This window comes from Manis pentadactyla, chromosome 3 (genome assembly GCF_030020395.1).
Source record: "Manis pentadactyla isolate mManPen7 chromosome 3, mManPen7.hap1, whole genome shotgun sequence".
Classification (NCBI taxonomy): Eukaryota; Metazoa; Chordata; class Mammalia; order Pholidota; family Manidae; genus Manis; species Manis pentadactyla.
Window position 1 is genome coordinate 178,172,421 of NC_080021.1, and position 72,089 is coordinate 178,244,509.

Sequence of the window (72,089 nt, forward strand, 5' to 3'; positions counted from 1 at the left end):
ATAGTTTCTTGTGGAAAATGGTTTGGTTTGTTCTCTCCTCTTTTGGAAAATACAAACATTAGGCAAAAAAGCTCATGTCTGAGCAATACTTTTAAAGCTACTTGTCCTTCTGTCCTAATAACAGAGTATCTTCAGTAGCTAAACAATTAATTGTCATTTCCAACTTCACTGCACAGAGCAATTAATATGCATTTGAATGTATTTAAGGCCCAATTAAAGCAGTTCTATCTATACTTGAAAATTCCAACGGTATATCTCTTCCCAACATATTCTGCAGTTTAGATTTTACATTAATTTGCAAAAATTAGTGAAATGTGGCTGTTCATGCACCCTTCAACAAAACCAATTAACTCTTCAGACCTGTTACCGAGGGCGATACCGAAACCATGTTCCTGACCTTGTCTTCTTGGTTCCAGTCATGAAGCTAAGTAGCTTCAGACTCAGCCTTCTGCACTGGGCTTTGTGATCCTGGGGCTGCAGCTCCGAACCACTTTTCTGTTAGACTCTGCGAACAGGGGGCGCTAAGGGAGACTGGCGGTCAGGAGCAGGAAGAAGGGGCTTGCTTATCCTGTCAGTGGCCATTTCCTCCGAGTGTCACCCCAGCAGTGCTGCCTCACCAGCAGCAGCAGTTCTCTCCAATAGCAGTAGCTAATCCCAGTTTGCGTTTTTATAACAATGGCAGAAACAGCCACTTCCCACATGGACCAGCAGCACCCTCCCTCAAAGATCAGGGTTCCAGCACCAGGGCCCTTGCTCCAAGCCTCTAGGTTTGATCATTCTATCCCCCTTCCTTTGTTCGCCCCAGCCCAATGGCTGGTCACTTCTTCCTGCGGTTGCTACCTCTGTAATACCTTAATGTTCACTTTTTGTATTTTCAGTTCTTTAATACCTTCCATACTACTGAGGTTTCAGTCTCCCAGCTGGACCCACATTGATACACCTTGTTTCTTTTCAAATCAGATAGACCTGGGTTGAAATCCCATCCCTACCACTTAGCAGCTGAATGACCTTGGCAAATTAACATTTCTGAGCTTTCCTTTCCCTTTGTACAAAATGGGTATGATATTAATAGACATACACACATATACATACACACACATACATACATATATATGATATATAAGATATGATATTAAGATATATTACCAAAATGACATATTAAGGTATTATACTAGAGTAGTCAGGGTTAATAAAATAATCTGTGTCAAGTGTCTTATATATAATATGCACTAAAAAAGCTGATTTCTTCCCCCTTTACCTTCCACAGTTTTGAGTTCTCCCATTTCTAAAAGATATGGGTTATGCTCTTTCCTTACTGAGAATAAATCCATTATTTATCCTTTTTGACAACTCATACTGTGCCAATTGTAGGTCTAAAATCACCCGTTGGCTTCTCCATGATGCCTTAATTCCAGGTGCAATCATGAGAATAACTCCTTCAGTCCTGTCAATATGTTTTAATGTTAACCATATCCTTCTCCACTGCCTCCATCCACCTATATTCTCTTTGAGTTATTTTGCCAATGCTCATGACATTTTTCGTTCAGACATTCCTGAATCTCTTATTCTCTCCCCATATGGTTTCTGTAGCTGACCTTCCCCCCACCTGTTTCACCCTCCCACACCATCTCACCTTCCTCTCTCACTCCCCAAATACATTCCCTTGCTCCCTGGAAAGTTCACAGATTGCTAAAATAATTCCACATCAGGTCATGCATGTCCTTCATAAACATGAAATTCCTCTTCACTCATTACTTTTCCTTTGTGAAGACTTCTAGACTATGGTTCATAATAGGGCCTTTGTAAATGTCCACTGAGTAAAAAAATTAATGAACTCTCCACTTATCCCAATCATCAATCTTTTATGTTCCACCCTTTCCAAATGCCTTTTCAAAGCTGCTGTTTCATCACTTTGAGCAAGGAAGAATAAACTTGGGTCAAAGTCCCCTTTCTGTTCTACTCTTTCTGTTAATATTATAATACAAAAACAAAACTTCAAAGACACAAAGAGATATAAGGTATTCAAAGATCTAAGGCAGTGTCCTTATGTCTAATCCTCTTTCACTCAAAAAATCCTCTACTTTCCATTTTCGTTGTATGATTTATTATTTGATAAATCACTTAGGCTCAGTCTGTGCATGGACAAGCCATAGTAGGTTGTTCACATCCAATTATAGCTTCTGTAGCTGTGTGCATGCATGTATATGTATAAAAAATATTTGGTGAGTTGCACTCATTTTTTTAGAAACTAATTTATTTATTTGTATCTACCTCATTACCACCAAGGTTGTAAGGTAAGCAAACACTGTTCCAAATGGACCCTCTTTCCATATGATTATTTTTTTAATTGCTCAGTGTGGCTGACCTCTTTGCCTTTGGTTAGGTAATGCTGAGCTTAGAGTTTCACAGTTGAATATTTCTGCATTAATATTTCTATTAAAATGCTATGGTTTCTTTGGTTTCTAGAATTTCACCTTCAATCCCTCTTTTTAAAAAGAATCGTCATATCATGGGTTTATCGTCTGCTTTTTCCACATAATTCTTTTTCTAAGCCCCCTAGCAATGAATTTCCCAGACACTCAGTCAGGTGTTCATCTTCATTGTTTCAAGATTTGAATGAGACAAGGGAAACCATTTGTGTAATAGCCCTCCTTCACCATTTTAAGAAGATGGAACCCCCAGCACTAACACAAGTTGGCTAATTTACAAAGCAGATGGAAGAACTGGGAAGAAGTTGAGACTGCCTGAATGCCAAGCAATTGTCCTTTGTCTTTATTTTTATCTTGTTACATTTTTGGAAACCCCAAAGGCTTCTTTCAGATCTTAAATATCTGGAGGGAACTATTTCATTATCTCTAATCTCTCTTTATTCCATTTTGATGCATAATTTTCCAATTTTTCTTTCCACCTGATGTTCTATACATGAAAATTTGAATATACCCATGACCCCTTCTCAGCACCACACTACCCAACCACTGCTACTATGCACAAAGACTTTGTAACTAAGAGGCAACTCAAGGGGACGGAAGATAACTAAGATGTTAAAAACATTGCAAACCTGGAATTTCCAGTTTCAAGATGGTGGACCAAATGCATTTTCCTTTACAAATCAAAAGAATAAATGTTTTAAAACAAACAGAACGAATATATATATATATATTTATAACTGTGTGAACTTGAACAGTTTTTAATATATATTATATATGTTATATATATATATGGAATATATATATATAATATATATATGGGATGCTTGAAAACGAGGGAAACTTTCAACAAACCACACACACACACACACACACACACACACACACAAAGGCAAGAAATCCGTAAAATATGCAAAGTTTCTAGGAAGCTACAGAGAAATTCTGAATACCCATTATAAGACTTCATTAATTACCTCAGACTAAGCTGACACAGCACACTCCTTTTTTATATTATTTGACTTCTGGCTTGGATCTAAAAGGAAGGAGAAAGGAAATACTATTTATGTATTATTTCATTTAATGCTCAAAATAACTATAAATTTGGTGTTATTATCCCCACTTGGCAGATGAGGAAGTTAAATTCCGGAGAAGTTAAATGACCTAAATCCTCATAGCTAATAAGTGACAGAAAAGGAATGGGAACATGGGTTCTAAAGCCTGAGCACATCTGCTAGACCAAGATGCCTCCCATGTGATGGAAGGACACTTGTTACACACTACCATACAGGAGGCACGGGACTAACATTATTAATGACACTGCACAGTTGCGGTAGTTTGGTTTGTTTAAGGATTCTCCAGGAAGATTTTGAGTAAGAAAAAGATAGCTAATCCCATTTACAGTAAGAAAACCTGTGGAATGCAGACATATCAATTGTTTAGGATCACAGAAGTGGTTAAGTGCCATTCAAGAATGGAAGTCATCTCATCACCACTTAATAGGCACTACCCAGTTTCTCCTGTAGTTCCAACCGGAACCCAGAGCACACATTTGTGAGATGACCGATCAGAGATTAGGATGGCAGGCAGTGGCTCAGTGGTCTTGTTCTCATTAGCACATGCCCTAACACTCTGGGTGGTCTCAGACATAAGCTACATTTTATTTCCTTAAAGGCTTTGAAGCATCACTGAGGGAACTATGACAAGTCCCCGGGAAAAAGCAAACCAAGAGGAACAAATGCCAGCTGCCCTGCCACCCCATGGACATCTTAGTAGCCCCCGTAGAGGGTGGCTGTGTGTGCATCAGTCATTGGCTTAAAGCTCAGAGATCGCAGGGGAGTCTTCAGAGCTGCCTGGAGATATCAATCAGCAGGTTTTAAACCCCATCGGGATTCATTCTGTGAGCTTGACTTTCTCCAGTACCAACAGATTCTTATGTTAAGGTACTCTCCTCAGAGAAAGAGCTCAACAACTGGAAAAAAAAGAAAGAAGGACTGAACTAACATCTATTAAATGTCTGCTACATCCTGGACCTAGCGTGAAGTGCTTCAACTATGTTATTTCATTTAATTTGCACAAAAACTCTCTAAGTGTCTCATCTTAACAAGTGGTGAAATTGAAGATGTATGAGATTAAGAAACTTGTTCAAGTTCACACAGTTAGTCCGACTGTGGACCTAAGTCTGTGACATGGGTTTGACAATTGACAATGAAACCCATGCTCTTCTCATTAAATTACCTTCTATAAAATAGAGAAACTGCTAAGTTTTCTATACAACAGCCTGTCCTATACAATCTATGGACTTGCATGTAAAAGAAAATACCATTAAGAAACTGTCCTTCTTTTGCTACTTTCTGCCAGGAAATAATTTGATATAAAATATCATTTTGCCCTTTTTGAGGGAAATTCTGTCTAAATACAGAAAATATTGCACCATTACCTAGTAGATTGTTTTTTTACATGCCATAGTTTATCATCTGAAGATACTGTCAGAGCCTGACGTTTGAGTCATTATGCTTATGGGATTTAATTTTTAATGATGCAAAAATTATGCACAATGTACCATCATTTCTCTCCCAACCCCAGAATCTGATAGCTAATAATTGCTCCTTACTTAGTTTGCTAATGCTCTGTGATATTAATTAGAATGCAACTGGAATCAGAAAAGTGACTCTGAAAATGGCCTTTATGGATTCTTTGCTCATTTTCATCCAATAACTTCAAGATTAAAGTTGTTGGGTACATGCATTAGCAATTTTTTCCCTCACAGACTCTTCTAAAAACAAGATACAAGGTCTGTAAAAGCTAGTTGGTGACCTTTCCACTTCATGCAAGTGCAAAAAATTCTGTAGTTATACTAGTTAGAGTAATACTAGCTAGTTTAGTTTTATAAGAAACTGCTAAACTGAAACAACTTTAATACTAAAGAATTGGTACAATTAAAATACATAAAAATGTGTTTTAATATTAAAGATTATTTGACCTATAGCAAAATATTAAAACAAACAATGGAAAAACAAACAGGTAACAAATTGCAACTCCCATTTCCCACTTGCAGGCTGCCCTTCTCTTCCAAATACCATCGGACTGCCACTCAGTCCCAAAAACAGGGTCCTGCCCTGGGTCCCAGGCTCAGCACTCCAGCCAGAGTCCTTCTCCAGCTATACTCCTTTCCTTGGAGTGAGAAATCTGTATGGCCAAAAAGACATGCCCATCCAAAACCCACACCTTCCCTCTTCTATACTATCTCTGGGTTCCAGGAACCCTAGAATTCCCTGCCCGAATCCCCCTAAAGTTGCTTCTCGGACCAGTATGGTTTTCTTCCCCAGGTCTGTTCTCCAGAGTATAGACTGCACTGCCAGGATGCCCAGCCCTAGGCCTGAGGGGTGAATTCAAGAGAGGGTAACTATTTGTGGAACTTGTGGATGGAGCTTGGACTTATAGCCTGGGATATATTCAGGGGTGTTTCTGAGGTCTCTTACACTGCAGGAATATGGGAGGGTAGATGGAGAAGGAGGTGGACTTCAGATCAGAAACTGGGCATGCTCTCCCTGGGCTCATACCTTACAGAGTGGAGTTTCATGGAGTCCAGGAAGTCTAAATGCAAACCTGGCCTTCCTAGTCATTATAAAGGCATATTTATAAAATAGGATGGTATAACATATTAATAGTTTACTAGCTTGATTTACACTTTTGAGTACTTAGATATATGGTAGCTACGCCTCTATTTGCACTCGTGTCCTGAGCGTCACAAATATTTGGGAAAGCCTGCCAAACCAGAGAGAGACAAGAACAGAGGGGAAAATTCATTCTCTCCTAGTTCATCATCACTTTCTCTGTTCATAAATCTTCAAAGACATAACTTACATTCCTTAAATGTCTCCATCAAATGAGTGATTTCTGAAAGGTGAAAATTATTTCATTTGCTGACTACATTTCAATATTTGCTTAGAGCCAAGTAAACATTAAGTCACCCACCCCACATCTACTGCACAGAGCATGGTGAGAGGGCTTGATGAAGCCCACAGAAGAGCTCTCTGGAGCCCCTCTGTGGCTATACCTTTCATCCTGTTCCATCCAGGCCCATGGTGCACTTGGGCATGTCAACAAATGTTTCTGCAATGAACAGCCACGGTAGCCACATCGTCTCCTGGCACTGAAGTCCTGCTGAGTAAGTGAGTGAAACTGCAGCTCTGAAATCGTACTTCCTTGAGGGTGCATTTTTGAGTAGTTTGGACAAGAAATTTGGAAGTAGAAAGCGAGGAATTTTCAAATCCGATAGATTTAGAATTGAAGTTTAGCTCTGAGTCCTTGGAACCTTGCTCATGTTCACTGACATTTTTGAACACCAGATTCCTCACCAGTGAAATCATATAACCTAGTTCATCAGGCTTAGAGAGCAAATGAGAAAATGGGTAACATACCCACTGGAATCTCTAGCACATAACAGTGCACAAAAAAACATTGATTCCCACTTTTTCCCTTTTTCTCTTCTGAAACTGAGTCTTTAATTCTTACCTGAATTCCTTATTTTTGACAAATTGACTTTCTTTCCTCAATATGTAATATCTGGTTCCTGAATATATTCATCCTCTGACCTATTTTGGAATTCATCACTTTTTTCTCCTTCCTCCCTGTGATTCATATCCACTTTCCCACAAAAAGTCAGCAAAGTAATGGAGGAAGAATAAAGAAAGGGAGGTAGGGTCACTTGATGTCGGGATTGCCATCAAGAGTTCTTGAGGACCCCTCAGATCAACAAGTGTCCACCCTCCTCAAATTTGGTACATGCTTCATATGATAGGAACTCTGTAAATTTTCTTCTTCTTATAACCAAGATAATTTGCAAAACAATTACAGCTACCAGAGGATATTTGACTGCAACATGCACCACTGGCAAATCCCTGCAATGGAGAATCACTTTTGCAGTTGATGGAGAGAACGTGGGGGAGTTGGTTGTTTACCATAATGACTTTTTCATGATAAGCAGCCAGCATCTGTGATTATTTCCAAAGACAGTGAAGAGGTTCAAAGTCTTACATTATTGGATTTTAATTAGGAGTCTAGTTTGCATACATTTTAAATGTTAATCACTGTTCAGTGAACCAGGGAACTTAAATAGGTCACTCACAACCTACTCTCTCCAGAAAGAACATACTCTCTTTTCTTTTCTGTTGAGATGTAAAGTACTGTGGAGAAGTGGTGCAATATTCTGTTTCTCCAAAGAAAATGGCCAAGGACAGGCTGAGTTCAGAACGACCGTGCTGGGATTCGCAAATCTCAGGACTCTTAGTGAGATTCTTGAAACACTCCTCCCTACTCCCAAAATTATGGAGCAATACCTATCGCCTATAAAGTTCACTGGTTTTGAAGACTATTTGGAAACCTCTGGACATAATTCGAGGTACAGTGGCAAACACAGAAGCAGAGTCAAATATGTTTGGCCTAACACTGAGTCTGAACTGGATTTGAGCAGGTCATCAGGGAACTCAGAACCTGGCCCATGACCCAGTTTCACCTCTTGGCAAAATGAGAAAACCAAATACGAATGAAGCAACTGCACTCCTTGTATAAAATCATCCATTTTTATAAAATGTTCTCTTTCCCATTTTTCTGGTATTAAAATGTATTTCTTTTATAAAATTGGTTAGTAAAAGATGGTAGTCATATATTATTTGTTTCTATTTTAATAAGTCTTTGCTTAGTAAAATTGAGAAGTTGGTTGTCTCTTAAATTTAGAAGAAGAAAATCCCCAAATTTCTGCTGAGTGAGATTCAGAAATCCAAGGAGTGCTGAATCACCGCAGCCCTTGTCCAGATTCACCAGACAAGAAACCATGCCACACACTCCGAAGACCAGCATCCTGGTTCTGACTCTGCTATTTTATGATCTTTCTTTTCTATCCAAGACAATTTTTAAAAGTCAATATTTCTCCATATCCTGCTTCTCCTTTTAACAAGAAAGGACAAACACTTGAAACTATAAGTGTACGCAAAGTGCTTGAAGACAGAAATCATTTCCTCGAAGTGCTTTAATCATGCTGTTGAAAACCACTTCCTCCAGTAGCCTAATCACATAAATCATAGTAAAAGGTTAAAGATGAAGTTCAATTGTACCAAATTGCCTGCAATGGTTTCTCAGAAATGGATTACTTCTATTAAAAGATGAAGTCCTTCTGCTACAGACTGGTATGCTTAGGTGGCCTCTGGACTGTAACCTCACACCTCATGTGCACCGACATTTGGTTTGGGGGCTGCTTGTTTTATCAACGTTGAAATCAAACCTAGACATTGGGCAGAACTTTCATGAAGTGAATCATGCCATAACCACAAGGGGGCAGCAGCCAGATTTTATAAGAGGAAAATGATGGTAACAGGCTCTAATCCCATTACTTCTTTCTTGATAAATTCTGAAATACTTTATAAAGCAGTTTTATCTCTTTATTATTCAGGTTTCCCAGACACTAGCCATTGTGAATAGAAAAATTCCTCAGAAACTTTTATTTAAAAAAAATATATATATATAGTAGGTTAGTTCAGATGGCCAACAGGCACATAAAAAGATGCTCCACATTGCTAATCATCAGGGAAATGCAAATTAAAACCACAATGAGATATCACCTCACACCAGTAAGGATGGCCAACACAGAAAAGACTAAGAACAACAAATACTGGCGAGGATGCGGAGAAAAGGGAATCCTCCTACACTGCAGGTGGGAATGTTAACTAGTACAACCATTGTAGAAAACAGTATGGAGGTTCCCTAAAAAACTCAAAATAGAAATACCATTTGACCCAGGAATTCCAGTCCTAGGAATTTACCCTAAGAATGCAGGACTACAGATTCAAAAAAACATATGCACCCCTATGTTTATTGCAGCACTATTTACAATAGCCAAGAAATGGAAGCAGCCTAAGTCCTTCTTCAGTAGATGAATGGATAAAGAAGATGTGGTACATATACACAATGGAGTATTATTCAGCCATAAGAAGAAAACAAATTCTACCATTTGCAACAACATGGATGGAGCTAGAGGGTATTATGCTCAGTGACATAAGCCAGGCAGAGAAAGACAAGTACCAAATGGTTTCACTCATCTGTGGAGCATAAGAACAAAGCAAAAACTGAAGGAAAAAAATAGCAGCAGAATCACAGAACCCAAGAATGGACTAACAGTTACCAAAGGGAAAGGGACTGGGGAGGGTGGGTGGGAAGGGAGGGAGAAGAGGAATAAGGGGCATTAGGATTAGCACACATAACATGGGTGGGGGCATGAGGAAGACAGTACAGCACAAAGACAAGTAGTGACTCTATAGCATCTTACTACGCTGATGGACTGTGACTGCAATGGGGTATGTGGTGGGGACTTGATAATGGGGGAATCTAGAAACCACAATGTTGCCCATGTGATTTTATATTAATGAAACCTAAATAAATAAATAAATAAATAAAAAGAAAAAAGACAAAACCCAAAAAAACGTATATCAAAGCCTATTGTAATAAACTTCTTGGATCATTTACATTTGCATTAAAAGGAGGCTAGAGACACATGCAAAGGCTCATGCCTACTCATTCTGGTGAATTCTAGCAAATAAAACATTGTGTTCAAAACTCAGTAGGTGTTAAGAGAGAATAAAATGTACAGTTTCAAATATATATATATAGTAAGTTATTTAGGGAATGTATTGCAATGATTCTTAGACAATAACTTAGGAAGGAAGGTGAAATACAAAGAGTCCTGGATTTGGGAATCAGGAGACCAAGGGCCTGCTTTCTCTTAGGTGTAGCAGTTAAGACAATATACCCAATTCCCCAAGTCTCACTTTCTTCATCTGTAAGGTATGTGTTTGGCCTGAAAAGACCCTTTTATCTCTGCATCTTAAGCATTTATTTTATGCCAAGTATTTTACACAGTGTATCACAAGTATCTCATTTAATCCATACAATGAGTTATGAGACAAGCACTGTTACGAGCTGCACTCCCATCCAGGCTCCTTTATAGGTATTCACTCTGTTCTTCCCAAAACAAAACACACTTTAGCTGCTTTGGGTAAACACAATTATTCTTTCCCCAAAGCACATCTACAGGTTTTGTGAGTTAAGCAGTTTTGTTTTTCTGGTTTTACTTCTGTTTTTGTGTTCCTCTTTGGTTAACTGGTTTCTGCTTTCAGTGGCCCTGCAATTTGCATCTTACCACCTTATAATTATAAGAGGAAAATTAGCTTATAAACACCAGCTAAATGGTATATGCTTTCCAAATATTTTCTCTTATCCTAACAACCAGCCATCGGTCCATTTTATAGGTAAGGACATAGTATCAGAGATGTTAAATAAGTTGCCAAGGCCACACAGCTAGAGTCTCTCTCAACTGGTCTTTCTTTCCCGCTAAGCCCTACAGCCTATGACACATCTCTTTGAGCAGGCATGTTAACTTCTACATCCTTTCCTTCTAGACAAGGATCACTCATTTGTATTGAAAGAAATATAAATTAGTTGACATAAACATTCAAATCAGCTGTTTGGATATTATAAAAGGCTCATGTTAAAAAAAAGAGAGAAGAGGTTAGGTTTTCTCACTCTGTCCCTTAGACTGTACATGAAGAATGATCTGATATTTAGCAAAAGGAAGATACCAGGGCAGTTGCTATTCTGTGAACAGCAAGGCTAAGTTATCAAGATACGTTTTTAAATCTTCTCATTTAATCTGAGCTGAAAAATGAGAATTGTGTTTACAAAAACTTCCAGTTAATGACTGAAGCATCACACTTCTGTGATTTTAAACAATGATTTCATTCACTCTTTGTGGCTTTGAGCAATGAGCTTCCTCATCTATGTCACATTTTAGATGGTACCCAAAATTCCAGCTCATTTATTACATTTTTATTACAAATAAGGACATGGAGTTTAAAGTATATAAATCAATCCATTTGTCTTATTAGATTCATTGTATAAATTCAAATCTTAATATGTTTCACATAGTTTAGCTTTATGCCTTACCCTGCAGCTAGAGTTTCCTTATCTATTTCATCCCTTTATTCCTTATATGTCCCACAGTCTCGTCTGTGACAGTCTCCCCAGGCTTTGAGGACTCTTTCCACATCAGAATCTTTACTTGTTTTCCTGAGGTGTGTTTCACTGCCTCCATTTTGGAAAGAGAGTACACAAAGCAGAGCTTCTTTAATTTCTTACAAGCTCTCTCACTTAGGAGGCAATGAATATTGATACCACTACGACCCAGCAACCTGACTTCTGGGTATACATCCAAAGGAAATGAAAACAGGATATTTAACAGATTTATGTACTCTTATGCTCATGACAGTCAAGGTAGACAGGATATGGAACCAACACACATGTCCATCAACAGATGGACAAAGATGTGGTGTACATATACAATGGAATATTATTTGGCCTCGAGAAAGAAGGACATCCTGCCTTTGTGACAACAGGGATGGACCTTGAAGGCATTATGCTAAGTGAAATAAGCAAAGACAAATTCTGCATGGTGTCACTTACATGTGGAATTTAAGTAAAAAGTCAAACTCACAGAAACAGAGTGTAGGAAGGTGAGGGGCTGGAGAGCGGTGTTGGGGGGAGAACTAGGAAGAGGTTGGTAAGAGGGCACAAACTTTGAGCTAAGATGAGTAAGACCTCTGAGGATCTAATGAATAACATGAATACATCAGTTAACAATACTGCATTGTATAACTGAAATATTCTGAGAACATAGAACTTAAATATTCTCATACAAACACAAAAGAATAAATAAGTGAGGTGATGGATGTGTTATTTAATGATGAGAAGAATCCTTTCACAATGCATATATATCAAACCATCAAAATGTACACTTTAATTATCTTTTAATATTATTTGTCAAACATACCTCAATAAAGCTGAAAAGAATGCCTACTAGGTGTGAGCCACAACATTAGTAACTGTATATGACATTAAGATCCAAAAGGGACAGAACATTGCCCTCAAGGGATTTAGAATCTACCAGCCAATACAACAAGATGATCTGATTTCTAGCTGACCTTTAATTCTCCTACAAAGAGAGACTAACCACATTATTCTAAAAAAGGGATTCTTCATTTTACAAAGAAAGTCACTGAACATTTCCTAAATGTATTATGGTAGGATGTTTAAAATATGAGTGGATGTGCCCATTACTTTGGGGGAAACATATTTGTCACTTTTATAATATGCGGCAAAGTTTGGTAGTTTTTCTGTGTGTGTTTTCCAACAGTAGGAATTAATTTTTATTATATAAACTCTGAACATCATTTGTTTTTAGGCAATAAGTGACCTTGAAACCAGGCAATATATTTTGCCTTTGGTTAAATGGTATTAAGAATAATATTCGCTTTTCCTTTTCCCACAGACTCTCTTTTGAATATGCTTTTTAAATATTTGTTAATGTGTGCATTTGTTTTATAGGCTATCAATTTAATGCGACCATTTCCATATAAGCTGTAAAAACTACAAAACTATCATCACAATCAATATGATATTAAGAAACAAAAATGAGACCTAATTACACTTTACTGTAGTCATATATTCCCTTAATAACATTCATAAGTTACCAGTTACATAATTAAATGCCAGAGGTGTTATCAAAGATACATTTTAAGGTCTAATTAACTGATAATAATTATGGTTCAATGCTAAGTCTACATGATAATTAGTGGGACATTAGCAGAGAAAGTCTGCCACCTGAAAATGATGAAGCTACTCCTCACCTGTTGCGGTGTGCCTGGAGTTCTGCCTCTGAAGGAACGGCTTCAGGTTCTCAGGTAGGACTCAGAAAGGAAAGATGTGGTTTTATGGACAGCTGGAATAAAGTATATTCATTGTTCCTTGAACGCTAATTAAAAATTTTTTTAAATATTTTAATTGTGGTAAAATACATAGAGCATAAATTTTACCATCCTAACAAGTTCAAGTGGACAGTTCAGTAGGGTTAAGTATATTCACACTGTTGTGCAACCAATCTCCAGAATTCTTTCATTTTGCAAAACTGTTAGTCTGTACTCATTAAACCACAATTGCACGTGCCCTCTCTACTCAGCCTCTGGCAGCCATTCTACCTACTCTCTGTGTAAATTTGACCAGTCTAAGTGCCTCCTACGAGTAGAATTGTACAGTATTTGTCCTCTGTGGCTGGCTTATTTGACTTAGCATAATGTTTTCAAGGCTCATGCATGTTGTTGCACCTGTCAGTTTTCATTCCTTGTTAAGCCTGAGGAGCGTTGTATTCTATGGATGGGCCGCGTTTTGTTTCCTCGTTCACTGCTAATGGGCACTTAAGTTGCTTCCACCTTTTGGCTATTGTGAATCCTGCTTTATGAGCACGGGTGTACAACTGCTCTTCTGTGGATTTATATCAACAGACACATTTTCTGACTTCAGCTTCCAGCTGGCCCAGTTGCATCTGCAATGCAATCTCCTGTGATTAGTGAGCCGGCCTTCTTGAGATGGGTTTGCATTGGATTCAGTTTCCTTCAGACCCCAAATTTCTAATAGATCTAATATGTCATTACAACATACAAACAGATATGTATGTGTATGTGACAGAAGGCAAGCTGCTTAAACCCTTGATGCCTCAGTGTCCTCCTTATTTGTAAAATGGAAGGTGAATACATGACTTGCAAGATCTGTGGAAAATTGAAAGCTATATCAAATTGAATGGGGAAGAGAAACCAGAAATATTGTTTGGTATAGTAATGATAGCTGATCAAAATAGCAACAAAGTTGCAAGGTGAGGACAGTGACTTAGCAAAGTGCTTAAGGTGTGGTTTGAGGATTTGTTTTCTCTCCTGGACAAAAATACGCATTAGTGAGTACAATTTGGCTTCCCATTCTGACTCCTTTCATGAAAATGAGAGTGAGCCGCTCTTAAAATTCTATTTTCCATCTGCAAGGAAAACATCCAAGGATTTCATGGAAGCCCTTGGATGGAAAAGGTAACAGTTTTATCCAGCTGTAGAAGGGAAAGTGACCTTGGAAATCATGGAGTTCTGGGATCCCCAAACCCAGCTGGTCATCAGAAGCACCTGGCCTACTTATAAAAATGACAGATTCCTAGCCCAGCTCCCAGAAAGATTCTGATTCAGTAGGCAAGTCTGTGGTGGACAGTTCTCCACCTACACTCAGACTCTAACCCCTGAAGCTGTAATCCTTCATGCCAGGCTACAGCCATACTTTAAAAAGTAGTTTTCCCGCCCACACTGGAAAAGTTACTCCAATAGCAGCCTGCAAAAGGCCTCTGTGCTGGAGTCAAGAAAGGGAGCAATCAACTCTTCCAGGAAAGGCTTGTCATGGCTGTAGTGGGAACCACTCAAGGCTTCTCAGGGAAAGTGAGTGTCCTCCAAAGGCCTGGCCCTGCTACTACTCCTCTCACCCCAACTTTTTCAGAATCCACATTGCAGGCTCCCCTGTTCCAGTTGTTGCACCATTTCCTCGGTTTCTAGGTCCTTGGTCTTGTCACAAAGTATCAGCTTGAACTTCACCAGCACCAATCGATTGACATTTTACAGAGGGCTTAGAAATTCTTCCTCAGCCAGAGGTTAGGTCCTTTAGTGAAATCTTTTCTCAGACCTAATATTCCGTAGCTGTTTTTGTTGTGATTGGCTTTTTTATTATCACCCATATATCTATTGTAGAAAATGTAAAAGAAGATAATAAAGAATAAGTGAAAAATAAAAATCACTTATAATCCCACCACTTACCTCCAGAAATACTAACAGGTGCATGCATGTGTGCACACGCACACACACACACACATGTGCATCCCATACACTTTTTCTTTTATTAATGGGGTAACACTATGTGTTATCATTTTTAATCTGCTTTTTCCACTTCACTCTGCTGTATCTCGGGTGATGTCTCCTCTATATATTTGTGGTTGGGGAGAGCATTGAAACCAAATTCCAACATTCACCATCCACTCTGTAGACAATGCAGCTCATGCCCAGGTGTTCTAAAGGGCTTGACTCCTATAGTATAAACCAGGATCTGCTGATAGATGGAGTCAGGAGCCTGAGATTGGGGCCAAGGCAAGAAAAAGCAGCTTCCCATGGCTCTTTTCCTTCCATGCTCACTCCCTTCCCCACTCCGCAAAGCCATTCCTCAAAAACACGATGCACAGAAACCGCAGCCCTTCAGAGCTGGCCTGGCCTGCTGGGAATCAGGCACGGTGCCATCCCAGCAGATGCAGTAAAGAATAGGTAGTCAATGTTAATTTCTGTGGACAAATAGGAGTATCAAGTGTGGATGTTGAAAACAGGACTCCTAGGTAAGAATTTATTCTTCAGCACTCAAATCAAGACAGGCAGTCAGAATTCTAGCTGAGGGACAAATTCACTCTGACCCAAGAGGAATAGCTGTCAAGTCTTAGGGAAAAACGCTTCTGTGGAGACGGGATGGCAGCAGTGAGGCCAAGGAGCTCTCTGGTGGGCTCCCCTCACATTCTGCAGAATCCCTCTTCAAGCCAAAACAAGCGAGCTCGGCATGCCCAGCTCCTGGTTAAGCAGGCCATTAGAATGCAGACCTGCACTCTGCAGCCTCTCCAGATACATAAAAAGTCCATAACATTTGGGCTGCAGCCCCAACTTATTATTTGCTATGAAAGTTTATGCAGCCACAAAATTAAATGGGAAAAGCACATTAGGAAGGGTTTGAAACCTACTTAACTCATGCCTGACGATGGCAGAAGACCAGTGTGGCTGTCAGCTTGCAGCTTAGTAGTTCTTCTCACTGTAAGCCCCGGTTGGTCCTTCCAGAAAGGGTCCACACAGCCAGAGTGCCTCACACATCCTAGGTCCTACCTTCTGTGGCCTGGGTTCCCCCTGCAGCAGGACACCGCTAGGCCCACAGCTGCTGCTGGCACTCTGCAGCCTCAAGCTAACTTCCACAGGCACCAATCGGTTGTTTTAAATAGGGTCTGAGAAAACCCTTTCAGCCACTTAGTAGGTCTTCTAACAAGATCTTTACTTTCACTCAATAATGGGTCAGCAAACTATGGCCCCAAGGCTGAATCCAGCCCCCACCTGATTTTTAAATAAAAAATTGGAACACAGCCATACTCTCCTTTGGATATTGTCTATGGCTACTTCCTCACCCTGCCAGGCAGAGTTGAAAAGCTGCAACAGTATATTTGTGGCCAGTGAAATTAAAAGCATTCACTAATCTGGCCCTTTACAGGAAAAAATTTGCCAACTCCTCTACTAAACCATTATGCATGTCAACTTTTATTTGCTGTTGTTATATAAGAATTGCTTGTATATACTGCAGAATAGACCTATAAACAGTGGTTATTTGGGGATGGAGGAATTATGGGTAATTTTATTTTCTCCTTTTTACATATGCATATTTTCTACAAATGTTATATATTTTTTGTGATTTTGGGGGGAAATGATTTCTTTAAGAAAAAGGATGTCTCTGCTATGGAGAAAACAATCTGGGAGACTGGTTGCAGCTGTACAGATGATGCTAAAACCAGAACACAGTTTCCATTTCTTCCATGGGTAAAGGTGGATTTCTTATGATGATGTCAAATATAAGTTGTATGTTTAGTCCAGGTCGTTAAGAAGCAGTATCTAAGACATGGGTGAACTTTACTAGGGGAAATGTCTATGAGAGAAAATGGGGAGGAGCTGGGAGGATGCTGGAATATGCAAGTTCTGACCCCAAGTGAAAAAGAAAAGGGAAGAAAGGAAGGCTGGGTGGAAGCATTTGAGAATGCAGTGCAGTTCTAAGAAAAGACAAGCAAGACTGACCAGGAGTACATGAGCCACAGCCACCCACCAGTGCGGTCTCACCCGTCCCGGGGAGGGGTGTGCTTCATATCCCAGCCACACTCAGTCCCTGACTGGCAGCAACCTTTGGGAAGCCTGGCCTCATAAAAATGCTGAGATGGATTTCCAAGGCGAGCAACTGGAGCCTTGAACAGTTACACTCTCTGCAAACACACAAGTGTTTGATGCTATGAGATAAATCATTTAAAAACCCCAAGTCAGCATATACATGAAGTTCCAAAAAGATGCTGACTTTTTCTGAGCAGAATTAGAGCTCACTAATTCGACCTCCTTCATTTATAGAAAAGAAGTTATTTCAAATAGTCTTCCCTGTAGGAAATGGCCGAATGTCCTATTTCTCAGCAGAATATATCACAGTTCTAAGCATCGTTGATTTTTAGAGCTTGAGATATCCTGACATTGCTTAAACCCATGGGCAGAGTGGAAAATGAGCCTCAAATGTTGGGCTCATTCTTAGGTATGGGCCCAGATTTGTTAGTGATAAGATCTTCAGGCAGAAGTAAAATGAAAACTCCATCCTTTATTTCTTAGAGACATACAGAATATCAGACACAGGCTGCATTTTATAGTTATGTAGTCTAAAACTTTCAATTTGCCAGATAAAGTCAATGAAGCTAAATAAGAAATGAAGTAGCATTTATTGAATTACTGTGGGCAGCATACTACTAGCGGTATCATGAGTTCACCAGGGTTTTAAGAAGTTGGTTCTACTGTTTATAGTTCATAATGCATGAGCAAAACCGAAAGCTTCTGTGATGACTGCCCTTGTAATGTTCACCATGTAACTTATTCAGTATGTAAGAATTTGTTCTCCATGTAAGAACTTGTTCGTTATGCTTCAGAAGATTGGAGACTGATGAAAATTAGGCTTGGGGTGGATTAATGATTGTGCATTGAGCATTGACCCCCCTATACAGAATTTTATTGTTGTTAACAACCATTTGATCAATAAATATGAGAGCTGCCCTCACACAAAAAAAATATATATGTGTATATATATATATATATATATATATATATATATATATATATATACACACACACACACTTCCAATTGTAAAATAAATAAGTAACCGGGATGTAATGTATAGCATAAGGAATATAGTCAAAATATTGTAACAACTTGGTATGGTGATAGCTGGTATCTAGAATTATCATGTATATAAATGTTGAATCACTGTGTTGTAAACCTGAAACTAATGTAATACTGTGTGTCAACTACCCTTCAATAAAAAATAATTATCTAAAAAAAAAAAAGAAGTTGGTTCTAGCAGCAGGACAAAGGCTGGTCTGGAGGCAGAGAGATGAGTGAAGCAGTTGCTATAATCATTAGGGCAGCAAAAGCAGGAATGGGTATGAGGGGAGGGAGACACATATTCCCTCATCAAACTTGAAAGCGCAAAACCCGGGAATGAGAGAAGCTAGCAAAGAAAGAGAAAGATGTTTCCAGACTGAAGGAACAGGAGGAAGATGAGGCCTTAAACTGAGTCAGTAAGGGCAGTGTAGGCAAGGGCGTAAGATGGAGAAAGAACAGCAGCTGATGAGCAAACCTGGACTTGCATGGTTTGTGGGGCTGCTAGAACTTTTGTGTGGAGCCATCTGGGGAGTGGGTGAAAATTCAAGTCTGCATTAGCAGGCACATGGCTGCACAGAGGGACTCGGGGGTTATCAATAAAGAAGTTATTTCAAATAGTCCACCCTATAGAAACTGGTCTGATGTCCTACTTCACATCAGAATATATCGTAAATTCTAATCATCAGTGATTTTAGAGCTTGAGATATCATGGGAGCGGGACAAGAAAAGGCACCTGAGAATGACACGTGGAGGCACAGGGGCTAGCCAAGCGCACGGGGAAGAATGGCAAGGGAAGGAGCCTGGTGATGAAGAAGCCAAGGGAGAGGAGAGCTTCCAGACCCCACAACCGGGCAACCGTGCTGTGGCCACGAAGAGATCGGGTCTGAAGAATCACTGGGAGAGATGCTGGCAGGCTGCCCTGAAATCAGGCCAGCAGAGCCAAAGTCGTGTTGCAGAGCTGAAGTGAGGCGCCTGTGAGCAGGTGGAGCCCAGCAGCGGGGACAGCGGTGCAATCGTGGCTAGACCTCCGGAGAGAGGAAGGGTGTGAGCGGCCGGTGCTCTTCCCTCCACTGATATTCACTTCAGGTGCTCCGTGTTTGGGTCTCATTCCCTTCTTTCTGCACGCACTCATCCCTCGCGCTCAAGGGTGCCCACTCTGGTCTCCGAGGAGCTGCGCCCCCACAGACCAACTGCATGAAGGACTGAATAGGATTTTGTGAGCAAGCCTCCACCCAGACATTTGTAACAACCTGCTGCAAAGGAAACTAAACTATTCAGGATGTGGTCTTTCTCTGACTCTGTTCACAAAGGATTAATTGATGTCTTTTCTGAGCCTCTGCTTTAGGGAAAGGAAAGGATTGCATATATAAAGGCTTCTATATGAGGAAAAATATTTTTTAAATTTCCTAGTAATCTGACCTTTATGTACAATCGTATCTTTCTTTGTCTCTCTTTCACACAGGCAAGGTACACAGTAGATATTATAGAAAGTTACGTGAGTTTTCCTAGCTCTGGGATCATCATTGTAAGTAGAATGATATGGTTTCCAAACATTTCTGTGTTGGCTCTGTAGCAAATCTTAATTGTAAAGAAATGTTAAGCAGTAACTGTTAAATTACAAATAAAACTTACACCTGTCTCTATCTAAAATGTTACTTTATTTTTATTGTTGTTATAAGAAAAGGAAAAGGCAGCTCTATAGGTATAACCCTTCACAAAGGAAAAATATCATGCTGGCAACTCATTATTTCAGGTTGTTATTATGTTAGATGATAGCTTCTAGGTGTAAGGCACATACCTATAATGATCACATTAAGGCAGAACCTCATTTATAATAGATGAGATCTGATTACATCCACTCCTGATGTTAGTTTAATAACCTGTGGCATTTTTGCAACAACAAATAATAATCTGAACATTTTTGCTTTTTTTTTTTTAAATCATTCTTGGCACATCTTAGTACTTAGCTGAGAAAATGGACTGCTTTTGAATCAAGGAATAGTCCCCAATATGGGTCTTTCTGATGCCTTTTAACAGTAAAAATGGACATTTCAAAGAAATAACAATAACAATCATTTTAGACTGAAGGTTTGGTCTTTTGGAGATTTCTGGGAGGAGGGACTTGATAGCTTTTCATTGCTGTATGGAGTGATTTTGATTTTTTCCTAGAATACATCAGCTTCTGTATTCCTACCAGACTCAACTGCGTGTACTTCCTGGGAGTGCACTGGTCCAGTACACTTACAATCCATAAGAATTGAACAGTTATTTTGTATAAAGTACATGGTTTGTTATTTCATATTATCAGAAACTTTGTTGCTGTTTTTCCTTGGCCAGCTTTGTGTAATCCTTCACCTCTTACATAAGCCCCCACTTATGCTGAATGAATGGCCTTCACTAAAAGATGTCCTCACAAAAAGACTGCAGATGTGAAAAAGAATCTTGAGATGGGGAGATGGCGCTGTTATCCAGGAATATCTGCTATAATTACAAGGGTCCTTCTACAGGGAGAAGGCAATGTGTTGACACAGCAGATACTGAGGTGAGGCTTTGAAGATGGAGGAAGGAGCCATGAGACAAGGAATACAGGCAGCCACTAAGAAGCAGAAAAGAGCAGAGAAACACTCTCCCTTCACAGCCTCCCAGAGAACCAGCCCTGCCCACACCTTGATTTGAAGTTCCTGAGACTTATTGCAGACTTAGGATCTCCACAACAGTAAAAGAATAAATGTGCCTGGTTTTAAGTCATTAAGTTTGTGGTAATATGTTATAGCAGCAATTGGAAACATACACTCCATGTATCCTTTCAAAAGAGGAAGAGAGAAGTATAGATTATATGGAGCAGAGAAAAAGGAAAAGGAAATTCAATAGATATTATTATAATCTATGTGAGCTAAGATAGGATTATACCAAAAAAAGATGTGTTTTTGTAAATCATCATTTTCCCACTGAAAGGTAATGCTTGCCTCTGTAGAACACTGAAAAGTGCAGAATAGAGAAAGAGAAAAAATAAACAGTTGCTGTTGACATTCTGTTGCTTTTCCTTCCAGTCTCTTTTCTATGTATACTTTTATACACTTGAGCTTCTACAATCAGAAGGTTGGAAATAAACATGGAAATGTGTTAGCCATTTTGTAAATAAGGAATTGAGAATCAGAGAGTTTAAAGTCATTCTGCCCAGTCATACTAATGAAGGACAGAGCCTGGGGCCAACCTAGATCCCTCTTAACAACAAGCCTCTTTTACCCCAGCACACTGTGATGTTAGGAGGTGGGAGTAAAGCTATGAGAAGAAAGATCCATCAATTTTGGCAGAGTTTTAAGCATCTACTCTTGCACAAGGTAACCCCTGAGGAACCAGAAGCTTTGGAATGAGGTGCCAACGAGCTTCCCCAGCAGAGCCATCTTCCTTTTCCTAAGCTGACTCTCTTTCAAACAGGAAAAACCAGGCCAGGAAGATGTTAGGTAGATGTAGGTGATGAGATGCATCAATTAAAATACCTTTTTATACCAACAGCCAAACTTCTCCATCTATAGAAATGAAGGGAGATGGGGTTTTTCTGTTTTCTTTTGTTTTGCCTCTTGGAACTCTCCAGGTAATGACTTTCACATTCATGAATTTTCTTAGCTGTGTTACCAATACTACACTACTCTATTTTGTTCCACTCCAATGTATTTGCTTTGTCTTTTCAAAGAAAACTTGGGAGGAAGGGAGGGAGGGAAGAAGGGATGGAGGGAAGGAGAAAGAGAAAGGAGGAAGGGAGGGGGAAAAAAGGGAAGGAGAAAGAAAAAGAATGTTGAGCTCTATGCAATGAAAAAAGCTGATTAACACACTCTCAACTTTGCTTATTGCTTCATCCATAGGCTCCTTTTTATTATTATTCATTAAATATTTCTATTTGTGTCAAGCATCTGGGAATTGCTTGCATTTAACAGTTTAATGCCTTATGCAGTCAGTGATGTAGAGAAATTAATGTAAATGAAAATAAATTGGGTACTATGCCCAGTACAAAAGCACCCCAGCCTGTATCCCTCATCTGATTCATTGCCTAACCCAGAGTGCAGAACTTCTAATGCAGTGTAATTTTCTCTTTGTAAGGTGCAAAATACAGCCTCCACTAATGGTCAGTTCGAAAGCTGTTTCATAAACAGAGAGAGTATTTGTATCTAGCGAGGTACTTGGGAGGCTGGTGTCCTCTATGGGTTAGGCTGGGACATTCATCCCGAAGGCAATTTGGAGAGACAATAAGCAATAAAGCTAAATCATTCAAGAGACATCAGAGGGCTCTCCTCTGCGCCCGGGTGTTGGAGCTGGGCTACAGCCGAGGCTGTTCTATCTACTCAGAGTGCAGTTCTCCCTCCTTCAAGGTCATTCTCCCCAGTGAAACAGGGAAAAGAAATGGGGTTGGAATTGAGATGAGATCCCTGACCCCTTTTACACAGAAAGTTTATTGCCATGGTGCTATTCACATTTCTCTCTTTATGCCATGTATCTATTCCTCACCTTCCTGGGGCCTGGCAATCTGACTACAAGGGCTACAGGCCCTGAGAGGCTTTGCTCATTCTTATGTTAGGACCTGACTCCAGGCTGCTGCCGCTGCAGGGATGAGGATGACAGGGAGGAATGGTAGCAGTGAGCCTGGACTGGACACTTCCTATGTGCCAAGCACTACTTTAAAAGCCATATATATACTTTTTTTCCCCTCACTTAACTCTCAAATCAATCTTATGAGGTAGATCCTATTACCATCCCCATTCTCTACATGAGGAAACTGAGACAAAGAGGATAAATAACTTACCTGAGATAGCAGTAGCCACTAAGTGGAGGAGCTGGGATTTGAACCCTGGCTGTCTGCCTCTGTCTTTGGCCAGTATCTCTTCTGCCTCTTAGACATTCATTTTTGCTATTTGTCACAACAATCCCTAGCGCAGAGAGCACTACCTGGATTTTATAATATGAAGAAATTTGGCCTTGTGCAAGCTCACTCAGCTTCCCACATTCATTTATAATCCCAAAGGGCACTGGTTTTGCAAACATTTTTCTTCTGCTGATGTCTTCCTAGAAGGAAAATTTATTGGAACCTTGGAACCAGAAAAAACTTTTCAGACTAGAGAGAGGGAACCCTGCCATCTTTACATCCCCACATACAGTAGGGGGCGACATCCTCTTTGTTCCCTTCATAGCATTTACCATAATTTCCAATTTATTTTGTATCATTATTTGATACTTATTAATTGTCTGCATAACTAGCCTGTAAGTTCTATGAGGACAGGAACTTAGTCTATCTTAAGCACCACTGTGTGTCTAGCATCTAGCAAAACTCCAGACACACAGTAAGCATTCAATAAATATTTATAGAAAAGAACAAGTGAAGTATTGTTTTCCCTCCCTAAATCCCATTATGGAGCAAATCAAGACAAATCAGAGCTTCCAAAAACTGGAGAGCAGATGGAAATATTGCTTGCGGTTTTCTATTGGTTGAGGTTTTCATCAGTTTCTACAGCTATAAATCACTTTTCTGGGCACTGTACTTCAAACATTATTGCTGCTGCTCCCACGAGGAGTGAATGGGACTGTGGAGCCACAGGCTCCAGTCATCAGCCCACTGGTACCATTTAGAAGAGGATGAAAGGAGGAGCCAGTGAGCATCTTTCAGGAAGGTCAACCACTACACTTACACATACAGAGGTTGTAGTCTTCTTTTAATTTGAAAAGTTTACCCATTCCATACCTTACCTGGTGAATTCCTAAAAGAAAGTAAAGTGGAGTTTCCTGAAACATGACAGTGTTTCAAAGATTTCCATCAGGAAGTTCTGCTAAGAAATTTAAAAAACCACTTACGTAAAGGTCAACAAATTTGGCTAGATCACATAAATACATAGAATATTCACAAATCAAGTTGAAACAAATTTAGAAAATATTTTTGGCACATTTGTTAGACACCATTAAAAGACTACCCAAATTAATAGGGAAAATACTCAGATTTGGTACACAATGATGCAATGGGATGAAAGACAATTCTCCAGAGAAGGAATATAAGTGGCAATAAATATAAAGCTATTTCAATTTCACTGAAACACAAAAGGACTATGACTTAAAAACATAAGCCAATGGCATTTTTTTAAAAGTCAGCTTTATTGAAGTATAATTTATGTACAATAAATTCACCCTTTTCAAGTGTATAGTTCAATGAGTTTTACAAATATACACAAGTTGTAAAAGTCCCAGGAAAATCAAGATATGGCACTCTTCCCCCCCACCCCACAAGATAAAGTTCCCTCAGACCCCTTTCCTGACAATCTCTTCCTCACACCCAGACCCTGATCCAACTTTTTTCCCTACAGTTTTCCCTTTTACAAAATGTTATATAAATATAACCATACAGTAAGCCTTCTGAGCCTGGATCAATGTCTTTCTCAGTTTATCAAATTAGTAAAAATGTAAAAGGTAATAATAATGTTGGTGAGTGTGCTCAGACACAGCTAGTATGTGTATAAACTCGTATAACCTCTCTTGGGTGCATACTGGCAATGTGCCTATGTATCACGAGCCTAAAAATACTGATATGCTTTGATCACTGATTCCATGCCTACAAATTCTTATACCACAGTTATTACCAGAGATGTGCACAAAGACTTATATATATTACAAAGATGCTCATTACAATGCTATTTATAATTGTGAAAAATTATAAACACCCTAAATATTGAACATAAAGGGAAAGGGTAAGTAAATTCCTATAATAAACAAATTTAACTGTATGCCAATTAGAAGTAAAGTTTACTAAAAGTTTTTGATGACATGGAAACATGGAAAAATATTTATGATATTGCAATAGCCCAAAAGCAACCTACAAAGCTGAATATATAATATGATATCAAAGGAGAAATGCATCGAGAAAAGACTGGAAGGAAAATTATTGTCTCTGGTGAAAAATGACTGTGAAAAGTATATATTCTTCTGTATTGTCCTAATTTTCTTCAATGCGCTTCTACTATTTTTATAAGAAGATAAATATTTTATCAAAGATATGAAGCTCTACTTCCTATATAACCTGAATCACTTTTGTTCTACTATACACTCCTAAGCAGATTCAGATCTGGTTAATCACTCAGATCTTTAACCAAAATTAATTAAGCACTTTGTAGGTCCCAAGCACTCTATTAGGGGTTAGGACTACAAAAAAGAATAAGACTCTGCCCTTATCTCAAAGGAATATTAGGTCAATACATAAATACTTGTATTCACTATTTCTAATAATTTATTTTGCATTTTTACTCTATGCTAGATATTAGGCACTTTTCATACATTACTTCACTTCCTTATCTGTAAAATGGAGATAATACTAAGGTGGTTATTAAGAGTCACTGGTAAAACACTTAGCACAGTTCCTGGCATAAGGCAAGTCAACAGATATTTGTAATACTTTGAAAGGTATAACAGAGGCAAGAACTAAATAAATGAAGAACTAAATATACAGGGGCACAAAGAAAGGACAATTCCACATAGGAAACAGAGATCAGAGACGTTTGACTTTGTTCAACAGACAATCAGGATTTCCCAGGTGTCCAGGTAAGGAGCCAGTGTACATCCTTACCTCTTTGAAGATGCCTTTCCTAGCACTACTGCGGGGAACAGTTCGTTGTGTGATATATTTACAGGAATCCCTTGAGAGCAATGCCACATCCATGCATGAAACTGCTTCCGGTGCTAAGACCCCCTGAACAAATGTCCAGATTCATTTTATATCTTGATTCTACAGGGAAGAGAGACAATTCCATTCCATCCACTGGGAATTGCTCTTTTGTTGATCTTTACCCCGTACAGAGTAGGACCTTCACAGAAACTCCCCAGAAAGCACAGGGGCTTCTAGGTAAATGGAAACATTACACAAACCTTTGGAGGCAGCAATGTTATTTTTGCCAACAAAGAGGCGTTTGATCATTATCTTTTCTTCTTTATTCTCTCCTTGTCCTTTGCACTATCTACTGGAAGCTCTTCTGGGGCACAAACAACGTAGAAATTCTAGCCATCTCAGTGATCTTCTAGAAGAAAATAAGGGAAGAAATTTTTCTTTTAGATAAAAATTGTCTTGTTTTGCTTCAGAGACATTAGTAGTCATCAGCTGAGTGTGTGATTGGTTATATCACTGGCTTGAGCAGCATAAAGTGAACACACAAGTTCAGTGAGTACAGACAGCAAACGTCTATATTAGTTATCAACAGTTCTTTCCTTTCAATATGCATATTTAACACACATAGCCTTCAGGAGTTCTGAACTTTCCTTCAAGAATCCCAGAACTTTCAGCAATAATTTCCAAATACCACTGCTTCTGCTAACACATTGGCCCCAATTTAAGGAAACACTGCTGTTTAATTTAGAACCTAACTCCCACTCATCTTCACATTTTTCTCATGCACACAGCACCCAAGAAGTTTATTTATAAACAATATGGAAAGTCACAGTGAACAGACAAAACCAAGGACATTCCTAGAAGTGGCGAAGCTCAGCAGAAGCTCTGACATTAAATCTACAGCCATCTTCTCCTCCTAATGAAAGCACAGGAGGTAGAAGATGTAATACACCCTGGGAAACACCAGCCACAAGAGAAATGAAGTATTTGCTCTAGAGAGGGTAACATATACCCGAGGCCCATACATCATGGATTGCTTTGAGGCTTTCCTGTTTTAACCGTGGAGCTGACTTTGAGAGTTTGCTCACTTCTATGATTTTACAGAAGGTAAACTGGTTTATTCTGAAGTTTTCCAAGGAACCAATTAGAAAATGTGTCGTTTTCATGTCATGGCTTATTCAATCCTGACAATTGTCCATGTAGAATAGAAAGCCTAGAAGATGAAAATAAAAATAGCTTCCACTTATGATCTCCTCCCTAATATCTAGGGCCCAGTGGACCTTTCAGATCAGTATGACCTATTTCACTTCAACTCAGCCAACCCTCCTTTGCCCTGAGCAGAACCCACAAGTCCACCTATAATTTAATAAAGACTTTTGTGGCACTCTATTCTACCAGTTCACATAGCATGCTCTGTTTAAAAATGGCCCCTTCACTGGAAATGAGAAAATACAAGTCAGGGCCACAGTAGTTTTAGAGTGGCTGTGTTTAAATGTTTATGGGCTGGAATTCCAAGTACTTCTTGCCTTGATGCTAACCGGACAAAGAGCTCTGCGTTTAACCACAGCTGATGGAATATGTGTCCACGGACATTCCGGAGGATGGCTGAATGTGATTTCACCTACAACTTTCCCTGCATTCAAAGAGCTCTCAACTTGTAGAGCAAAATTAAAAGCAATAATTAGGTTTTCTGTGTAATTGCAATCTTCTGTTAGCATCTTTTTTTGCACGAGGAGTACCTTTAGAAAGAAATGCTTCACGAGCACACCCTGTGGAAACAACCCTACTGTTAATGTGCTGTTTCTTTCCAGTGTGTAATCTATTTTTACCCAGGGCCATCAGAAAGAGAAATGATGCATAGATCTTTTTATGTATGGAGTAGGAAGCAGGGAAACACTGAGAACACACAATATTACCACAAAAAGGTCTCATCTAGTGCCTCTGGATAAGTGCGAAGAGTTGCTAGACAAGACCAGGAAAAGCAGTTTGACCCTTCACTGAACTTGGTATCTTCTCATCTTCTCAGCTGCAAAGACAGCACTAGAGGGGCCCCTCAGCTTCCGTCAGTGCAGGAGATACTAGGCATTGCACTAGATGCTGACACTTCCATCAGAGCTCCCTGCAAAGGGCTCAGACTGGAGCAGGACCTAAGCAGGAGGCTCCCAGGATTGTGAGGTCGAGTGTCAGAACCCAGGGCTACTAGCACTGGCTTCTATTTCAGACCCATCACTGATGTCCTGAAAAATTTCCAATGGCTACAGAAATTCAAAGCAATGAAATGGAAACTCAGGTTCAAGATCTATCAAGGCAGACCATATATGGTCACTAAGGTCTTCTCCCAAGATGCCTCCACAGTACGATATTCATTACTTTGAATGTATGCCATGGTCCCCAACAGGACAAAGTCAGAAACTAAATTTTATCAGGGTCCTGAGAATGAATCCACATCTCACATTAAACACACTAAAGAAGATAATGTATAAAACAGAATACCAATTTATTTTTCACAATGAGAAATTAGTGTCAACAGGAATATATAAAGTCCATTTAACCACTGCTTTCTGACTCTGTAGATTTTTATGGATAATCCATTAAAGTGTATTTAAAAACCAGGAATGGAAAATCCAGTTCAAATCTGGTTAAAAAAATAAAGAGAATTTACTGACTCATATATCTCAAAAGGTCTGTGGAAGGGAGTGCTCCAGGCAAGGCTTGATCCAGCAGGTTTTAAGATTATTACCATGATTAAATTTCTTTCCATGTATTGGTCCTATTTTCCACAATATGGGCACCCTCTTAGGACTAGTTCTTCTCCTGGCTACAAAATAGCTGCCAATAGCAATAAGATGATATGCATTTTTAAATTAAACTCTAGGAAAAGAAGGATGGCTTCTTTATGCCTAACAATCAAATAAAAGTCCTAAACTTCACTTTGATTGGACTGACTTATATTAAGTACCTGTCCATGAACTCATCGCTGTAGCCAGAGGACTTGTTTAGGCTTAGGTTAGTGCCCATACCTGACTCAATCACTGTGGCAAAGAGAATGGGTTTATGAAAATTGGTTTACGGCCAATTTCTGGAGCTAAGGGATGGTAATACCACCCCACCTGCAGTACAAAGCCATACAGTATAAATGGGATGGGATGGATGCTGGGGAGGCAACTCATTTTATCAGCAGGAAGAAGGTATACCATAATCAGAAGGTTGCTTTGTGAACATGGCATTGGAATAAAGAAAATCAGATATACTTACAAATGCTTAATGCATCGAGATTGCCAAGTGTTCTAGAAAGTCCACTGGCTAACTTCTGGTTCTATCAATGAAACTTAAGAATGAATGGAACAAAAAGACAAATACTGCATGATTCCACAGATGTAAGGTACCTAGGGAGCTCAGGTTCATAGACATAGAAAGTAGAATGGTGGTTGCCAGGGGCTCTGATGAGGGGGGATGAGGAATTATTCTTTAATACGTACAGAGTCTCAGTAAGTCTAAGTGATGAAAAGAGTTATGGAGGTGGATGGTAGTAATGGTTGCATCACAGTATGAATGTACTGAATACCACTGATTTTTATACTTAAAAATGATGAAGATAGTAAATTTCATATTAGGTGTATTTTACCAAAATTTTTTTAAAAAAAGGAATGAATGGATCAGCCAAATGAGTTATGGGCATATCTTACAGTTCTTGGGATTGAATTTAGGTATCCCCATTCTAAAGTGTTATGTGCTTGTTTTAAAATCCAATTATAAGAAACAATTATTATTTTCTGTTGCAAAAGAGATACGGTCAAATACTAGAATGACGCACAATGAAGACATCAACATTTGGGCTCAAGGAACAGAACGCAGGCAGTCCCCTAGTCTCTAGCCATCCCTCAGCTTCAAGTTGAGTATGTCCTGCTTAAGTTGGCACCACTGGAGATCATTTAAATTTGCCAGGAGAGAGGCGACCCCCACCTCCCCACAGCCCTCTGCCACCTCATACATTTATAGCTGGGAGGTGACAGAGATCACCTGACCCTGTGGCTCTGACAATGAGGCATGGCCTTGCCAGTGCGAAAAACATTCAATTCTCAGTGCCCATCTTATGGGAAGTTTGCATTATCAGCATCAGTGTCAACCAGTAGAAGTTTTGACTGTCTCAGCAGGGCCAGCTCATTACTGGACTACTGAGAGGAAGTTGCTAGAGGCATCCAGCAGAGAAACTGGCTTGTCACTCCTCATAATCTTACATCCAAGTGCTTGGAGGAAGCTCACTGTGGTCCCCAAGTACTGACTGAAAACTCTGATCACATTTCAGAAAAAAAATAATAGGACACAAGAAAATACATCATTGGGAATCAAAGGAGCACTTCCAGAGCCTGGAAAAAGAGTTGGTGGAATTAAAGCAGGTAAAAGATGAAGGAAATTAGGAAAAAGAAAAAAAAAGATGAAGGAAATAGACCAAGTGTGAGAGCCTGATAAGGTTTATAAGCCACACAAACTGCAGCGGGGGCTTCAGTCATCTTAGCCTGAGTGACGTGCTCCACAGAGCTCTTTATTACATTGACTTTGATTTCTTTTCGCCATATGATTCCTGCTTATCTGATTATTGAACTCCACAAACCCCATGTGGAACCTCAGCTGATGTGGACCAACAGTGACCCTCAATATCCCTTCAAAGAATATTTCTTGCTAAAGCATAAACTTACAGCTGAAGGATAAATACTTAACTGACTTCCTAATAATTACTCTAGAATTAAATGCCATCAGCTGTCAGTGGATTAGGATTTTCTGAAGGAAAGAGCAGGTCTCCAGAGGGAAGCAAGGTATCGGCAAGTGATGAGTTAGTGTTTTATTTAGGCTTTATTATAAGTGAGAAGCTTAACACACCTATTCTTAGTGGGGTTACATATTATTATCTGCGACATGGTAACAGTGTTTTGAGAATTTGTTAAGTTCAGGACAATGTGGTAAACTTTCTATGTACATCAGCTCTTCTAACCTTTGGAACACTGTAAAGTCAAAGAAATCCAACTCAAGGTGTTTAGTAACTTGTCCAGAATCGCATAGTTAGGAAATAGTAGATCTGTCAAACTCAGATTAGTCTGAGACAAAAAAAACTCATATTTTTAATCTTGATGGTTAAACAGACCTATATCTTTGCTAAAATGAAGCTTTGTGGAAGTTCTACACTTTGAATACTTCTTTCAAGAGACATCTATACAAAACTGAATAAAAACATAAATTTTATCCTTTAGACAAGACACCAAAACTTGAAGTTCCATAATTTTCATGGCAACTGGTGGTAGCTGGTCCCATTAGGAGAGGAAATGGAAATTATATTCCTAAGTAGTAAGTGAGTTTCTCTGTTTCCAACTTTGGCTTGTGTAGCCTCCTTCAAGGGACTGTTGCTTGCATAGCATCAAGGTTAAGCAGGCGTTAGCAGTTCTGGGGTCAAATTCGAGTTCTATCATTTAATAGCTGGTCAACCTTGGTCAAGTTACTTAACTCTGTGAGCCTCAGTTTTCTCTGAGAATTCAGAAACTCAGTGTCGCTTCAGCACATTCCTTTAATGTTAGTGGCTGGAGTTAGTCTATGTTGTCTGCAACCCTGGAAAATGAATGAAATTGACATTTAACCTACTGCACTGATATTTTCTATGCTTTCTATCACAGCCGGCCACACCACTGTTTTAAAAACAGTGTTCAACTGGCTCTGTGAGTCATATATTCATCTCTTCATTTAAGAAACTTTTATCCAATGGCACAGTATATGCCAGGCACTGTACCAGACATTTTCACATCTCACTCATACTATACAACAGCCTGTGTAACAATCTCATGTTCCCAGTTGAGAAAGTTCAGGTTCAGAGGTGCTCAGTTACTTGTTTAAAGTAGAAAGAGTCCCTCGTAGGTATTGGATCCCACCCTGTAGGACGTGAGACCCAGCCTGTGTAACTTCAGAGGGCATACTATCCCATTACCCACACTCTGTTCCCTGGTAGCAGGATGCCCTACATAAACCTGGGCTCACAGTGCTTGGCCACTGTGCTGGCAGCTGTGGGAGCCAGGGGTTCCCCAGATGCTTCCTTGATACTCTCATGGCCAATAATAGTGCCAGCTGATGGCAGCTCAGGGGCTGGCCCCTGTAGGACTTAGTGTCTTGGGAACAGATGAATTATCTATTCCACAAGCAAGGGACAATCAGGGGATCCTTTATCCCTGGTGTTGATGTCTGTTACCTAGTAATGCAACTGACTCTCCAGTGACAAATGAGTAGCAAATCCTGAAAATAAAAATGGTCAACTGTATCTACAGGAAACGCCCAGGTAATGCTACCCTTGACCACAAAAGGGATATTTTTTCTAAGAACTCCCTTATGAAAAGCTCCAGGGTGAAGCTGCATTTTGCATGATTGCTGGAAGCACCCCTAATAATTTTAGTTGCACAGGCTCACCTCAAAGCCAGAGACCTCATGATACTTCCTTTCTCTCAGAGAAGTAAGTCTACCAGAGTAGGAGGAGATTTTCACTTTTAGTTTTAGAGATTTCAGTATACTTAAGTTAGTATTAAATTTAAAAATACAATAAAAACTTGAAATTATAACATAAATTAGCCATAGGAACAGAACTACAACAGAGACTATAACCAATAATTTTGCAATATCATGGTACAGTCACCCACTTAGTATGGTATAGTCACCCGCTTAGTAACAGGGGGTACACTTAACCATGGTGATCATTTAGTAATATATATACAATGATTGAGTCATTATGTTGTAAATCTGAAACTAATACAATATTGCATATCAACTATATCCCAATAAAAAATAACATAAAATTCATAAGTGTAATAGAAGTATAATTGTTTTTAAATCTCAAAAAATAATAAAAGGGGACCTTCATATGATATATTCTTCCTCATAAATACCTGCAGAAATGTGAAAACTGCCCAGAGCTCATGTGTACTGAAAATCATCACAGTGTCATTTGTAAGAGGAAAAATGGACACAAACATTCAATAATCTCGTGCCAATTACATTTGGTAATGTTACCTTAAATTACATCCATGTGATAAGAATTATGGACACATTAAACATATTTTCAAATACTAATTAATAGCATAGGGTAATATTTCTGATTTGCTAAATGATAAAAATCAGGTACAGAAGTAGGTTTGCAGTCTGATCCTGACAAGGATGTGGTGTGTGTTTATGTGCATGTGTATATCAGGCAGAGAATATATACCAAAATATTAATAGCAGTAATATCTGAGTATGGGTAAAATGCTTTCCCTCTTACTTTTATATCTTATTTGTTAAAATACATATATGCTAAATGTAATGTGGTATCTCAGCAGACTGGATCCTGGAACAGAAGAAGGGTATTAATGGAAAAACTTGTGAAACCAGAATAAAGTTTGTAACTTAGTTAATAGTAATGTACCAATAGTGAGGATTGGGTGGGTGAGTGAAATAGGTAAAGGGGATAAAGAGGCACAAAATCTCAATCATAATTTAAATTAGTAATGGGGATGAAAGTACAGCATAGAGATATAGTCAATAGTTCCATAACATCTTTCTAGGTTGACAGATAGTAACTACACTAGTTGGGGTGAGGATTTAATAATGTAGGTAACTTTTGAATCACTATGTTGTAGACTTGAAACCAATAAAATATAGAATATCAACTACTCTTCAACAAAAAACCCTTTTAACTAAAATAAATAAATGGTAATATTTAGTCTGATAACTGTACTATGGTTATGAAAGGTGTTAACATTAGAGGAAGTTGAGTATAAGGGTAAATGGGAACTTTTGTTCTATCATTGCAACTCTTCTATAAATACAAAATTCAAAAATCACATATCATGACACACTGATGTGTCTTGATCAGTTGTGAGGTATATGGCAAGTAATTCATTACTATTTTTTAACCCCAAAATTTATAATTGGTTTATATTTTGCTTCTTAATATAAATTAGAGTAGGTGCCAAGATGGTGGCACAAGTAGTTCAGCAGAAATCTCCTCCCAAAAACATATATATTTTTGAAAATACAACAAATACAACTATCTCTAAAAGAGACACCAGTAGATACAGTACAACAGCCAGGCTACATCGACATCTGCAATAACTCAGCATCACACGAAGGGGGTAAGATATAAGCCGGGGCCCAGCAGGACCCGAATGCCCCCCTACCACAGACCCCAGCGGGAAGAAAGGAGTCGGAGCGGGGAGGGAGTGAAAGCCCAGGACTGCTAAACAATCAGCTCTAGAAATCCGCACCAGGAGCGCAGACACATGGTGCATGGGGTACTGGATATTAGAGAAATGGAAAAGCAAAACCTGCGAGGAGGTCCCCACAACCAGTGCCCCTGAGACAAAAAAAAAAAGCGAGGGCTTTTTGCAAGTCTTAAAGGCACAGGGACCTCACAGTGGACGAAGTCATCCTGACACACACACCCCAGCACCTGGGAATCCGGGGAACTCTAGGCAACCTAACCCCTGGGTGGCAGCGCAGCTTTGAAGCCCCTCATGGTGATAAGCAGCCTGCCAGTCGTTCCCCCAACCAGCGTGGACCCCGACACACCAGCCCAGTAGCAGGAGAGCGGCAGCGCACACCAGGAGAGGCAGTGCCAGAGCACTGCGGTGGGAGAGGCAGCACCAGAGCGGCCTGCATGAGCCTGCGGTGGTGGCAGCCGAGCGGCCCGGGGCCAGCCCACGTGGGCTGGCAGCAGCGGCAACAGAGCAGCCTGTGCAAGCCCGCGGCGGTGGCACCAGAGGGGGCCAGGAGCAGCCTGCATGAGCCCACAGCGGCAGCGCCAGAGGGGAGAGGGGGCGGCCCATGCGAGCTCACGGCACTGGCAACCGAGCGGCCCGGGAGCAGCCTGTATGTGCCGGCGGTGGTGGCGCCGGAGGGGCCTGGGAGAGGCCTGCGGGAGCTGGCAGTGGCGGCGGAAGAGCAGCCCAGGAGCAGCCACATCCCCAGCAGCCAATCAGCCCAGCACACAGCTGCCCAGGCCATACCCAAAGGCCGCTGTTGGCACACAGCTGCCTGGTAGGGACACCACTTTCACAGGAGAGTGCAACCGGCACACCTGCCACTCCCCACAGGGCTCTGCACTACTCTGACGGAGACCCCACCCACAGCAGCTTAGGGGATTAACCTGGAAGCTGCTCCAGGAATGTGGGTAACCAACACAGGCAGCAGAGAAGGGCAAGGTGACCAGCAAGTAGGAAAGGACTTTGTTCTCCCAGCTGACACACGCGCTACCAGCTTACAGCTACCTCTATCACCAAGAAAAGGCAGAAGAATTTAGTCCAGTCCAAAATAGTCCAGACAACCCCTTAGAGAGGGCCAGGGGAGATAGACCTAACCAATCTCCCTGAAAAAGAATTCAGAATAAAGGTCATAACCATGCTGATAGAGCTGCAGAGAAATATACAAGAGCTAAGGGATGATGTCTGGAGGCTAGATTACAGAAGTGAAACAATCTCTGGAAGGATTTATAAGCAGAATGGATAAGATGCAAGAGGCCATTGACGGAATAGAAACCAGAGAACAGGAATGCATAGAAGCTGACGTGGAGAGATAAAAGGATCTCCAGGAATGAAACAATATTAAGAGAACTGTGTGACCAATCCAAAAGGAACAATATCAGCATTATAAGGGTACCAGAAGAAGAAGAGAGAGAAAAAGGGATAGAAAGTGTCTTTGAAGAAATAATTGCTGAAAACTTCCCCAAACTGGGGGAGGAAATAGTTGCTCAGACTACGGAAGCACACAGAAATCCCAACAGAAGGGACCCAAAGAGGACAACACCAAGACACATAATAATTAAAATGGCAAAGACCAAGGACAAGGATAGAGTATTAAAGGCAGCCAGAGAGAGAAAAAAGGTAACCTACAAAGGAAAGCCCATCATGCTATCATCAGACTTCTCAACAGAAACCTTACAGGCCAGAAGAGAATGGCATGATATATTTAATGCAATGAAACAGAAGAGCCTCGAACCAAGGATATTGTATCCAGCATGATTATCATTTAAATATGAAGGAGAGATTAAACAACTCCCAGACAAGCAAAAGTTGAGGGGATTTGCCTCCCAAAAACCACCTCTACAGGGTATTTTAGAGGGACTGCTCTAGATGGGAGTACTCCTAAGGCTAAATAGATGTGACCAGAGAAAATAAAACCACAGCAAATAAAGCAGACCAACCAAATACTAACTAAAGACAAAAAATAAAATAAATTACCCAAAAAAGAAGTCAAAGGAAACACAAAAGAGTACAGAATAAAACACCTAACATATAAAGAATGGAGGAGGAGGAATAAGAAGGGAGAGAAATAAAGAATCACCAGACAGTGTTTATAATAGCTCAATAAGCGAGTTAAGTTAGACAGTAAGATAGTAAAGAAGCTAACCTTGAACCTTTGGTAATCACAAACCTAAAGCCTGCAATGGCAATAAGTACATATCTTTCAATAATCACCCTAAATGTAAATGGACTGAATGCACCAATCAAAAGACACAAAAGAGTAATAGAATGCATAAAAAAGCAAGACCCATCTATATGCTGCTTACAAGAGACTCACCTCAAACCCAAAGACATGCACAGACTAAAAGTCAAGGGATGGAAAAAGATATTTCATGAAAACAAGAGGGAGAAAAAAGCAGGTGTTGCAATGCTACTATCAGACAAAATAGATTTCAAAACAAAGAAAGTAACAAGAGATAAAGAAGGACATTACAAAATGATAAAGGGCTCAGTCCAACAAGAGGATATAACCATTATAAATATATATGCACACAACACAGGAGCACCAGCATATGTGAAACAAATACTAACAGAATTAAAGGAGGAAATAGAATACAATCCATTCATTTTAGGAGACTTCAACATAACACTCACTCCAAAGGACAGATACACAAAACAGAAAATAAGTAAGAATACAGAGGCACTGAACAACACACTAGAACAGATGGACCTAATAAACATCTATAGAACTCTACATCCAAAAGCAACAGGATACACATTCTTCTCAAGTGCACATGGAACATTCTCCAGAATAGACCACATACGAGGCCACAAAAAGAGCCTCAGAAAATTCCAAAAGATTGAAATCCTACCAACCAACTTTTCAGATCACAAAGGTATAAAACTAGAAATCAATTGTACAAAGAAAACAAAAAAGGTTCACAAACACATGGAGGCTTAACAACATGCTCCTAAATAATCAATGGATCAATGACCAAATTAAAATAGAGATCAAGCAATATATGGAAACAAATGACAACAACAACGCAAAACGCCAACTTCTGTGGGACGCAGTGAAAGCAGTTCTAAGAGGAAAGTATATAGCCATCCAGGCATATTTAAAGAAGGAAGAAAAATACCAAATGAATAGTCTAACGTCACAATTATTGAAATTGGAAAAAGAAGAACAAATGAGGCCTAAAGTCAGCAGAAGGAGGGACATAATACAGATCAGAGAAGAAATGAATAAAATTGAGAAAAATACAATACTAGAAAAAATCAATGAAACCAAGAGCTGGTTCTTTGAGAAAAAAAACAAAATAGATAAGCCTCTAGCCAGACTTATTAAGAGAAAAAGAGAATCAACACACATCAACAGAATCAGAAACAAGAAAGGAAACATCACAACGGAACCAACAGAAATACAAAGAATTATTAGAGACTACTATGAAAACCTATATAATAACAAGCTGGAAAACCTAGAAGAAATGGACAACTTCCTAGAAAAATACAACCTTCCAAGACTGACCAAGGAAGAAACACAAAATCTAAACAAACCAATTACCAGCCAAGAAATTGAAGCAGTAATCAAAAAACTACCAAAGAACAAAACCCCCGGGCCAGATGGATTTACCTTGGAATTTTATCAGACATACAGAGAAGATACAATACCCATTCTCCTTAAAGTTTTCCAAAAAATAGAAGGGGAGGGAATACTCCCAAATTCATTCTATGAAGCCAACATCACCCTAATACCAAAACCAGTCAAAGACCCCACCAAAAAAGAAAATTACAGACCAATATCCCTGATGAACATAGATGCAAAAATACTCAATAAAATATTAGCAAACCGAATTCAAAAATACATCAAAAGGATCATACACCATGACCAAGTGGGATTCATCCCAGGGTTGCAAGGATGGTATAACATTTGAAAATCCATCAGCATCATCCACCACGTCAACAAAAAGAAGGACAAAAACCACATGATCATCTCCATAGATGCTGAAAAAGCATTCGATAAAATTCAACATCCATTCATGATAAAAACTCTCAACAAAATGGGTATAGAGGGCAGGTACCTCACCATAGTAAAGGCCATATATGATAAACCCACAGCTAACATCATACTGAACAGTGCGAAGCTGAAAGCTTTTCCTCTAAAATTGGGAACAAGAGAGGGATGCCCATTCTCCCCACTGTTATTTAACATACTACTGGAGGTCCTAACCATGGCAATTAGACAAAACAAAGAAATACAAGGAATCCAGATTGGTAAAGAAGAAGTTAAACTGTCACTATTTGCAGAAGACATGACATTGTACATAAAAAACCCTAAAGCCTGCACTCCAAAACTACTAGAACTGATATCAGAATACAGCAAAGTTGCAGGATACAAAATTAACACACAGAAATCTGTGGCTTTCCTATACACTAACAATGAACTAATAGAAAGAGAAATCAGGAAAACAATTCCATTCACAATTGCATCAAAAAGAATAAAATACTTAGGAATAAACCTAACCAAGGAAGTGAAAGACCTATATCCTGAACACTACAAGACACTCATGAGAGGAATTAAAGAAGATTCCAATAAATGGAAACCATCCTGTGATCAAGAATAGGAAGAATTAATATTGTCAAAATGGCCATCCTGCCTAAAGTGATCCAGAGATTCAATGCAATCCCTATCATATTACCAATAGCATTCTTCAACAAACTGGAACAAATAGTTCCAAAATTCATAGGGAAACAACAAAGACCCTGAATAGCCAAAGCAATCCTGAGAAGGAAGAATAAAGTGGGGGAATCTCGCTCCCCAACTTCAAGCTCTACTACAAAGCCACAGTAATCAAGACGGTTTGGTATTGACAAAAGAAAAGAGCCACAGACCAGTGGAACAGAACAGAGACTCCAGACATTAACCCAAACATATATGGTCAATTAATATATGATAAAGGAGCCATGGACAAACAATGGCGAAATGACAGTCTCTTCAACAGATGGTGCTGGCAAAACTGGACAGCTACATGTAAGAGAATGAAACTGGTTCACTGTCTAACCCCATACACAAAAGTAAACTCAAAATGCATCAAAGACCTGAGTGTAAGTCATGAAACCATAAAACTCTCAGAAAAAAACATAGGCAAAAATATAGACATAAACATGAGTGACTTCTTCATGAACATATCTCCCCGGGCAAGGGAAACAAAAGCAAAAATGAACAAATGGGACTATCTCAAGCTGAAAAGCTTCTGTACAGCAAAGGACACCTTCAATAGAACGAAAAGGTACCTTACAGTATGGGAGAATATATTCATAAATGAGAGATCTGATAAAGGGTTGACATCCAAAATATGTAAAGAGCTCACACACTTCAACAAACAAAAAGCAATAATCCAATTAAAAAATGGGCAGAGGACCTGAACAGACAGTTCTCCAAAGAAGAAATTCAGATGACCAACAGACACATGAAAAGATACTCCACATCGCTAGTCATCAGAGAAATGAAAATTAAAACCACAATGAGATATTACCTCACACCAGTAAGGATTGCCACCATCCAAAAGACAAACAACAACAAATGTTGGCAAGGGTATGGAGAAAGGGGAACCCTCCTACACTGCTGGTGGGAATGTAAATTAGTTCCACCATTGTGGAAAGCAGTATGGAGGTTCCTCAAAAAGCTCAAAATAGAAATACCATTTGACCCAGGAATTCCATTTCTAGGAATTTACCCTAAGAATGCACGAGCCCAGTTTGAAAAAGACAGATGCACCCCTATGTTTATCACAGCACTATTTACAATAGCCTTGCTTCCATCAGTAGATGAGTGGATAAAGAAGATGTGGTACATATACAGAAAGGAATATTATTCAGCCATAAGAAGAAAACATATCCTACCATTTGCAACAACATGGATGGAGCTAGAGGGTATTATGCTCAGTGAAATAAGCCAGGCAGAGAAAGACAAGTACCAAATGATTTCACTCATATGTGGAGTATAAGAACAAAGAAAAACTGAAGGAACAAAACAGCAGCAGAATCACAGAACCCAAGAATGGACTAACAGTTACCAAAGGGAAAGGGACTGGGGAGGATGGGTGGGAAGGGAGGGACAAGGGCGGGGAAAAAGAAAGGGGGCATTACGATTAGCATGTATAATGTGGGGGGGCATAGGGAGGGCTGTGCAACACAGAGAAGACAAGTAGTGAGTCTACAGCATCTTACTATGCTGATGGACAGTGACTGTAATGGGGTTTGTGGGGGGGACTTGGTGAAGGGGGGAATCTAGTAAACATAATGTTTTTCATATCATTGTAGATCAATGATAACAAAATGAATTAAAAAAAAAAAAAGAATGGACTAACATTTACCAAAGGGAAAGGGACTGGAGAGGATGGGTGGGAAGGGAGGGATAAGGGGGGCAAAAAAGAAAGGGGGCAGTACAATTAGCATGTATAGTGTGAGGGGGGGCATGGGGAGGGCTGTACAACACAGAAAAGACGTGTAGGGATTCTGCAGCATCTTACTACGCTGATCGACAGTGATTGTAATGGGGTGTGTGGTGGGGGGAGCCTAGTAAACATAATGTTCTTCATGTAATTGTAGATTAATGATACCAAAATTTAAAAAAAAGACCACACTCAAGGTAATCTTCCTAATGGTGTTACACTCATACTCACTTGCTTACTTGCATCCCCAAATGGTTTCTAGAGTTGGGAAGAAAGAGGCGCCAGGGCTCTGGGAACCCATTCACAAGGCTGGCAAATGTCATCAGACCGTAAGCCTGTGGTCTCCTGCAGACAAAGAGGGGTTAAAACCACTATTACAAAGGCTTAGCAACTGCTATCTTGCAAATCCAGAACACAAGAGTATGTTTAACTAGATAACCTCACATAAGAAGGTTATTTCAAAGGTATACGCAACCTGACATCTGTAAGGATATCTCTTGCACTTATGGCCATATTCATTTGAAGTGGTATTTTTAAATTTTTGTTATTAGAGAATGCTTTTCTTTTCAGATGTGATCTTACAATTTATTCATTTATACAAAAATTCTTCCTTAGTGCCTACTACATGCCAGGAAGTTCTATACTACAGTAATCAGTAAAACAGAGGCTGTACTAATGCACAAGAAATTAGCTTGGAGACAAACAGTTCAGTCAGGCAAATACTAAATAAAGAATTATGGAGTGTGAAGTGTCATGAACAGGGCACCAGGTGAGGGAGGAAGGAAATCAGGGAAGTTACTTTGAGGCAGTTATGTTTAGGGGAGACTTAATGGATGAGAAGAGGTCAGACATGTGAAGAACAGGGAGATGGTGCATGAGGCAAATACATGTTCTGGAGGCTGGAAATAAATATGTGGACTGGTGCCAATTTGCAGAATCATGGGACTTCTCTCTGGTAATGCTCAGCAGCCCAGGTAAAGAATGCAGAAGGCATATTTTGTATTGACACAGAATTGGGAATTGGCAGTAGGTGACACCGAGGGTCTAGGAAGAAGGGGAGATGAAGGTGGTTTGAGAAATATGAAAATGTTGACGTTCTGCAAGAGATCAGAGAAACCCAAAATTTACCAGCACAGAAACTTTTTTGCTCCTACTCCATCCTTGCAGAGATCTGAATGTTTCTGTTCCATCATTGAGACATGGAGACACTCAGAACAGTCAAGTGATTTCATTAAAATTGGCAGTTGTCTGAAAAGTGAGAGTTTACATCATCAGGATTATATCATTTCTTAGAAGACAGCCACCATCTATACGTCAACAAAAGAAGCCTAAGGCAGCACTTTCTTCAGTACTTTTTTTTATTTCATCCCCTAACTCAGGAACATTGCAAAATCTGTGATAACTTGCCACATCCCACATATTATCCAGCATTAACATAAATCAAGGTTTCATGTTTGTAATTTATGTTTCAGCACTTAGAGAATACCTTGCTAGTTATTTTAAATAGATAAATCAATTCAAAATTTTGTTAATAAAATATTAGAAATGTCATAAGAACTCTGATTTATTTAAAGATGTCTCACATTCTTGAACTCCATTTATTTCAAGTTGTAGGAAGAAAAATGATTAGCTGGATCGTCCTGCATTTATTTTTATTCCTTAATTTAGGAGATTACATCTCAGCTCCAAAACCATTTTTAATAATAAGATATGCAATTTTTAACTGTAGATATTTTTAAAAGAATAAGCATGATTAAGATTGATTCATGTAGTCTTAGATACACTCAAATAATGGATTATTCTGTATAGCACATTTGATTCATGTCTGATAGTAAGCTTGTTTATTTTAGCTTCATCCATACATACAGAAATTTACTCCTTTGTTTGCTTAAAAACCAAAACTACTTAAGTAATAGAAGTGAATATACACTCAACAATGGTAGGTAACACATACCAATTACCCAGTTTACAAACTGTATGCCTTCACAGGGAATAACTAGGATATAGCAAATTAACACTATAAAACAAAGAGCGTATGGTGTTCATGGACTAAAGGCTCTTTCAAAAGTAGAGTGCCAGACAAAGAAAAACTGAAGGAACAAAACAGCAGCAGAATCACAGAACCCAAGAATGGACTAATGGTTACCAAAGGGAAAGGGACTGGACAGGAGGGGTGGAAAGGGAGAGATAAGGGCAGGGAGAAAGAAAGGGGGCCTCATGATTAGCATGTACAATGTGGGGGGGGGCATAGGGAGAGCTGTGCAACACAGAGAAGACAAGTAGTGAGTCTACAGCATCTTACTATGCTGATGGACAGTGACTGTAATGGGGTTTGTGGGGAGGGACTTAGTGAAGGGGGGAGTCTAGTAACCATAATGTTCTTCATGTAATTGTAGATTAATGATAATAAAATGAATTTTTAAAAAAGGAGAGTGCCAGGGATAATAATTAAATAAATGAAAACAAAAGAAAAACGTAAAGAGGGCAGTAGAAAACTTTTGGAGGTGGTGATGATAAGTTTAATGCATAGATTGTAGTGATGGTTTCGCAGGTGTATACTGACCTTCAAACTCATCATGTTGCATACATTAATATGCATGGCCTTTTGTGTGTAAATTATACAATGAAAAAGTGGTTTTAAAAAACAAACAAAAGAATTAAGTAAATGGAAGACACTGAAGGGAAAAGACAAAATCCAGATAAGCACATGAAAGGAATGGAAGGGATGCTTTCCTTTTTTAGCAGAGTTATGTATATACTGGTCCTCAAGTCAGAAACTGATTCTCCCTTTCAGGTGCCACCTTATTTGTATTTTTCATCTGAGAGTAAGAGAGGCAAAGGTTTGTTACAGACCTTTTACCAGCACTCTTCATTTAATACTTGAATGCAATTTTTGTGCTCCCTGCATTTGTGAACACATGTATTCTAGATGTTGGTAAAAATTTAAGCAAAACAACATAATGGAGCCAGCCACTGCTTTGACAGTTTCAGAATGGAGAGCAAAAGGATTCAAAGTCTGGCAATGTGTTGGAGGGCTTTAACATGCTGATTGTTTAGTATTTGCCAAATAAGAGTATAATGTTGAACAGAAAACACTTACTGTAAAATGATAATAATCCATGATAGAAGTGTCAAAAAATGAAAAAAAAAGAGACGTAGCTAATGGTTACCATGGGGGAAGGGCTGGGGGAGTGGAAAGGGTGAGGGGGATAAAGAGGCACAAAAATCTCAATCATAATTTATTTTTTAAATTTTTTTATTGAAGGGTAGTTGACACACAGTATTACATTACGTTAGTTTCAGGTGTACAACACAGTGATTCAACATCTATATACATGACAATTCTAGGTAGAAGCTATCACCATACCAAGCTGTTACAATATCTTGACTATATTCCTTATGCTATACATTACATCCCGGTTACTTATTATTTTACCATTGGAAGTGTGTACTTTTTTTTTTTTTTTTTTGTGAGGGCATCTCTCATATTTATTGATCAAATGGTTATTAACAACAATAAAATTCTGTATAGGGGAGTCAATGCTCAATGCACAATCATTAATCCACACCAAGCCTAATTTTCGTCGGTCTCCAATCTTCTGAGGCATAACAAACAAGTTCTTACATAGAGAACAAATTCTTACATAGTGAATAAGTTCTTACATGGTGAACAGTACAAGGGCAGCCATCACAGAAACCTTTGGTTTTGCTCATGCATTATGAACTATAAACAGTCAGTTCAAATATGAATACTCATTTGATTTTTATACTTGATTTATATGTGGATACCACATTTCTCCCTTTATTATTATTATTTTTAATAAAATGCTGAAGTGGTAGGTAGATACAAGATAAAGGTAGAAAACAGAGTTTAGTGTTGTAAGAGAGCAAATGTAGATGATCAGGTGTGTGCCTGTAGACTATGTGTTAATCCAAGCTAGACAAGGGCAATTAAAACATCCACGTATGCAGAAGATTTCTCTCAGAACGGGGGGGGGGGGGTGAGGTTCCAAGCCTCACCTCTGTTGATCCCCAATTTCTCACCTGATGACCCCCCTGCGACTGTGCCTGTCTTAGGTTGTTCCTCCCTTGAGGAATCTTACCCGTCTCTGGCTAACCAGTCATCTTCCGGGGCCATACAGGGAAATGTAAAGATGGTAAGTGAGAGAGAAGCCTTATGGTTTGAAATGGTTAGCTTTTTATTTCTTTGCATATTTATGCCCTGTAGCTTTTATGCCCAGCATTTGTCTTGAGGTATCTTTACCACTTGGAAGAATTATGATACTCAGTAAATTTGATATGAGGCACAAATTCTATTTAAGGGTTGTAATTAGGAAGGAAGAAGAAAAGCTATAGAAGTAGCAGGCGGAAGAAAACATGGGAAGATTGATTATTTCTTTGACATATCTTCTTGTAGAGTAACTTCAGCATGTATAGGTTTTAAGCTACTACTTAAATTGCGCACACACATTAACATAATAGGAGTATAGTTACATAACCAAAGCATACCTGTAATTACCAGACATCTCCAGTGAAACCAAGAAAACCAGTTAGGCACCTTAGGCATTTGTGAAAACTTATCTATGATATGGTGGATATTGTCCAACTGAACTTGAACAGTCTGAGAGAAATCACACAAATTAAAACAACCCATTCCTGGGGACTGTTCACATCCCTTATGTTCTTTTAACAGCAAATAGTCTGTAGATGTAAGATTTTGGAGCACTACAATTTGCACTTCTCCTAATTCTTGGTTGAGTTCCAACAGTATAGATCCAGTCAAATTTGTTGTTTTACTGTATGCACAGGCCAGCTTAGATATCTCCTTCCTCATTCCCAAGGCAAGTCCAGGAACTGGTGGGATGAGTGCATCTACAGCTGTAGCAGTGCGTGGATCTTTGTTGGGGTTTTTGATGATCATCTTCTGGCATGAGTCTTCCAGAGAGTGCTGATGTTGTAAGTTCTTTTTCATATCGTATCTTAGTTCATTTTCGGGGTAGCCCAATTAGGCTTTGATCCTCTGTATAAACACAAACAGACCCTTTGCCTACACTTTTATATGCCCTTTATACTCTTGTGTAGAACTCACTGGAGGTTACCACACAGGAACTGCCCTCTTTTTTTCTTTGGTATCACTAATCTACACTTACATGACGAATATTATGTTTACTAGGCTCTCCCCTATACCAGGTCCCCCCTATAAACCCCTTTACAGTCACTGTCCATCAGCATAGCAAAATGTTGTAGAATCACTACTTTCCTTCTCTGTGTTGTACAACCCTCCCTTTTCTCCTACTCCCCCATGCATGCTAATCTTAATACCCCCTATTTCTCCCCCCCTTATCCCTCCCTACCCACCCATCCTCCCCAGTCCCTTTCCCTTTGATACCTGTTAGTCCATTCTTGAGTTCTGTGATTCTGCTGCTGTTTTGTTCCTTCAGTTTTTCCTTTGTTCTTATATTCCACAGATAAGTGAAATCATTTGGTATTTCTCTTTCTCCGCTGGGCTTGTTTCACTGAGCATAATACCCTCCAGCTCCATCCATGTTGCTGCAAATGGTTGGATTTGCCCTTTTCTTATGGCTGAGTAGTACTCCATTGTGTATATGTACCACATCTTCTTTATCCATTCATCTATCGATGGACATTTAGGTTGCTTCCAATTCTTGGCTATTGTAAATAGTGCTGCGATAAACATAGGGGTGCACTGATCTTTCTCATACTTGATTGCTGCATTCTTAGGGTAAATTCCTAGGAGTGCAATTCCTGGGTCAAATGGTAGGTCTGTTTTGAGCATTTTGATGTACCTCCATACTGCTTTCCACAATGGTTGAACTAACTTACATTCCCACCAGCAGTGTAGGAGGGTTCCCCTTTCTCCACAGCCTCGCCAACATTTGTTGTTGTTTGTCTTTTGGATGGCAGCCATCCTTACTGGTGTGAGGTGATATCTCATTGTAGTTTTAATTTGCATTTCTCTGATAATTAGCGATATGGAGCATCTTTTCATGTGTCTGTTGGCCATCTGTATTTCTTTTTGGAGAACTGTCTGTTCAGTTCCTCTGCCCATTTTTTAATTGGGTTATCTGTTTTTTGTTTGTTGAGGAGTGTGAGCTCTTTATATATTCTGGACGTCAAGCCTTTCTCGGATGTGTCATTTTCAAATATATTCTCCCATACTGTAGGGTTCCTTTTTGTTCTATTGATGGTGTCTTTTGCTGTACAGAAGCTTTTCAGCTTAATATAGTCCCACTTATTCATTTTTGCTGTTGTTTTCCTTGCCCAGGGAGATATGTTCAAGAAGAGGTCACTCATGTTTATGTCTAAGAGGTTTTTGCCTATGTTTCCTTCCAAGAGTTTAATGGTTTCATGACTTACATTCAGGTCTTTGATCCATTTTGAGTTTACTTTTGTATATGGGGTTAGACAATGGTCCAGTTTCATCCTCCTACATGTAGCTGTCCAGTTTTGCCAGCGCCATCTGTTGAAGAGACTGTCATTTCACCATTGTATGTCCATGGCTCCTTTATCAAATATTAATTGACCATATATGTCTGGTTTAATGTCTGGATTCTCTAGTCTGTTCCATTGGTCAGTGGCTCTGCTCTTGTGCCAGTACCAAATTGTTTTGATTGCTGTGGCTTTATAGTAGAGCTTGAAGTTGGGGAGTGAGATCCCCCCTACTTTATTCTTCTTTCTCAGGATTGCTTTGGCTATTCGGGGTCTTTGGTGTTTCCATATGAATTTTTGAATTATTTGTTCCAGTTCATTGAAGAATGTTGCTGGTAGTTTCATAGGGATTGCATCAAATCTGTATATTGCTTTGGGCAGGATGGCCATTTTGACGATATTAATTCTTCCTAGCCACGAGCATGGGATGAGTTTCCATCTGTTAGTGTCCCCTTTATTTTCTCTTAAGAGTGACTTGTAGTTTTCAGAGTATAAGTCTTTCACTTCCTTGGTTAGGTTTATTCCTAGGTATTTTATTTTTTTTGATGCAATTGTGAATGGAGTTGTTGTCCTGATTTCTCTTTCTGTTGGTTCATTGTTAGTGTATAGGAAAGCCACAGATTTCTGTGTGTTGATTTTGTATCCTGCAACTTTGCTGTATTCCGATATCAGTTCTAGTAGTTTTGGGGTGGAGTCTTTAGGGTTTTTTATGTACAGTATCATGTCATCTGCAAATAGTGACAGTTTAACTTCTTCTTTACCGATCTGTATTCCTTGTATTTCTTTGTTTTGTCTGATTGCCGTGGCTAGGACCTCCAGTATTACGTTAAATAACAGTGGAGAGAGTGGGCATCCCTGTCTATTTCCCGATCTCAGAGGAAATGCTTTCAGCTTCTCGCTGTTCAATATAATGTTGGCTGTGGGTTTATCACAGATGGCCTTTCTTATGTTGAGGTACTTGCCCTCTATTCCCATTTTGCTGAGAGATTTTATATGAATGGATGTTGAACTTTGTTAAATGCTTTTTCAGCATCTATGGAGATGATCATGTGGTTTTTGTCTTTCTTTTTGTTGATGTGGTGGATGATGTTGATGGACTTTCGAATGTTGTACCATCCTTGCATCCCTGGGATGAATCCCACTTGGTCATGGTGTATGATCCTTTTGATGTATTTTTGAATTCGGTTTGCTAATATTTTGTTGAGTATTTTTGCATCTACGTTCATCAGGGATATTGGTCTGTAGTTTTCTTTTTTGCTGGGGTCTTTGCCTGGTTTTGGTATTAGGGTGATGTTAGCTTCATAGAATGAGTTTGGGAGTATCCCCTCCTCCTCTATTTTTTGGAAAACTTTAAGGACAATGTGTATTATGTCTTCCCTGTATGTCTGATAAAATTCCGAGGTAAATCCATCTGGCCTGGGGGTTTTGTTCTTTGGTAGTTTTTGATTACCGCTTCAATTTTGTTGCTGGTAATTGGTCTGTTTAGATTTTCTGTTTCTTTCTGGGTCATTCGTGGAAGGTTGTATTTTTCTAGGAAGTTGTCCATTTCTCCTAGGTTTCTCAGCTTGTTAGCATATAGGTTTTCATAGTATTCTCTAATAATTCTTTGTATTTCTGTGGGGTCCGTCATGCTTTTTCCTTTCTAGTTTCTGATACTGTTGATTTGTGTTGACTCTCTTTTCTTCTTAATAAGTCTTGCTAGAGGCTTATCTATTTTGTTTATTTTCTTGAAGAACCAGCTCTAGGTTTCATTGATTTTTGCTATTGTTTTATTCTTCTCAATTTTATTTATTTCTTCTCTGATCTTTATTATGTCCCTCCTTCTGCTGACCTTAGGCCTCATTTGTTCTTCTTTTTCCAATTTCGTTAATTGTGACATTAGACCATTCATTTGGGATTGTTCTTCCTTCTTTATATATGCCTGGATTGCTATATACTTTACTCTTAAGACTGCTTTTGCTGCTTCCCACAGAAGTTGGGGCTTAGTGTTGTTGTTGTTATTTGTTTCCATATATTGCTAGATCTCCATTTTGATTTGTTCATTGATCCATTGATTATTAAGGAGCGTGTTGTTAAGCCTCCTTGTGTTTGTGAGCCTCTTTGCTTTCTTTGTACAGTTTATTTCTAGTTTTATGCCTTTGTGGTCTGAAAAGTTGGTTCATAGGATTTCAATCTTTTGGAATTTTCTGAGGCTCTTTTTGTGGCCTAGTATGTGGTCTATTCTGGAGAATGTTCCATGTGCACTTGAGAAGAATGTATATCCTGTTGCTTTTGGATGTAGAGTTCTATAGATGTCTATTAGGTCCATCTGCTCTACTGTGTTGTTTAGTGCTTCCGTGTCCTTACTTATTTTCTCCCCAGTGGATCTATCCTTTGCGGTGAGTGGTGTGTTGAAGTCTCCTAGAATGAATGCATTGCAGTCTGTTTCCCCCTTTAGTTCTGTTAGTATTTGTTTCACATATGCTGGTGCTCCTGTGTTGGGTGCATATATATTTAGAATGGTTATATCCTCTTGTTGGACTGAGCCCTTTATCATTATGTCGTGTCCTTCTTTATCTCTTGTTACTTTCTTTGTTTTGAAGTCTATTTTGTCTGATATTAGTACTGCAACCCCTGCTTTCTTCTTGCTGTTGTTTGCTTGAAATATGTTTTTCCATCCCTTGACTTTTAGTCTGTACATGTCTTTGGGTTTGAGGTGAGTTTCTTGTAAGCAGCATATAGATGGGTCTTGCTTTTTTATCCATTCTATTACTCTATGTCTTTTGATTGGTGCATTCAGCCCATTAACATTTAGGGTGACTATTGAAAGATATGTACTTATTGCCATTGCAGGCTTTAAATTTGTGGTTACCAAAGGTTCAAGGTTAGCCTCTTTAGTATCGTACTGCCTAACTTAGCTCGCTTATTGAGCTGTTATATACACTGTCTGGAGATTCTTTTCTTCTCTCCCTTCTTATTCCTCCTCCTCCATTCTTCATATGTTGGGTGTTTTGTGCTGTGCTCTTTCTAGGAGTGCTCCCATCTAGAGCAGTCCCTGTAAGATGTTCTGTAGAGGTGGTTTGTGGGAAGCAAATTCCCTCAGCTTTTGTTTGTCTGGGAATTGTTTAATCCCACCGTCATATTTGAATGATAGTCGTGCTGGATACAGTATCCTTGGTTCAAGGCCCTTCTGTTTCATTGTATTAAATATATCATGCCATTCTCTTCTGGCCTGTAGGGTTTCTGTCGAGAAGTCTGATGTTAGCCTGATGGGTTTTCCTTTATAGGTGACCTTTTTCTCTCTAGCTGCCTTTAAAACTCTTTCTTTGTCCTTGATCTTTGCCATTTTAGTTATTATGTGTCTTGGTGTTGTCCTCCTTGGATCCTTTCTGTTGGGGGTTCTGTGTATTTCCGTGGTCTGTTCGATTATTTCCTCCCCAGTTTGGGGAAGTTTTCAGCAATTATTTCTTCTAAGATACTTTCCATCTCTTTTCCTCTCTCTTCTTCTTCTGGAACCCCTATAATACGGATATTGTTCCTTTTGGATTGGTCACACAGTTCTCTTAACATTGTTTCATTCCTGGAGATCCTTTTGTCTCTCTCTATGTCAGCTTCTATGCGTTCCTGTTCTCTGGTTTCAATTCCATCAATGGCCTCTTGCATCCTATCCATTCTGCTTATAAACCCTTCCAGAGTTTGTTTCATTTCTGCGATCTCCTTTCTGGCATCTGTGATCTCCCTCCGGACTTCATCCCATTTCTCTTGCGTATTTCTCTGCATCTCTGTCAGCATGTTTATGATTCTTATTTTGAATTCTTTTTTAGGAAGACTGGTTAGGTCTGTCTCCTTCTCTGGTGTCTCTGTGATCTTTGTCTGCCTGTAGTTTTGCCTTTTCATGGTGATAGGAATAGTTTGCAGAGCTGGGACGAGTGACGGCTGGAAGAACTTCCCTTCTTGTTGGTTTGTGGCCCTCCTCTCCTGGGAGAACAGCGACCTCTAGTGGCTTGTGCTGCGCAGCTGCGCGCAGACAGGGTTTCTGCTTCCTGCCGGGCTGCTATGGAGTTTATCTCCGCTGTTGCTGTGGGTGTGGCCTGGTTCGGCCTCTGCTCCAACGTGGTGGAGTGACGTTGGAGGGGGAGTGGCCTGGAGGCTATTTATGTCCGTAAGGAGCCTCCCTGCTCCCTGCAGCCCAGGGGTTAGGGTGCCCAGAGATCCCCAGATTCCCTTCCTCTGGATTAAGTGTCCCGCCCTGCCCCTTTAGGACTTCCGAAAAGCACCCGCCAAAACAAAACGACCACAAAAAAAAAAAAAAAAAAAAAAAAATTTTTCTAATTAAAAAAAAAAAAAAATGGCTGCTCATTTTTCTTTATTCTCCGGCGCCAGCCTCAGGCATTTGCTCACCGGTCTTGCTGCCCTGTTTCCCTAGTATTGGGGGCCCTATCCCTTTAAGACTTCCAAAAAGCACTCGCCAAAACAAAACAGCAGAAAACAAAAAAAACAAAAAACAAACAAACAAAAAAACAGTTGCTCGCTTTTTTTGGTGTCCTCCGGCGCCAGGCCACCAGTGCCTGCTCACTGTTCTTGCTGCCCTGTTTCCCTAGTATTGGGGGCCCTATCCCTTTAAGACTTCCAAAAAGCGCTCGCCAAAACAAAACAGCAAAAAAAAAAAAAATTGGTCGCTCGCTTTTCTTATGTCCTCTGTCGCCCAGCCTCCAGTGCCTGCTCACTGTTCTTGCTGCCCTGTTTTTCTAGTATCCAGGGCCCTGCACTCTGGCCCGGATGGCTGGGGCTGGGTGTTCGGCAGCCCTGGGCTCCGTCTCCCTCCCGCTCTGCCTATTCTTCTCCCGCCAGGAGTTGGGGGGATGGGCGCTCGGCTCCCACCAGGCCGGGGCTTGTATCTTACCCCCTTCGTGAGGCGCTGGGTTCTCTCAGGTGCGGATGTGGTCTGGATATTGTCCTGTGTCCTCTGGTCTTTATTCTAGGAAGGGTTGTCTTTGTTATATTTTCATAGATATATGTGGTTTTGGGAGGAGATTTCCGCTGCTCTACTCATGCTGCCATCTTCCGCCCCGGGCTCTATCGCCTGCCTCAATCATAATTTAAGTTGGTCCTAGGGATGGTAGTACAGCATGGAGAATATAGCCAATGATTCTGTAACATCTTCCTGTGTTGACAGACAGTAACTGCCCTGGTTGGGATGAAGACTTAATAACATGGGTAGCTGTTGAACCACTGTGCTGTATATCTGAAACTAACAGAAGACTGTATATTAACGATATTTCAATTTTGAAAAATGTAAAGGAAAATAGTAGTTTCTACAGTCATTCCTACTGATTGTTGACTAAACTTAGCATAGAGATTGGGGGGGAAAACTAGGCTCAGCAACTAAGTAGCCATGTGATCTACAAACACTGAAGAGCTTCCCTTTCATTATATACAAGGTAAGAGTGTTAAACAGGGCGATTTCTTAGGTCCTCTTTTAGCCAAAAAGTACTATGATTGACCCTGTGAGCCACAATATTCCTGCCTCCATGGAGCACAGATTCTTATGTATGAGTTTCTGACTTTCAAGTATGCTTAACTGACAGATCACTGGCTAGCCTAATAAACACTGAACCTTCTAGGTCTGGCTACCCGTGAGAAACACTGATCAAATAGCATTTACAGGGATCCTTAAATTAGCTATTTGTAGAAACTCAAGGCAGACGCAACATCCTCCTCCCAATTTTACTTCTATTCCTTATATGACTTGTTCAAAACCAAAGGAAGCAGGATGCTCTTCTCTCTCATGTATGGCAGTTCACCAGCACACTGCTCCTCACATACACATTACCTATACTCACTCCATACACATCACAGACTTATTAAAAGAGTAATAAAATCATATGGTCAAAGAACAAATGCCACAGAGTGCAGTTTACTGGAGTGCCAATTTTAAAACCCTTAAATCCTTTAAAAGTTAAATAAGAAAGAGAATCATTTACTATGCCCAAAGAGGTATACCTAGGAATAAGTAGGAAAGACTAGGAGTGTAAGGAAAGACTACAGGGATTCTTAGTAATACCTAATACAAAAAGGTTAGGACAGTCAAGCAAACCAGGATGTGGAAGATCGGACTTTGCCTAATGACCTAAAGGGAAGGCCACACATACCTTATTATTTCCTGGAACCAGAGAGAAAGGAGAACTGTTCTGCCTTTCTTAATTTCTGGACAATTCTGGCGATCTCACATCCTGGACATCTCTTTGCTCTGTTTGGTGGTACTTCTTGTATTATGTGCGGCCCTGAAGAGATGCCTCCAACACCGTATCTAAAATAAGAGAAGGAATGTATTCCAGGGAGACAGGAAAGTGCCCCGCCCCCCTGCTCTGTCGTGGCTCCCTCACTGTACCGAGGGATCCAGTATGACGGAACAAGACTCACTAGAACCTAGTGCTTTCATGGCCTTCCACGTTAACACTCTTAAAAAAGAAAAACCTCACTTAAAGTACTGTAAGCTCAAAGAGTACAGAGGCATAAAGAACAGATGTGTGTCTCAGGTGTGCATTACCTTCTGTGACCTGTAAAGGCATCAATATAACAGTCATGCTTGATCCACTTGAACTTAACCTTTGAACTAGATATTGAGGCACCTTTACTCAATTCTCAACTGTTCAATACAGCTTATTCTTGGACATCTAATATTTTCAAAAGTATTCAGGCAATTCCTAGGTCTCTACCAAGGTTGAGAGGACAAGAAAAAGGAAAGACAGGAAGCAAAGGAATCGAGGGAAATTGACTGACGTTAACACTGGGTGCAGCACTCTAGGCAGAAGAGGTTGGGATTAGCAGGGATCCACTTACATGTATCCAACAGTATGCTAAGCTTGACCCCAAATTAAAACGGACCCCACTTACAAAATATTCTTTCTCAAAAATTGAACCACAAATCTTATTTATTAAGCTCTTAACTAGTTAAAACAAATATAGTAGATATACAGAAACAAGTTAAATGACACTTTGAGGAAACAATCAACTTCAGAGTGGGGAACATTCTATAGGACCTCTGATATGGTTTCTCCAAAAAATCATGCCATTAAAAACGTGTGTGCGTACTGTTCAGAATGAATGAAATTTATATGAGGTAACAACCAGCTGCGATTTGCGGGCCATATTTGGATCCTAACTTGCACAAACCAAATGTAAAAGGTCACTCTTGTGATAATCAGGGAAATTTAAACAGAGACTAACTATTAGGTGACATCAGGGACAACTCCTTGTCAGTTACAGAAGTCCTTGAAGTACTTACAAATGAAATGATACGAGAGTTGAAATTTTCTTTAATGTTCTCAAGAAAAAAGTGGGAAAGTGACTGAAACAAGATGGACAAAATGTTGGTTATTGTTGAAGCTGAGTGATAGGTAGATGCAGGTCCCTTCTCATCTCCTGTGACTATTTCAGAAGTTCCACAATAAAAGAGGTTTTAAAGTCCAACTTATTACTATTAATCTAAAAAGGTACATAAATATCGTTATTGCAACATAATTTATCACAGCACAGAATTGAAATGATCTGAATGTTTTGCAGTAGGGAAAACAATTTTAAACTATGATAAAGCATTCTGATGAAAATTATGCAGCCATGAAAATGACTATATGGAAGACAGCAACAAAGAAAATGCTTGTGAAATTATTATTTTTAGAATAAGGACTCTATCCCTAATATGATCATAACTCTTTAAAATATATGTGAATATAAACAGAGTAGAAGAGGATATAAGAAAAAATAAAATAGCAAGTTGATGTGTCATAAAGTGTGGTGAAACGTTTTTCTTCGTGGGGATATAATATTGCTTCTGAAACACATAAAAAGCTGCCATGAACAAAACAACCAAAAAAATCAATATGGTCCTGCATATGCTGAAATGTGTCATAATGCAATGAAAATAATATTGGCTTTAGAGTTGAACAATCTGCAAATTATTTAAACAATCAGTTTCTTCATTTCTACAGTTAATATAAAGTATCTACTCTTCAGGGATACTGAAAGGATTAGAGATGTAGACAAGCACCTATCACAATACTTGGCATGAAGTAAACATTCTATAAACAGTACTTATTCCTATTGTCATATTAAAAGTGGGAAACTTCTCACAAAAGAGACAAAAGGGAGGTGGGCTGATGGTGAAGTGGCTGTAGACTTTTATGGTAATACGTCTTTTGCAGAAAAGAAGAAGATAGGGCAAAATAAACTGAGGCCTTAAAATCTTTTCTGGGCCAGGTGGAGGGAAGGGCTAGCTGGAGAGGGACTAAGGCTTGTATGGGGGGGCTGGTGCAATGAAGCAAAGGTAGGCAGTGGAGAGGTGAATAAGGCCACCCTAAAGGAGAATGGGGGAGACAAATAATACGACTCTATGTTCAAACTATCCTGTAGCTTCAAGGCAAAGCTTAAGTTCTAGAGGAAGGAGAAAAAGAGCACAAAAGGAAGAAACTAGAAGGAAGTACCTAGAGGACTCCAAATCTGAATGGGGTGCAAGACACACTCAGGTACCTCTACATGGGCATAGAGAGATGGGGCTTCATGATAGTGACAGACAATTCCTCACTGGGACTGTTAAGATGGATGACAGAGCTTTGGGGTTCAAATGAATTCATGCAGCAGTATCTCATCCTGTCTCTCCAATCTACAAGATGAGAACATTAAGACCTGAAAGGGGAACGTTCCAGGTACATGGCAAGGTTCTACGGCAAAGCTATTCAAGAACTCTGGCTAACAAACCCTGAGACCAGTGCATTACTGTACCTCCTTATGCCATCCTCCAAGATAATTTGTCCCATTACAATCACCAAGTCAATTGTATTTATCAATATTTATAAATACATGTAGCTCTCCACGTCTTTGAGCAAACAATAAAATAGAAACATTTACTCTTTTCTCTAACATCTTTCACACTAAAAGCTCCCTACTAACCTCAAATTATTGGTTGCATGTAACAAGAGTGTAGGGAACATTGGTTCAGCAAATGCTCCATCAGCACCTACTATGTGCCAGGCTTATAAAATGAATGGCATGGACTCCGGTGTCAAGGAACTGACCACCCAGTGAAGAAGACCGGTGTACCTACAAAATAAGCAGGTTCCTGCAAGTGAACTTCATAATGTTCAACATGCTGTGGAATTGAGAACAGAGCTCATTAGACGTGAGGCAAGAAAGAAGGAAAAGAAAATGTTGCTGACAGTGATGCTGCGTGAAACCCTGGGGAAGAATAGTTGGTCAGCAGACAGGGACAAGTAGGTGGCCCGTTCCAATACGTGCCTGGCACGATAGCTTAGCGAGAGGTGGTGCAAGACTGAAACTGTGGAAATTACCAGAAAACACAGTAAGTATATAGAGGAATGGGAGTTCGGTAGCGCTGTAGAGAGCAAAATCAGTCAGGCAAACAGCCAGCAGAGTCAAGACAAAAGTAAAAACCAATCTCTCTTAACTTGTAAGGAAAGATTTTTAGAGAGAAGAAATGCATTGCTTGTCTCTGAGCTCTAACTATAATCAGGTGATTCAAAGTGAGTCATCACCGGCTGAAGTGTAAGAAGACTCCAAGAACAGAACTAATTCTGGTCATGGACAGATTTCAGCAGCTGCTACCAAACCTACTTTTCAGGGTGTTAGTGGTGGGGTGAGCCTTCCTGGCAAAAGTTGCTTTTACCCCCCCTTTTTTTCTGGAATCATGCCTCCTTTTTTCTTCTGGCTTTTTCTTCTATGGTATTTAGACTAGAAATTGCAATGGAAAAACACTTGGTCTCTGTGGTGTGAGCTCTCTGGTACTGCAGACCTCCAACAAATGGCCATTCAAAACCACCCCTGGTGAGGCCCTGATTGACAGAAGCAGAGCCTCTGTTTTGACAGAATGACCTAGTCTAGGGACATATTTTTACTAGAGGGAACTATCAATATATCTTCAAATCCAAAGTCAGATCCAAGGAAAATTTTATGAGACCTGCAAAGTCCACTGTGTACCACACAGGAAGGCACTTATGAACATGGGTCTCTCAGAAGCAGAAAAAGAACGAGAAACCAAACAAGGCTGTGTACCTCCTTAGTGGTGGGTACCACCGTAAGCACTTTATATGTGTTGTTTGGTGCTTTTCTTTCCTTATTTCACCCCAAGTATCTCACAGTCGTCTCTACACATTATACCATTTCCACTGAGGAGGAATGTGGAGATGATTAGCACAAGGAGACTGCCAGGGCTAGAATGAGGGAACACCTATTTCTTCAAACTCCTGGGCTACATATTCTTTATAAGAGTCCCCACTATTTTTCAGATGACAGGGCATTTAAGGATACACACTGACATGATAATTAATATTTCTTAAAATACATAGTAGGCATAAAGAATACTAAACACTCCATGAGTTTTGCCTTGTACTAGTACATCCTGCTGTTGCAAAATCAGTATATTTTCTGGAACTGGTTGCTGATGTGAGAATGAACCCAGGAAAAAGTTAAGAAAGCTTTATTAGGACTTAGCTCTGCCACCTGGCAGACTCCCTGGAGATGGTCATGCACCCTGACCACTGATTTACATTCTTCTTTGCTGCATGCTTGCCTGTGCTTATTAGACTATTAAAGTATTAATAAGGTCTTGGTATCTGTCATAATTAATTTTAGAGAGTAAAAAGGACATGCTGAGCCATAGGATTGATAGATTTGTAGAAGATGTTAATCATAACACTCATTACTCAGCTAAGTTACTTTTCTTCAGGTGGCTTTTCTCCACTTATCATTTTCAATATTTAACTATTTGTCATCTGCAACTATGTGCACACTTGTTCCTTGGAAGTCTGTTTATATATGTATTTTTATCATGTCTTTATAGCAACAATTTATTAAACAGTGTTGTGCTCCATCACAAAATGACAGCATCTTCTGACAAATATCTAGAGAATTCAGCTAAGAAATGAGTAGATTGTTAAACCTGGCATAAAAATAGTATACTCCTGCTTTTGAAATGAGAAAGCTGAAGCAGAAAGTTAAATGACTTCCTAAGAACTAACATGCATGAAAATATAATGTTTTCTAATTCCAGAAGCTTAAAATGTACCAAGGTTAGATTTGGGGTGTGCATTTAACAAAGGCAAACTCAGGTATTTCCCTTACTCCCAAACTTCAGAGTATATGACTCAAACATAAAGGTAACTAAAAGGGTTTTTTTTGGTCACCTAAAATCTTCAACACAAATTACATATAGAGGAAAAGAACAAATCATACAGTCCTTAAGAAGTAATCACAAATTCTCTTAAGATAGAGATTCTAATCCTTCTTTATGGCTGAATGCCATCACACCCGTGTTTCCACCATCCTCTTATTCTCCTCAATCTCCTCCCACTATCATTCCTAAGAGATTAGTACTTCCTCTGACCCAAAATGGGATGGTGATGGCAAAATGTATAAGCCACAATCTAAAGTTGTAAAGGCTTATGAGTCATACCCAATCACACACAGCACAATGTACATCTAAATACTCAAGTTAAATCAATGGTCACGCCATACTTCAGAGCTCTGTGACTGCTTATTGCAATAGCCTAGCCCTCCAGGAAGAGTGCTTGGGTGAAAGGGTAATGAATGCAGATGGAACCAGAAAATAATTTGGCTGGTTGCATTATCACCAACACTATGTATTAAACACTTCTTAATGAGGCTTCAAGAAGCAGCAGAAATGCTTCCAATCTGGAAGTTGACGTAGTCTCAATTGTGCTTTCCCTGACTATCTCTATCACAAATCAGCATGTGCTACCTCTCTTGTTAACACGGGCCAGCACAGCTTTTCATTACCCAGACTCACAAAATGACAATCACCAAGTCAATTTAAATATAGTTAAAATAACAATAGTCTGTTTTGCTTGTTCCTCTTAGGCCACAACTAAAATTCGAAAAAATACAATAACAAAAACCCAACCAAACAAACCATTGCAGGAGGTGGTTTCAACTTTAAATGCTGTGTAATTCATGCTTAAATTGACAATCTAGATTGCATTTCAGGACTTTAAAGAAGCTCACTATTTTTATACTGTAAAATGTTAAGTCTCAGCCCACCTCCCAGAAGCATTCAATAATGAATTCCGTGAACAAGAACATTATATAAAATGGGATGCTCTGGAAACAGGGTGCTGTAATCAACTCATGATTCTCCACAAACTGCTTCTTACTTTCTACTGCTGTTATTAAAAATCTTCTGAAAATTAGTTCTCTTTCCATCTGTGGTATTCAGAATTGAAAGCTTCTTGGTTGAAAATTTCCTGTGGGTTAATTCACATCCTGAAATTGGTTATCAGCCCATGTTCCTGTAAGGGCAGAAAGTGTAAAAGGAGGACAAGAGGATGTTAATACCACAAACATCCTGGAAGTTGTTACTTTTCCAGTTATTCCTGACATGAACATGTTCGCTTGTGACCTCTTTCTCTGACCCTAAGGCAGGTGTGGTAGGGACGGGTGAGGGTGGGTATGGGTGTGTGTGAGAAGGGATAAATACTATGGCTATCAGAATAGGGCCCCAGGTAACTGACATTGGCTCCACCATGGACAGAACTACTGACGCTCTTTGCCAACTTCTCAGCCCGAGAGTGGCTCTTTCTGTCTCAACCTAACCAACTCTGCCATAATAATGCAACTGAGTAACACTGAGGACTGAGGTGTGTGTCTCCCTCCAAATTCACATGGTGATGCCCTACCCCACTGTGTGGTGGAATTCAGAGATGGGGCTTTGGGGAGGTAAACAGGTTTACATGGGGTCAGGAGGGTGGTACATGGGGTCAGGAGGGTGGGGCTTCAGGGACTCCTGTCATTGTGAGAGACATCACAGTCTTGTTTCTTTCTCTGTCCAAAAGAGGTCATAGGAGCACACATCCAGATGGCCACAGTCTACAGGCCAGGAAGAGAGCTCTCATCAGCATTCCTCCGTGCTGGTACCCTGATTCCACACTTTCCAGACTCCAGAACTGTGAGAATACAGATTTCTGTTGTTTTTTAGGCACCTAGTCTATGGTGTTTTGTCATCACGGCCTGCATTGACTAAACCAGATGGAGAGACAGGGAGATTGAGGGGAGAATCATTTCCATAAAAGGAATTGTTCTAAATGCAGTGGACAGCAAAAAAGTTGCATTTACACACACACCCTGTCGCCAGTGCCCAAGGCTGCCACTCTTAAAACAGCCAACAAAACCATTAAGATTTGAGGAACCAGAGAGTGAATACAGCCCTTGTGAGAAGATGGAGCAGTCAATTCCATTTTCTACTCCATTTGCAGCAGATATGAGCAAAAGTGCTTCCTGACGCATTCAAGAAGGAGCTGGAGCCCTGCCAGTAGGCAGGCCAACTTGTGGACAGACTGTGGGCCAGGCACATGAGTGCTGAAGTGCCCTGCTGCATCTAGGCCCTTGCCGTGCCTTGCACCTTGCACCCCCTCTCGCCTCTGTGGTATCTGGTAAATGGAAATGAGTTAATAATTGAAGAGATCACTGGACTCCAACAAAGACTACCTTAACAGGAGAGGAAAGACTGCTAAATTCCATTGTGTAGACCAGGTTTCCTCAGTTCCGACTTTTGCAAATCTGAAGCTTTCTGTTTGACTCCATCTAGCTCTGTTACATTAGGGCTCACGCCAGGCTACGATACACAGCTAGTGTTACCAGATACCAATGGTCAAAAGTGAAGAAGTGCTCAGAGACAAGCCAGTTTCTAATAAACTAAGTTTTTCCCTGCTTAAAAAAAAAAGAATAAAATGTCAATGCCATGCAAGTACAGAGATGGAAATGAAAGCTGTGCCAATCACTGCAAACTTTATTTTTTAAAAATAAAATTGATTTGGATCTATTTGAGAGAACTGCTGGGAGATGCAAGTTTTACTTTTAGATACATCACTTGCTTTTGTTTCCTATCTGGGCTCAAAAGGAATATTGCCAGTGTTTTTCCGGTGGCACAATGCAGTTCTAGAAGAGTTAAAATAAGAAACCCTACCTGCTTAATCTGCCAGAAAACACAGGAGAGGAGTAATCAGCTCTGGGAAGAGCTGCTCTGAATGAGGTATGCCTGGCTGCTTTAGACCATGTTGTTTGTCAGTCTTTCAAAATTCAAGTCATTACCAGATGCTGATCTACTATAATATTGTGATATTTTATCTGATTACACTTACCTGATTGTGCCTTATCTGCTATTTGCCTTCCCATTCTTCCATGTATATTAAATGCAGGTGCTTTTATTATTCTGAGAGCTAGAAAGTGTTGACTGCTCTGAATATAAATGGGGATATTATACCATTAACTTGCTCGGAAAGCAGGGCCATTCACTGTGTAAATCACATGCAAGGTACCTAGTGGAGACACAATAAACCATAATGTCTTGAGAAAGAAAGCAATGAGGAATGGATAAGGAGATAAAAATTTAAGGCATTGTTAAAGAAAGGTAATCTTCAAAATCCTATTTGGTTCTTTCAAACTAGCATTTGTTGATAATATAACCTTTATATTAGAAACTTTTAAGTTCATAAGAAAAAAAACTTTGGGGGAAGGCATCATAACATGGAATGTTATCACTAAAAGGATTTCATAAAAACACAATCACTAACATTCTATGGCTTGTCTAAAGACATTTTGAAAGTATCAGGCTAATCTTTTAGAGCAGTACACTTAGCTTTGGCATATGTGTACCTACCTGAGTGTATGGCTTTAACAAGGTGAACAAATGGCCAAATGTTTCATGCATTTCCAGATGTTCAAAGGTAAAGAGTTTAGAATGTGGTTGCAAATTTCAAAAGAAGTGATAGGCAGTGAATTACGGCAGGACTGTGACTATGTGCGGCTGCTCAGCAGTCTGGGGTTATATGCTCTGCTTAGTTTCCACTATCTCAGCTTCACTAAAAGTTAATCCACAGTTATTCAAGTGTAAAGTTTCAGGAAATCCATTTTTGGAGCAAATGCTATGTGCAAGTTTAAATGAGCCACTGCCCTCTGTTGGATGGAAGATCAGATGGTCTGTTAATTTATCAGTGTGTCAGATCCCCCTGCTGATGTCACAGCTGGGAACCGGGCCTTGTAAGAGGACACAGCTTATGCTCTGCCTGAAGTAGTGCACCCCAGAGTCACCGACTAAGACCGAAGAGAACAAGTACAAGGACAACTGGGAACAGGAATAAGGTTCTCTCCCACGTGCATCAACAAGGATGAAGTTTCTGCTCTCACTTCCCTCCCTAAATCCAAGTGCTGACTGACCAAAACACATAATGCAGGTTCTACTCCTCTCTCCCTGCCACTCACCATTAATATAAATGCATACAACAGCCAAATTTATTTTAACTAAACAAATGTATGTTTAAAACATCCCCTTAGGTGGAAGTTGCTCTTTAATCAGACAATCCTTTATTATTCTTAAATTATATGCTTGAAAACAAAACATGAATAAGAAAGATGACCTCATTATTTCAACAATTCCATATGCACATATTTTTTCAGGAAAGACATTGCACTAGGTTTCTCATAATGTCACTAAACTTATTTTTTTCATAAAAGTAACTTTAATTGGGCATTACTTTATATTTTTAGGAGATCTATTCTGGAAAAAATTGTGAAAACTAGTGAAAAGTCAAAATAAATATCCCAAATGTAAAAGGTTAACCTACAAGTCTTTCATGAAAGAGTACAGGAGAATATGTTCATGGCTTATGGGTAGCCAAGATTTCTTAGTTCACAGAAAGCAATAATCATGAAAGAAAAAAAATTAGTCTTCATCAAAATTGAAAACCTTTCCTCATCAAAAGACACCATTAAGAAAATGAATAAGCAAGCCATAGACTTGGAGGAAACAGTGGCAAAACATGTATCCGACAACAGACTGTTATCCAGGATATACAAAGAACTGAGACAATTCAACAACAGAAAGACAAGCCACCCAATTAAAAACGGGCAGAAGATTTGAAGAGTCAAAAAGTATATATACATGAATGGCAAATAAGCACATGAAAAAGTGATCTATGTCATGGTCATTAAGGAAATGCAAATTGAAACCACAAGGAGACACCACCACATACCTACCACAATGGCTGAGGTTGAAGAGACTGACACCACCTGTCAGTGGATGAGGTGACCTGGAGCGACACTGTCAATGGTAGGATAAAATGACACACCCACCCTGGGAAAGGTCTGGCAGTTTCTTCTAAAATGAAACATGTATCTATCCTATGACCAGCAGTTCCACACATAGGTATTTACCCAATATAAAAGCAAATACATTCACAAAAAGACTTGTGTGTTCATAGCTGCTTTGTTCATATGGCTAATCATATAAGCAGTCCCAGTGTCCATCCACAGGAGAACAGACAAATAAATGGTGGTAAGCATTGAATCAGTAACAAAGGACACATTACTGATGCATGAGAGAACATAGATAAATCTTACAAATATTATGCAGAGAAAAAGGGTTTTACACAAGAGTACATATTGTATGATTTCATTTACATGATGCTTGAATGGGCAAAATGATCTACAATAGAAAATTCCAGAAACGAGGTCGCCTCTAGGGTTCGCAGGAGAGATTCACTGGGAAGAGGAATGAGAAAACTTTCTGTGTTATATACTTCCCCTAAATAATTCAGATGACTATCATTAATTAGGGTTTAATATTTGTTTACTTTTTCTTTTGATGTAAAATTTACAATGACATGCACCTTCTTAGGGGTACATATATTGCTGTCTGCCATTTGTTTTGATGTACATCACAAATAATAAGATGAATTAATGGATAGACAGCTATGCAACAAAGCACATATAGTAAAATGTTAACGGTAGATTCCAGGTCTCAGTATGTGGGTAACCACTGCAGAATTCTTACAACTTTGCTATTTGTTTAAAATTTTTCATAATGAAATGTCAGGAAACATGAATAAAGTAAATATCATGTGCAATAGATATGGTAGTAAGCTTCCTTTTTTGTCATTTATTGTTTCAAATTATAATTGTAGCAAAGGCTTAATTGCTCATGTCTTAAGAACACCCAAATAAACTCGACTTACTAAGTTCCATAAAAGCGGGATTTTTTACTGTTTAACTAATTAGAAGCACCTAGAATGGTGTCTGGCATACAGGAGGTGCTAGATAAATATTTGTGGAATGAACTGTATCACATACAATTTTTATTAGATTATTTCAGTAAAGTGAGATTCAATCAAGGCAATGCAAATGTCTTCTAAGACCCAGCCCATGACCAAAAGTATTACTAAACTGAGTGTAGAGCTTCTCACACTGGTTAATTGTAATTACCTAACTAAACTGATATTTGAATGATGATGGGAGATAATAAAAAAGAATTTTAGGAGTTCACATAGTTCATTGTTCTAAAACTTAGTTGGGCATCAGAATTATCTGAGAGTTTTCTAAAATACAGGTTTCTGGCTATACTTTAGAGATTCTGATTCAGTAGTTTTTAAAAGGTCCTCTCATAATTTAAGGACATAACTTGACAATCAATGACATCATTCATTTCTTTTCAACTACTTTAAACAAATCTTCCAAAAATATGGCAAGGGAAGTAACTTTTATGTAGCTTCTTCTACATATCAGGTACTGTTCACATTATCCCATTTAGATTGTACAACCACCCCTCCAAGTGACATTATTAACTCCACAGTTTGAAAAATTGAGAATAGGCAATGTGGAGTAGCTTTGTTAAATTCATTATAGCTAACTGTGGAGGAACGAAGATTTGAGGGCAGATGGGTCTACAAGGCTATCACATGACCACAAACGTTTTCAAAATAGATGTGGGAAAAAGTCCTGGAAAAACTTAAGGAAGAAAGTTAGTTCTATGTCTCTCTTCCCAAATACTTTCTACACTTGATTGCTCTACTTCGGATCCTCAGACTTCTCCACCTGAATGTCCCAAACTAAACACTGTTTTTTCCTCTTATAAAAAAATAATAGTCTTTAGTATTTGACCATTAAAATACATCTTAGACAAACTGTCACCTGTGTATAGCTGCTGGAGTAAAGAATTCTTGGTCAAGGTCAACAGCAGATTGCTACCTCCTTCCTGGTTTGCTGAAGTAACAGGACTTTGTCTCATTATGTTTTTAGGCTTGGAGATGATGCTCATTACAGACAGTATAGCTTGCCACATACATGCATAAAAAGTCTTATTAAAATTTTCATGTTCCCTTTAGTTGCACATTACAGCCAGGGTCTTTTGTTAGGGACAGCTGGAATTAGGAATCAGGTGTTTGGAATAAAAAAATCCCTATCTTTTGTTCTGTGGTTTCACAACAGGGATGTGGAACTCCCTGAGTGCTCCAGGTCTCAATGCTCCCCTCTTTGCCAGGTGCTCAGCACATCCTGTTGCATATTCCTCTCAGAATATGCCTTTCTACAGCCTAAAAGATCAAATCTTCCTACATTTAATACCTTTGTAGTGCCCAACTTACCTCTTTTATTCTAAATATCTCCTTCTAAGGAGGTATTGTTGTGCACGGAAGTACCTAGTATGACACACCAAAGAAACATAAGCCCTAATCTGCTGTAACAGCCTGCATGATTTTTTCATTAGCAAGTAAGAGAAATGCCTAAGTAACAAAAATGAATGTTTCTTCCATCTTATGGAGCTTCAGATTTCTCAACTGTATAAAATAAGGAAGTAGATCCCATGATCTCCACAATCCCTTCCAGTTATACATTTTTGATAACAGACCAAAACAGGATCGTTTGATTTTGAGAGGGTTCTAACTCATTGGATCCTAGGCAGAAGGGTGATACCAAGTGAAATTAAGAAGCACTTTTAAATCCAACACTGTATCACAATTCATCATGCTCAAGTAGGATTTATTTCACTAATGAATGAAAGGATGGTTCAAACCCTTTAATAAAATCATTTAATGTAATTCACTATATTAATAGGCCACGGAAGAAAATGTAATGATTTTAATTGGTGTGGGAGAAAAAAGAATTTGATAAGGTGTTTGTATCTATTTACGGTTAAAAATTAAAACACTTAATAAACTAGAAAAAAAAAGAAGCACTTTTAATAAATGCAATGCTAAGTAATAAATACAATGTGAAGTAATAAATACTGTCCTAAGTAATATATACTGTCTTTGGGCAGAGGGTTAGGCCAGAGGGGGTGTACAAATCCCAGAACATGCTTATAATAGGTACTCAAAATGTTTTTTTTGTTAATCACAATTAACATTTGCTGAACACTGACAATGTGTCAGTCACTGTTCTTAGAACAGTGTAATACTTTGCACATATTACCTTATTTAAACTAACAACTCTTCAAAGTAGATACTATGACTAGTCCCCACTTTATAGATGAATAAATAGGCATAGAGAAATTTGAGACCAAATGACACAGAAGTGGCAGAGCCAGGATTAGAACCCAAGCAGTCTGATATCAGAGCAGAATTACTGTTTGGTTACCAGCATATGGCTTCTTAGAATTAGTATTTTGAGAAAACCACCTGGTACCTGAGGGTCTTTCTCGAATGTATTTTAATGACCAAAGAGGAGGCGGCAAACTCATGACTTGCCACCCTTTCGTGCACCTTTAGCATCAATAATAGATTGTGGTCCTCCAGCTGGGGTCTCTGAATCCCTTGTAACAGTACTCAGAGCAGGCCTTACCATCATTTCAAGTTGACATGTAAGAAACTTACTATCCCTCACATAAACGAAACAGCTGACTAAAGAGAGACCTATATACAGCCGTGGACTCCCTGTCCTTACTTTACTTCCTGATTAAATAAGAGTACCCCCTTGGGACTCTCTCACAAAAACCTCTGAGTAGTGACCACTGTGCCATTGGAGCACAGCTAGCAAATGTAATGCTTCTGTCCATGATGAAGGATGCGCCCACTCCTCCTTGTAGCTACTGAAGTCAGGACATGCTGTCCTCCCGACAGTCGTGGAAGGGCACTAATGGCATTTCGGTGCCAACAAGGATCAAGTCATCAATGGTCCGGGGGTACCATACTTTCCCAGGGTGTTATTCCAGTGATCAGTAAAACTTCCTGTCACTTGCAATGCATTTTGTTTGTTTATTTTCTATCATTGGCTTATAGCTCTGAAGCAGGAAAACATTGGTATGTGAGTCTCTGGTTCCAGAATTAACTCTTCATAGTTTGAGGTAGTTAAGAAGAGCCCCTACCCTAAAATTACATCCTCTTGTGAATTTCAAAATGCCAGTTATCAGCCAGTCATAATGGAAAACCACAGTACAAAGGAAAGAGCCTGGCTTGGGCATCAGACAGATGAACCCTGGCTCTGCTATTTTCCTGTCTTATCGAGGGCATGGCATCTGTGAAACTGGAATAACAAATCACTTTTCATAAGGCTGTTTTCATAAGAGAAGATAATGTATATAAAGTATTTGGCACAGTGCTTGACACACAGTAGGTAACTTATGTTCATTACTATGATTACTGATAACTTTTTTGCTAGCATTGCCATTTCCCTTGGTTCTCTCTTAAGATGCGATTGATCTCGGTATGGGTTAAATATTAAGTCCCTACTCTCTTTGTGTAAGTGAGGGTTTCTTCCCTCTTTGAGGCCACGGTAGTATTGTTATGATTGCACAAGTCCCTTTGGCAGGAAGGACACTTCAAAAGAAGCAGTGGGTTGCCAAATGGCACTTGGCTTATTTCGTAACTTTGTCTAAGGCCATCCATCCCCAAGTTAGCTAATTTCCTCATACGGTAGTTTTGACCCTGCCAAGTGATATACTGAAACAAAATTCCTTTTTTAAAAATATTCAATTTGTCCAAATGTAAAAAGGCTTTAAGAAGCAGTGCAATGACGCAAACACTGTAAAAAGACCATTTCAAATGTGGTATTATTTTTAAATTATATCTGTTTTCAAAATTCAAACCATCCTGCCTGCCTACGCCTGCCAAAAATCTGAGGTGATAGCTGATAGCACCTGGGAGACCATTTACAGGCATCTCTTGCTACCTCATTTCTTGTCTGCAGAGATGATAAAAGGATTGCTTGGGTTCACAACTCACTTGAAAGTTCAAATCATAATCACTTGCTTGTAGATGATCTCCTTGTTCATTTATAGAGTCAGGCAATGTTGGCAGGTTCTAACAGGGAAACATGGATTATTAGGCAACGTCCCTATCACACAGCTATGAGTTTACAGTCCCTGTGGCACAATTACTACACAAACAAAGCAAAGGCTGGAAATGTCTTTGGTTACCAAGGTTATGTTTTTACAAAAGTTAATTGACATTTATATATCAAAGACATTGCATAACCCAGCCTCACAAATATGCCAAAAATAAAACAACTAGGCTGCACAAATATTTTACTGGCAGGTTTTCACAGATCACTGATGAAATCTATACTTTCTCATCCCACAACATCATGATGAAATCAATTCACTAAACAGGTACAGCAAATTTCCATGGTACCAAATTAAGGAGCAGAGCTTCTAGAAGCAGCACAGGGGTGTCTCTCACTGAAATTACAGTGTACCTCTGTACACCAGTGCTCGGTTGCTGACCTGTTAGTCTTTGTTAGTCTGTAAAATTTTCTTGCTCTCTAAAGACTCACTGAAATCCAAGGGTCTGGGTTTCAAAACACATGGAGCATTATTAAAAGTCAAAAGTTGAGTAGCTATTTGCTTATAGATGAACTCATCCATCTAGAGATTGATCTCTGCCACATTCTCTGTGATTCTGTTACTCTGTTATTTATGAGGAGCTGTGACACCCGTGTATCAGAAATTACCAGGCAGTCGGCCCTGATGGGTATGTATTTTTCTTGCTCACTCAGTGGCAAGACACATATATAATAAATTTTTACGAACTTTATCTCTTTCAGTTTGAGTCAAAATAACTGCTGACTCAATGATTTGCCACAAAATCTATTCCTGGATAAAAGGGAGGACCACCCTCTAAGGAAAAATATTTCAGTAGTTCAGCATTTCCAACAAGAACAAAGAGGTACCAAAGAGAAGCAAAATAGGAAAAGTTTCTGAGAAATTTCTAAATATTTTATACTATGTTTAAATTGTTCCCCATGGAAAGATAGCAACAGATTAATTGCCCACATGTCCATTTGATGAAAAAAAATTTTTTAAGCAAACATATTTTACTTTTATGGCTAGGATAGCAGTTATTAACCATCTGCCTTTGTATTATTTAAACATTATACAAATAAACATTAGTTTTCGACCAGAAAACAATTATTCATAGAATTGTACATTTATTCCCCAATAATTCTCCTTTGCCACTTTAATAAGGGCCTAAAGTTACCATAATTTCAACTCTTTGAAATTCATAACCTACAACACTAAGAAAAAAACAGATGACAATACAGTATTTCATTGCAAATAAAGGCCTTAAAGAGGTTTTTTTTTTAATTCACTAACATCATGAATTACCTCATTTTGAGGAAACACTGAAGAGGAAAAGATGGCTATCTAAATAGTAACTCACACTGTTAAAGGAAATGAAGGTGACCCAAACTACCAGCCAAGAGTTCCACTAACTACTGCTCCCACACAGGTAAGTATCCTCCTGCAGAGTAACAGGACATGAGCAAGCAAATTAGTAATTACTTCTCTACTCCTTCAAAACACAGAAATGAGTATGCCTCCAGCGTCAGGCAATACGTCATGTAAGAGAAACAGAAAGACAGTTCCTTCCTATGTAGGGAAGGGAAGAGAGGAAAATAAGAGCATACAGGGAGACAGAGAGACAAGGCTTACGATCTCCTGAGGAGAATTGTGTTTTGATGCAAATGTATTAAGATTAGAGAAACACCCTAAAGAACATAAGTCAGAATAAACCAGCCAAAGAAAAATCTTCATTGAAGACAAACTCTGATGTGCACTCTAAACAACAGGTGAGAGAGCAACAGAGAGGACTCTAGAGAACTGCAGAGGGCTCCCTCAAGTACTCAGCAGGGTACTGAACAGGCATGCATGTGAGGAATGACCAAGGGCAGGGAAAGGAACACCGCAAGGATGGGAGGTAAGAGTGCCCAGTACCCTCACAAGCTGGAGTAGTGCCTGTTCACAGCAGCCACACTGGGAAACTTCCTGATTCACAGGGCACTAAGTCAAACATGCAGGAGGGTGTTTCACCTGCAGGAAGGACTGATTAGCTCTAGAACGAGCATGCTCTAGATGCACTGAACAGATCTTAAAAGCAAGAATGCAAAGGATCAAACTATTTACAAGTCATTTAACTGTGTCTCAGTAAAAAGACCAGAGTATTTTTATGAAGAAAAATATCCAGTACCCAAAAAAGTAAAATTCACAACGTCTGGCATTCATTCAAAAATTGCCAGGCCTATAAAGAATCTGGAAAAAATGACCCATCATTAGGGAAAAAAACTCATCAAGTGAGGCTACCCTAGGACTGACACAGAATAGGCAGACAAGGACTTTACAAAAGTTTTAACTATTTTTTATATGTTCAAATGATAAGCAATGATATTGGAGATATAAAAAAGATGCAAATCAACCTTCTTGAATTGAAAATTATAATGTATGAGAAATGTATTCGATGGGATTAACATGGTTAGATATTGCAGAACAAAAGATTGATGAACTTGAGAAACAGATAAAAGAGCATTTTATAAATGAACGAGCATCAGTGAGCTATGGTAAAAACTTGAAATACATTGTATGTGTGTAATTGGAGTTCCCAAAGGAAAAAAAAAAGGCAATAAAAAATATTTGAAAAAGGGATGGCCTAAAATTTTTCAAATTTGATCAAAATGATAAACTCAGAAATTTAAGAATACCAATGAACCCAAAGCAAAGGAATCATGAAGAAAACTACAGTCAGCCACATTGTAATCAGATTGCTCAAAACTAGTATCAAACAAAACCCTGAAAGCAGTCAGAGAGACGTTATGTACACGGGAACAATGATGGCAGATGATCTCAATGGAAATGAGCAAATGAGAACACAGTGATGCAACATCTTTACAATACTAAAAGAAAAAAGAAATAACACATACTGACATGGAAATTGGAACACTGCTACATTGCTAGTAGGAATGTCAAACGGGGCAGTCATTTGGAAAAATGGTTGTGAGTTCCTCAAAAAGTTAAACAGTTATAAGATGACCTAGTAATTCTACTCCTAGGCATATTTCCAAAAGAAAGCACATGTCCACACAAAGACTTGTACATGAATGTTCATGGCAGCATTATTCATAATAGCCAAAAAGGGGAAACAACTCAATAGTCAATCGTCTGGTCAATGGATAAACAAAATGTGATGTATCCATACAACAGAAAACAGTTGTCATAAAAAGGAATGAAATACTGATATAGGTGAAGCTTGAAAACAAAGAAGGCTGATACAAAAAAATCACCTATTGTATGATTATATGAAATTTTATATTATATGTACACTTGTATTAAATGTCCAGAAAATGTAATAAAGAAAGTATATTAGTAGTTGCCAGGGGCTGGGGGAAGGTGGCATGTGAAGTTTCTTTTTGGGGTGATAAAAACGTTTTGGAATTAGATATCACTGATGGGTGTATATAGATCTGTAAAAACCTCTTCACATTTTTTTTTTTGAGAGGGCATCTCTCATATTTATTGATCAAATGGTTGTTAACAACAATAAAATTCTGTATAGGAGATTCAATGCACAATCATTAATCAACCCCAAGCCTAATTCTCAAGTCTCCAATCTTCTGAAGCATAACGAACAAGTTCTTACATGGTGAACAAGTTCTTACATAGTGAACAAATTCTTACATGGTGATCAGTGCAAGGGCAGTCATATCACAGAAACTTTCGAAAACCTCTTTACTTTTTAAGGATGAACTTTATGGTATGTGAATTATATATCACCAATGCTGTCAAAATAAATGTTAGAAATACTGTGGAAGATATAGAACAGGGATAATGACTGTTAGTTCATAATGATTAAGTGATTTTTCAAGATGATATAATAATCTTAAACACTTAGGCACCTAATAACAGAGCTTCAAAATGCTTGATGCAAAAATGATAGAATTATGAGGAGAA

General features: G+C 39.2%; 1 long non-coding RNA gene across 1 annotated transcript; it reads right to left on the minus strand.

Annotated features, from left to right (window-relative positions):
• Nucleotides 1-24,434: 24,434 nt before the first annotated feature.
• LOC130682999 (uncharacterized) lies at nt 24,435-54,521 on the minus strand. Its single transcript, XR_008996538.1, has 4 exons — nt 53,227-54,521; nt 41,774-41,893; nt 40,877-40,990; nt 24,435-31,542 (listed from the first exon to the last, which is right to left on the minus strand). It is a non-coding gene; the product is annotated as an uncharacterized LOC130682999 (long non-coding RNA).
• Nucleotides 54,522-72,089: the final 17,568 nt, after the last annotated feature.